The sequence below is a fragment of the Lolium perenne genome, chromosome 7, assembly GCF_019359855.2.
Source record: "Lolium perenne isolate Kyuss_39 chromosome 7, Kyuss_2.0, whole genome shotgun sequence".
Taxonomy (NCBI): Eukaryota; Viridiplantae; Streptophyta; class Magnoliopsida; order Poales; family Poaceae; genus Lolium; species Lolium perenne.
Window position 1 is genome coordinate 34,065,072 of NC_067250.2, and position 72,089 is coordinate 34,137,160.

Genomic DNA, 72,089 nt, shown 5'->3' on the forward strand with positions numbered 1-72,089 from the left:
CGGATTCACTTGGTCGAACTAACTTCTTGAAATACGAATTCAGCCCTTCAGATCTTCCAGTTGTAGATGTAAACAGGAAGAATCTGTGCCTGAAATAGACAGGTGCCCATTTTTTCGACTGTCCCACATGTTCTGTAGGTGTTTGTTTTCAGACATTGAGTGTACTTGCAGCATGTGCTTCCACCAGTATTCAAATTGTTCAGGTGAATCTGTCCCATATATGCAGGAATAGAAAGCATCAGCAAAAGGGTGCCCATCAACTAATTTTGGACCGAGTTTCCTCCTCGCCAAGTTCACCACATGGTAGAAGCAACATCTGTGTATTGAGTGAGGGAAAACTTTGGATATTGCATTACCAATTTGCTGATCTTGATCTGTCATTATATGATCAGGCGCCACTTGATTCATCGCCATCATCCACCTTTCAAAAACCCACTTGAATGTTTCAAATGTTTCATCAGGTAGCAAAGCACAGCCCAACACAATTGTGTGTGTATGGTTATTTATCCCGACTATTGGCGCAAAAGGCATATTGTATCTATTAGTACAGAAGGTAGTGTCAAAAAAGACACAGTCCTTGTACTTTGGATACAACGACCTAGTTCTCCCGTCCACCCAGAACAGAGCCCTTACAGCATTATTCTCATCCAGTTGTGTTGCATAAAAGAAGCTCGGGCTTTCAGCTTTTCTCTTTTCAAAGTACTCAATTGTCAGACTCATGTCTCGCAGCGAGACATCACTACGAAGCATTGTTCTTATGTTCGAAACATCTCTCTTCACATAACCCAATGTCCTCAGGTCACCGCCACGAACATTTCCTAGGCACCTCATAATCTGAGCAGTACTAATGTTCTGATTATGCAAGGTTTGCAGCGACTGAAAGTCCTCTTCTGGCACCTTCCTATGTGAGTGGTAATATCTGCGTCACCCTAGTTGCTTCACCATAGGGTGTGTGTGATCCTCTGTGAAAACTGTCACTGTCCAACGACCGTTTCGCTTGCCAACATGCATATGTGCTTTGCAATCGTAGCGCAACAGTCTGTTTCGTTGCCTTGTATCAGACAGGTCCATCTGCAGCCCTTTATCTTTTGATTGTTTCTCCGCGGTGAAGCTGCTCATGTCAACTGGACTATCCATCATATTTGCAGCATCATCTTTTCTGTTTCGGTTCCCTTGAGCTGCAGCAGAAGTTTTCCCAGTATGGACGCACTCGAACAGCCTGTTCAGTATTGTATCCTTTGGTACATTGCGTGCTGTACTGTATTTTGTGTTTCCTATTCTTATGCCAAACCCTGTTTTGTAGGCATAGTCATTGTAGACTTTATATGCTTCTTCTAGATCATCGAATTCCATGCCAACATAAGGAACAGCTGGCTGCGAAGATATCTCATCAGCTGCTTCTTCAGCAGCATTCCCACTTGCAGCACTTTCTGGCCCCGGAACAAACGCAGCACTTTCTGGCCCCGTCACAAAAGAAGAACTTCCTGGTTCCGGTACAAACTCAGCATTTTTATTCACCGTAGCATCAACACCATAATTATCTTCATACTGCTGGTTGAGATCAAACCCTCCTAGAATGTTGTCAGCAACAAACCTCTGCAAACATTTTTAGTTATGGTTAGTTGATACAATTTTTACTTATGTTGTATGGCAGCACAACATAAATTAGTTGAACATCGTTTGCATTAACTACAGTGCTTCAATGAAACAATGTGAGAAAATAATATGACACCACAGCTAACCTTTTGATCATTGAAACACTATTTTTCTGAATAAATTCACATCTGCTACCTATAAGAAAATGCTACCAAACAGCTACTGTGCAAACAAACATGAAGCAATGTCACATTAGTTGCAATAGTGTACAAAATCATCCACACAAAGCATCTGCTACATTGAAGCACTAGGACAACATGTCAATCATCATGAGGAAAGGAAACCATCCGAAACCCTAGCAGCATTAGCAACAAATTTCATACAGGATCACTCACCGAAGCAGCAGGTTCTTCAATCTCAGGGTCCTGAGTAAAAAATACTTCAGGGTTGTTGTAGCGAGCAGGAAAACCTTGCAGCAAATCACCCTCTCTGGCGCTTGCCTGAGCACCCTCACATCGTCGGGGACGACCATGATTTGAAGCAGAGAAGGATGCCACCTTCGATGGTGGCGTGGCCAGGTGATTTGGATGACCTTCGGAGGGGAAGAGGATTGATCGGAGTAGGTGGGCCATCCTCCCGCCGTCGATTGCTGCAGCGTCCTCCGGCGATTGCTACCTGGCGCGCCGCCGCGCCGCGATCGCCGTCTTCCGCCGAGATCCGTCCAGAGTGGTGAGCTTGCTGCGAGCAAATAGGAAGTTGCTTCAATGAAGCATAAGCGGGAGACGGGGAGAGGGAGCTCCAGATCGGACGGTCCGAATTAGACAAATCGAACGGTTACCGATCCGGAGGCTGGGTGGATCTGTGCCTCCGGAGGATCCTCAGCGCTGTCCATAAAAGAAATCAGTCACGCACCGAAACGGATTAGCCTGACGTAAACATGGGTTGACCCACGATGAACATGCTTCACGCAATCACGCTCTACGTCGTGGCCAATAGGGAAACAGCTGCGCTGTCATCACGTACAACGCCCAGTGACCTGCCATGGCCGTCCTGTACTTGGGCTTCCGTGGCCCCGAACCCACTGTTAGGGTTAAAAATACTTTGTCCAGCTTATTTTATTAATTCAGATTTTTGGTTGAGCTGGGTGGTGCATCATTTCAACAGTTAGGGACTACCTGAAAATCCCGACATCGTCTGCTTCCGCTCGGGAGGATAATTACCTGCTGATCTACAACTACCTCGCCAATGCCTTATATGTCCCCATCCACTCTGCTCTCCATTGTACTTTTAGACATGGAATTCGTTTTGCTAACCGCAACACTGCATTTAAACAAGAGCTTCCTCTCGCAGAGCTTCAGCGCTTCAGCATCTCGAACTGGAAGCACGCTGAAATAGGACTCCAATATTGAGCGAACGTTCTGAGAAGCACATCGAAATAAGCTCATCGCAGTGGGGCCGCGACACAACACGAAAACAATGATAGGACCACTTGCCGGAGAATCGAGACGTCACGACCAATTGGTCTCAGAAGAGGTAAAGGAGGATTAGGTGATCTGGATTTTGTAGAATACCTGCGGTAGCAGCAGTTGATTGCCCTCAAATGTCACTCAACCCTACTGGAAAAAATGTTTATAGCAGTTACGGGATAGGTGACACGCAAACATAAATCCGCCATTGGTATTCTATGCCGATGGTGGCAAAGAAAAATCCATCACCTATAGTTCTCTGGCTGGGCTCCATAGCAAAATTCATCACATCGGTGAACTACTAGATTTCTATTGAGCCATCACAACAGCATTTCAGAGTCTATGTGTTGTTTTCATGCCAATTACACCGTTCAATGTTAAAAAAGCCGACCTTCTCTGGGACCGTTGTGTCCGGCTCTGGGATCGCTAGCGATCACCTCAACAAGTCCATGTTATCATAGATTACTGCATCGAAGCAGTGCATACGAGCTTTCAACCGATGACCTTTTAGTGAAAAATCGTCGAGGCTAGATACTTGACCAAATTGAGCGTGTTGAAAAAATCCAGGAGAAAAACCACAACGTCGCTCTTGTAGTTTTTGACATCGTATCAGTTTAATATCCTTAATCGGAAACATGGGTTTGGGAGGTGTCGGTTGCTCAGTTCAAGTGTCAAGTCTCGTACGAGTGGAGATACATATATCACCGGAGGTCATGTGTTCTGATGTGGTTCCGGTGTCGTCTCGTACTTCTTTCACCTGTGGATCTGCCTATCCACCTATAGCTCCTAGACGAGCAACGTCTTCTCGTGGATCGAGCAGAGGCCAACTTGTGGTACAGCAAGCAGATGGCATAGGAGGCACGGAGAGCCGCACTGCTTCGCCTACTGGGTGATGCCAAGAACTCCACCACTGTACTCCTTCAATCCCCGAAGCATCCTACTCATATGTTGCAACTTCTACTACTGCACTGTGTGCTAGCCATATGCTATTAGCCATCCCAACATTAGCAGAGAAACAGAATATATCGACCTGGGAGAGTCGGGAGTCGGGACGAATGGATAAAGCACCATATCCATATATCTACCTTCACTTCCAACGCACGCACTAGTGAAATTCATCATTTTGCGATAGCTACCTTCTGTCCTCCAAGTTGTAATGAGGGTAACATGGCTTGCTCCGAGAACAAACCTAATTACCCCGACGTCAATGCTGGGCCAGAGTAGCAAGTGAAATAAACCAGCTACTAGCATCCTGGCACACATCGATCTTATTTAGACACTACACGTCCAAACATTAGCTATCTCAACTACTCCATGCCACGACTATCATCAAACGAAGGAGATATGGATGGTCACACGGTTCCGAAAATTCTCAATCAAGATCCTTTGCATGCTTGCATCATCTCATTAGTACTGCCAGCAAATGTAGAGCACAGGTTTAGCTAAACAGCCAGAGGAAGAGCCCTCGGCAATTAACACTTACAGCAAAAACAATTATTTAGATGGATTCCACTAAAACCTAAAAATTCGTAGTCTAATTGATACTAAACATAAGGCTTCAGGCCGGCTTTATAAATAAAGCCCCCACACGGCATCAAGTCACATAGTACGATACAACACCAACACCACACCACACACAGGTCCAAGCCATATAGGCATACATCTCAGGTACAGAGACTAAAACCAACACACATCCACCCTGGACTACATCGGTAACACAGAGGATCAACACAAAGCGCCCCACGGGCGGAAAGCTCAGGCTCTAGTCCTCGCGTGCAGTCTCCTCACCTCCCGCACGGCCTCGTCCAGCAGATCCCTGTCCCTCGGTCTGACCAGAACCCTCCAACACTGCATGTAGATAGACATCCGGTAGAAGATATCAGCAGGGTTTCCGATCAGTTTTCCCTCGATAGTTAGTTTATTGCGTGTGTCCAAAGCGTCCAGCTAAGCGACGCGAAGGTAAACCAAACTATCCTACGGAGGGAGCCCGAAGTATTGTTGGCGAGGGAGATGAAGTCTCCAGCCCCCGCTGGATTCCAGTCGCAATTCAAGGGTTCCCTTACTCCAGCCCAGGCGAACCGCGCCATAGGGCAAGCAAAGAAGATATGGTTGCAGTCTTCATGCTCCCCACAAAGGGTGCAGAAGCCCGTAGCCGGTCCCCTCCGTTTCGCCACCTGCTCTGAGGTGGGGAGCCGGTTCCTGATGAGTTGCCACATGAAGACCTTAATCTTAGGCGGCACCCTTGCACGCCAAACTTCTTTGAAGCGGGTGACTGCCGCGCCCTGCGACAGGCTCCGGTAAACGGATCTAGTGGTAAAACACCCGGATGGTTCGAGCGCCTAAGTCACCTCATCCTCTGAAGGGTCATCCGGAAGAAGGTCGATCTCGCGGCAGAGGTTATCCCATTCAACCGTCTCTACGAGGCCAAACTGTCTTCGGAACCTGATCCTCCATGCCCCTGGAGGGCCCCCGCCCATTCGATTATTGTGGACCGTGATGAAGGGGTCCGCACAACAACTGAAGAGGCGAGGAAATCTGGTACGGATGAGGGCCGAGCCCACCCACCAGCCTAGCGAGAAATAGGTCATTTCCCCTGAGTGAACCAAATGCTTCGCTCCCAGTTTAAAGTACCACTTGATCTTTTGGATGGAGTTCCAAGCGGCCAACCAGGTATTTGGCCCTGATGAGGTCAGCCCACAGCCCTTCTGTGCCCTGGTAGAGTTTCTAGACCCACTTAAGCATCAAAGCGATATTGATGTGTCTGGTATTGAGGACTCCCAGTCCCCCTAACTCCTTAGGTTTGCAGACCGTGGTCCAGTCGACCATGTGATATTTGCGTTTCGGGCCGGTCCCTTCCCAGAGGAACCGAGCCCTAGGAGTATCCATACCCTTATGGGTGGCCTCGTGAAAGAGATATACCCCCATAGCGAACATCGGCAGACTAGAAAGACAAGAATTGGTCAACTCCAGTCTACCTGCCGAGGCCAGTAACATCCCCTGCCAAGGGTCAACCCTATGCCCAATCTTCTGTGGCAGGAATCCCCAATCCGCCACCGAGAGGGCCCTATCGTTAATCGGTAGGCCCAAGTACTTGATTGGGAAGCTGCCCAACTTACAATTGAGTCTGTTCGCAATCCTACGCTTCTCCTCCACCGAGACCCCTATCACAATGGCCTCGCTTTTGTCGAAGTTAATCTTCAAACCCGACATATTTTTGAAGCAGAGGAGAAGGAGTTTTAGGTTGGCCACCCCCAACTCAGATGGCTCAATCAGGATCATCGTGTCATCAGCGTATTGGAGGTGGGTCACTCCCCCTGGAATGAGGTGCGAGACCACTCCCTTAATGTGTCCCGCAGAATTGGCTTTGACCAGCATGGCAGCAAGAGCGTCAACCATGAAGTCAAACAGAATGGGAGATAGCGGATCCCCCTGACGAACCCCTCTCGCATTCCAAAAGAATGGGCCTATCTCGCCATTCACGTTGATGGCCGTCTGGCCACCCATGACCAGTTGCATCAGACGGTGCACCATCAACGCCGAGAATCCCTTTCTCAGCAGGACCTCCCTCAGGAAGTCCCAGTTTACCCTATCGTAGGCCTTCTCAAAGTCCAGCTTCAGGAGCAGGCCCTCCTGCTTCTTGGATCTGAGCTCGTGGGCGATTTCATGGAGAGCGAGCACCCCCTCGTGAAGGCATCGACCTCGGATGAACCCGGCATGGCTACGATCTATTGTCCTATGCGCTAGGGGGGCTAGGCGAATAGTGAAAGCCTTAGCAATGAACTTAAAGACCACGTTGATCAGAGCAATCACTAGTAGGAAAAGCCTCATCAGTGGCGCACAAAAAAATGATTCTGTGGCGCATGGGCGGTGCGCCACAGAAACTTCGCCACAGAAATAAGGTTTCTGTGGCGCACCGGACCATGCGCCACAGAATTAAGGTTTCTGTGGCGCACTGGCAGTGGTGCGCCACAGAAATAAGGTGTTCTGTGGCGCATATGAACCAGCTGCGCCACAGAAATAGGTGCGCCACTGAATTCTATTTTGGTGCGCCACAGAATAATGTACAGGTATACTCGATTTTGTGCTCCCTGGTGTATTATACAAGTTTTATACAGGTTTTGTACACAGTATACATGTATAATATAGATAGATAGACAGATATAATACGAACACATATAACATAGCAACATTATACATCATCATCACAGTACTTAGAGCCCGATCGAGATACATATATAGTGGCAAGTGTCAAATGTTTTGCATACAACTCTTAATTCATACAAATTTCACAATTTCGAGATACAAAGTAGTCTTCATCCGGTTCCTCCTTTGCTCCCTCGTCTGTACCCACCAGGCTCGCTTGCATCGGGGTCTTCATCCGGTTCCTACTATGATTAAAATGGAAGAAAGTGAGACCAACAAGTCCGATGCACAAGACAAAATAGAATAAATGCCTCATACATTGTTGGTCAACACAAATACTATGGTCAGAAACCATAGTTGCAGTATACGCCGCAGTATACTTTGCAGAAGGGCCCCCCTTTCCCCGGCCGCCGTTCCGTGAACGGGTTCTTGACGAGACAACAACGCCGATCTGCCTCTCCGGCGCAGACCCACGGCAGTCCCAGCCGCCTCCCTTGTGGCCGCGTCTCCTGCGCTCTTCTCCATGGCCGGACCACGATTGGACTCACCGGGGGAATAATGATAATCGCCATCACCACTATCGTCAGACTCCACAGGTGCATAGCAGTTTGCAGCAGATGCCACTTTTATTCCCTCGCCGTCCAGTGAACGAGTCCTTGATGCAAAGACCGTGCCGGCCTGCCCAACATTACGCCGGCCCGTGTTGCCGCGCTTCAGGCCGTGTGTCCCGTGCCCTGCACTCTTCCCCTTCTTGCTCGGTGAACCAATAGACTGATCGTTGGAATAAGGAAACCGATGACGGCCGATCGCAATCTAACCGATGACGGCCGGTCGCAAGATTAGATTGCAATCGGCCGTCATTGGTTTCCTTATTCCAACGATCAGTCTATTGGTTCACCAGGCAAGAAGGCGAAGAGTGCAGGGCGCGGGAGACACGGCCTGAAGCGCGGCAACAGGGGTCGGCATGATGCTGGGGAGGCCGGCACGGTCTTTGCATCAAGGACTCGTTCACTGGACGGCGAGAGAAGAAAAGTGGCATCTGCTGCAAAGTACTCTGCACCTGTGGAGTCTGACGATAGTGGTGATGACGATTGTCATTATTCCCTCGGTGTGTCCAATCGTGGTCCGGCCATGGAGAAAAGCGTAGAGCGCAGGAGACGCGGCCACAAGGGAGGCGGCTGGGACTGGCGTGGTTCTGCGCCGGAGAGGCAGGTCGGCGTTGTTGTCTCGTCAAGGACTCGTTCACGGAACGGCGGCCGGGGAAAGGGGGGCCCATCTACAAAGTATATTGCGGCGTATAGGTGACCAAACATTCTAATCATCGGCACTAAAATGGAAGAAAGAGCCAAGTGGTATCACAACTAGATATCATATGCCTCATACTTTGTTGGTCGAAACACATATTAACATTTAGGGATGGGGTCAGCGAGGCCAGGTAGGATGCACAAGAGATTGATATTTGTGCCATCGCACCAGGCTCACTGGCCCCACCCCAGAGTGTACAAGTGACCAAACAATTTAATCATCGGCACTAAAATTGAAGAAAGGCCAATGCAATTAAGAAGTAGCTTGTATGAACTAAATGGAATGCCTCATACTTTATCGGTCAAAACAAATATTAACATTCAGGGATGGAGTAAGCGAGGCCAGGTAGGATGCACAAGAGATTGATATTTGTGCCATCACACCAGGCTCGCTTGCTCCACCCCTGAGTGTACAAGTGACCAAACATTCTAATCATCGGCCAATGCAATTAAGAAGTGCCAACTCAAATAATAGACAACTGAATAGTATGAACTAAATGGAATGCCTCATACTTTGTTGGTCGAAACAAATATTAACATTCAGGGATGGAGTAAGTGAGGCCAGGTAGGATGCACAATATATTGATATTTGTGCCATCACACCAGGCTCACTTGCTCCACCCCCGATTGGACGAGTGATCGACCAACCATCTAATCATCGGCAAGTACAAAAACACCACCAAACCAGCAACCATGGTGACATAAGTCAAGATGCTCAAACACACACAACATGCATGGAGAATATGCTCCAAAGGGATTATGCATGGAGAATATGCTGGCAAAAGAGAGGCCAATCAAGAACCAGTAAATCCAGTAAGTGATAGATATGCCTAAACAAGCAACAACACATAGCATATCCCAACTAACCAGATGAGACAAGTCTTGGTAGCCAACTGAATCACCTAGCACCACCTAGCCTTTTAAAACCATCAGAAACAGTCCATTTTCTTCAAAGGATACCACAGTGGCATTCATTTACATGATCCCCTACCGTGGATATCTCTATTTTCATCAAAGCCAACAAGAAATAGAAATTTATCATTACTCAGTTGAGTTCAAAACAAAGCTGGGTTACCATAAGGGATTACTCATCACTTGGTAGTAACCAAGTGATGCTGGCAAGAGAGAGGCCAAGCCTGAGCTAGTCAATCCAGTGGAGATGGATATGCATAAGTAAGCAAGAACACATAGCCTATCCAAGTTAACCAGATAAAACCAACCTTGACAGCCAACTTAATAACCTAGCATCACCTAGTCTTTTAAACCATCAGAAACTTCCCATTTTCTTCAAAGGATAACACAGTGGCATTCATTTACATGATACCCTACTGTGGATATCTCTATTTTCATCAAAGCAAACAAGAAATAGAATTTTATCATTACTCAGTTGAGTTCAAAACAAAGCTGGGGTACCATAAGGGATTACTCATCACTTGGTAGTGATGCTGGCAAGAGAGAGGCCAAGCCTGAGCTAGTCAATCCAGTAGAGATGGATATGCATAAGTAAGCAAGAACACATAGCCTATCCAAGTTAACCAGATAAAACCAACCTTGACAGCCAACTTAATAACCTAGCATCACCTAGTCTTTTAAACCATCCGAAACTTCCCATTTTCTTCAAAGGATACCACAGTGGCATTCATTTACATGATTCCCTACTGTGAATATCTCTATTTTCACCAAAACGAACCAATTATCCAACTATGAGATGCAACCAGTGGTAGTAGCAAGAGCTAATGAGGTCACAGCACATCATAAGCAATCCACACCAGTAAACAAGTCATCATCACCTTATACAGGTTCAGTCTTTGGATTTGTTTCCAACAATGGTTGGAAAACAAATCAAATCCATTTAGTTTAACTGAATCATCACCAACACATGGTTCATTAATAAGAAGTGACAAGCATAGCACCAATTAATCAAGAAATATAGCAGCATCAGTAACAAGCATAGCACCAATTAATCAAGCAATATAGCAGCATCAGTAACAAGCATAGCACCAATTAATCAACTATAGCTCCATCAGTAACAAGCATAGCACCAATTAATCAAGCAATAGCAGCATGACCTGCACATGACACTTCACTAAAGCCAAAGCTTCAGTAAAGCAATTAATCAAGGCTTTCATGCAGTGCTTGACAGGCAACAACTGCAAGCAATGGGATCATAATTCAATCCCTGTGCACATACCAGATAAATGGCATCAATTAACACCAACCTTCTCCCCCCTCTCTGTAATTAGCCAAGTTATACAGAATAAGAAAAGGGGGACTGGAGCAACAGTCATGGGAGTCCAACAATGTTAGTGCTGGGCATTCTCTAACCAAGGGCACCTCCAACAATGTCAAGCTAAATCGTTCCAACATCGTGCTAGCAACATCACAGCAGCATCAACATCTAGAGCACAACAACAGCACAACAGCAGCACAACAGCACAGCAGCATTTCATCGAGCACTTTGTGCTCGCGCGGGAGAGGAAGAGGGGAGGGGAGGGCAGAGGTGGAGCTCACCGACAATAGGGATGGAGGAGGAGGTTGACGACGACGGCAGGGGTGGAGGAGGAGGAGGACGCGGCGACTCCTCCTCCTTGATGCGGCGCCGGACCCTCCTCCTGCACGCCGCGGCCCCTCCTCCTCCACACCGCAGCGACATGTGGTGCTGGTGGCGGGGACGGGTGGAGCGTGGAGGCATGCGGGCCTCGCAGAGGAAGGCGGCGGCGAGGGTGACGGCGACGGCGGCGCTCACCATGGAAGGCGGCGACGCGCGGTAGGGATCGAGAGGGGAGAGAGGGGGTACGGGCGAGGGAGGGGGTACGACAGTGATATAAGAGGCACTATTTCTGTGGCGCACCAGAACAAGTGCTCCACCGAAATAATTATTTATGTGGCGCACCAGAACAAGTGCGCCACAGAAACACTTATTTCTGTGGCGCACCATGTCCTGTGCGCCACAGAAATAACTACACTAATTATTGGTGGTGGCAGGATGTGGGCCCCACCTCATTTCTGTGGCGCATGGTTTAGTAGTGCGCCATAAAAATAAGCTATTTTTGTGGCGCACCCTGCCTGGTGCGCCACAAAAAAGCTTTCTGTGGCGCATATTTGGCTGGTGCGCCACAAAACTAAGATCTCACCTATAAGGCTTTTCCTACTAGTGAATACGCCGAAACTGTTTGATCGAGTCTGCCCCCTTAAATTTCGGGATGAGGGAAATAATCCCGAAATTAAGACGGGCAATGTCCACCCTCCCTAAGGTGAAGTCATTCAGAAGCTGAAGGATAGGTCCCCTGAGTATCCCCTAGAAATTCTTGAAGAACAAGACTGGCAACCCGTCGGGCCCCGGTGCCGAGTCTGGCCTCATGTTGTGGAGCACCTCATCCAGCTCCCCTGCCGTAAAGGTCAGCTCCAGCTCCCTGTTTTCGTCAACTGACACCTTCCTATCCTCGTCCCAAATGTTATCAGCAAGCGAGAACACCCTGTCCTCCCCAACAGAGCCCATCAGGCCCTGGTAGAACTGGTATATATGCGCGAGCAAATCCCCCTGCTCCTCTATCTCCCCTTGCTTAGTAATGAGTCTGGGGATCAAGCATTTTCGCCTGCGGTCATTCGCAATGGCATGAAAGTAGGCCGTGCAGGAGTCACCCTTCAGTGTCCAGCGCACCCTGCTACGCTGACGCTAGTATTCCTCCTCAGCTTTATCCAGGCTAAGGAGCTGGTCCTCCAGGTGATAGCGCATCGCCCAACCCTCTTCGTCCAAGCCGAGGTCACCAGTTGTCATGTCCAAGGCCTCAATTTGAGCAAGCAAATTGGCCTTGAACTCTCTCTCTTGGCTTTCCCAAGGTTGGCTCCCCAGACTTTTAGGAACTGGCGCGACCCCTAGCCGGTCTAATTGATACTCAAGGTGGTATGATTAGATTTCTACTAGTTGTTGCACATGCCTCAACGACTATCTTGGCTAGTCTCCTTTTCTGTGAACTAGCATGGTGGCCCTCCCATTGCGAATGCATCTTCTTTAATAAATAAAATGTGTTTGAAAATCAAGCCTACGACTACCATCTGATCTTCGAGCCTCGCTTGATGCTTTCATAGCCCACTAGCTCATACCTGCAGCCTAACACCTGGTAAAGTGCAACTTCTTTCTCAATGTGTCGTCCAAACACAAAGTAACATCAGCAGGAGACACCTTACGTAAAATAAGCAGCAGTAGACAATAAGGCATTCCTCCTTTTCATTCTCAGGTCTACTCTTATATTGTGATCCAAATTTATATTAAAGGGAGGCTAACTTCGAGCAGAGCGATGCCCGTCGCCGGGTAGCCCCCACGGTACGGATCAATGCCACCGCCTATATATTTTTTCCCTTCGAAATGGAGATATTCCCCGGCTTCTGCATCATGATGATGCACACGGCCTTTTATTAAAAATTCAAAGTATCATTGTTTACAACTCACGCATCATCGAGGATTGATACAAGAATCAACCATCGAAAGAGTAACATACTATGACTACAAATCAACATAGCCTTCTAGTATGTCGCCAACCAGCCTGGCACAAGATATCCTGAGCGACCAACAGGAGCCGTGTGCATCCAGAAACCATGGCATCCCGCTGTCCCTCCGGAGAAAGCAGGGCCCAAAGCTGGACCCAATGGGAAACCATATGAATAACCTGCAAGAAATGAAAAGAGGGTTTTTTATTAAAAATTATATCATTCCTGCTCCTCCAAATAGCCCAACATAAAGCAGAAACCCCAATTCGGATATACGCTTTAGATTGTCTATCTACTCCATTTAACCAATTACCAAACATATTGGTAATATTGGTGGGAGGTGGAAGATCATAGGTAAAGTTAACTGTACGCCATAAGAGTTTAGCTAAAGGGCATTCAATAAAAAGGTGTTGAATGGTCTCTTGTTCCCCACAGAAAACACATTTTGTACACCCTCTCCAATGACGTTTAGCTAGGTTGTCCTTGGTTAACAACACCTTGTTACTCAAGAACCACATAAAAATCTTAATCTTTAGCGGAATTTTAACCTTCCATAGATATTTTCTCAGAAAGGGGGTATAGTCACACATAAGATCTTCATACATTGACTTTACTGTAAACAAACCATTTGGTGTTAATTCCCATATAAAACGATCTTCCTCTTCATTCAAATGCACTGCCATTAGTTTCCTACATAATTGTAACCACAAATTCCATTTATTACCATTCAAGACTCTTCTAAAAGTAAGATTCAACGGTGACTGACCTAACACCTGTGCAACTGTGACATTCTTATGATGGGCAATATTGTATAGCGACGAGTATTGTTGAGCCAATGAAGTCTTGCCTAACCAGATATCTTCCCAGAAGCGGGTCTGCAAACCATTACCCACTTTGAAAAAACCCCTAGAAAAGAACTCCTGTTTGACCTCCATTAGACCTTTCCAGAATGGAGAGTCAGTCGATTTCTCTTGAACCTCCGATAATGTCTTCTGTCTTAGGTATTTGTTATGTAGCAACTCTTGCCACACCCCATCCTCATTGAGAAGTTTAAAAAGCCATTTACTCAATAAACATCTGTTTTTGGTTTCAAGAACTTCAATACCTAAGCCCCATTGATCCTTCGGTCGACAAACAATGTTCCATTTTGTAAGCCGGTATTTTCTTTTGTTTTCGTTGGACTGCCAAAAGAATCTAGATCTATAGAAGTCCAAATGTTTCCTTACCCCAACAGGTATTTGCAGGAAAGACAAGATAAACATCGGTAAGCTAGTTAATACTGAGTTAATAAGCACTAACCTATCACCATAGGATAGTAACTTCCCTTTCTAGCATCCTAATTTACTCTCAAACCGTGTTTCTACCGGATACCAATCTGCGTTCCTGAGTTTTTTGTAATGGATTGGAATATCTAAGTATCTAAAAGGAAGTTGTCCAGCATCACATCCAAAGATCTGCTTGTACTGGTCTTCCTCCTCTTTGGCCTTTCCAAAACAAAAAATCTCACTTTTATGAAAATTAATCTTGAGTCGAGATAGTTCTTCAAAGAGACACAAGATTAGCTTCATGTTGACAGCTTTGTTGAGGTCATGTTCCAAAAAAAGGATAGTATCATCAGCATCTTGTAGAATAGAGAGACCTCCCTCAACTAAATGAGGAATTAATCCTCCGACTTGACCATCTTCTTTGGCTCGTTCAATTAAGATGGCAAGCATATCCACTACAATATTAAAAAGCATTGGAGACAGAGGATCCCCTTGCCTTAGACCTTTTCTTGTTTGGAAATAATGACCAATGTCATCATTTACCTTCACCCCAACACTACCACCTTGCACAAATTGTTGCACTAATCTACCCCATTCTGGAGCAAAACCTTTCATACTTAATGTTTGCTGTAAAAAAGGCCATTTCACCTTATCGTATGCTTTCTCAAAATCAATCTTAAATAACACTCCGTCCATCTTCTTATTATGTAGCTCATGAATCGTTTCATGAAGTATAACTACCCCTTCCAAAATATTTCTACCAGGCATAAATGCTGATTCAGTTGGCTTAATAACTCTCGGGGCAATCCCCGATATGCGATTAGTACCAACTTTAGTGAATATCTTAAAGCAAACATTAAGTAAACAAATAGGTCTATATTGTTGAATCTGAACCGCATTCTCTTTTTTGGGTAATAATGTGATAACTCCGAAATTCAATTTATAAAGGGGCAAGTCCCCATTAGTAAACTGTACAAACAGAGCCATCAGATCACATTTTATTACTTCCCAGAATTTTTGATAGAATTCAACTGGAAAGCCATCCGGACCAGGAGCTTTATTCAGCTCCATTTGTGAAATAGCTTGAAAAACCTCCTCTTCAGTAAAAGGGGCCGTCAAGATCTCATTTTCAATAGATGAAACTTGCTGTTCAAGTTGGAAGATTTTCTTCTTTCGGTGTTTACCATTTTTTATTAAGTGAAAGTATTTCGTATTATTACCCCCTTCCTGAATATGTTTGACCTTCGGTCTCTGAGCCCATTTCGACTCCTCTTCTCTTCTTAGTTTATTCAGACTATCATTTGCCTTTTTTAATTCTCCCCTTTCATTTGTATTCAAAATGTTTGTTTCCGCTTTCAAATCCAGATGATCAATAATGTTCAATAATCTCTCTTTCTCTTTCTTGTATTTTCCACTCTGATTTTTTGCCCATCCCTTCAGAAATCTCCTTATATGTCTTAGCTTATTCAACCAAACCTCTATCGGACTAGCTCCACCTATAATTGAGTTCCACTCCTTTGCTACCATGTCAAAAAAAACCTCTTGATGCAAGCAATGTAGCTCAAAAGAGAATTTTGCTTGATTACCCAGGTGTGCTTTCACTCCTGAATCAATTAGTATTGGAGTATGATCAGATTCAGCTCTAGTTAAAGCTCTAACAGTCACCAACGGAAATTTTTGTTCCCACGAGATTGATGCTAGAACTCTATCTAGCTTTTCATATGTAGGTACATTTCTCCTACTTGCCCATGTAAGTTGTCTCCCAGTGAGAGCAATTTCACGCAAGTTGAAGTGTTCAATAATTGCATTAAAAACAAAGGACCAACGCGCTTTGAAATTATCATTATTTTTCTCCTTCCTTTTACGAATAATATTGAAATCACCACCTACCAACATAGGTAATGATTCAGATTCACAAGTTCTCACTAATTCAGCCAAAAATTCCGCTTTGTGCTCATCTTGGGCAGCCCCATAGACCGGCACGAGAATCCATTCAAACCCATCTCTCTTACATTTGATATGAAGCTTAACACAAAAATCTCCTGTACTTACTTTTAACACCTGTAGCGTATCGGAGTTTATTCCCACTAGAATGCCTCCTGAGCGACCATGTGGTGGTAAGCAAAACCAAGAGTAATTATAACCTGCTGCTAATTGGTTCAAAAAAGGAATCGAAAAATTAGATCTCCCAGTTTCCAACAAAGCTGTGAAGTCTAATTTATGTTCCCGAATCGCTTCTTTGACAAACAAATGCTTCGCAGTATCCCCAAAACCTCCTGGATTCCAATTAATACCTTTTAGATTCTGCATTATGAAAATTGTTTTTTAATTCTTTTCCTAGTACTCTTACGGATATTGCTAGTATCATAAACTTTCCTTTGTCTAATTTTTTTAACCTTCACCACTAGTTTGAGATGTTCCAGGTGATCATCCAAATCCAGAGGAATATCATCATCATCAATTAAATCCTCACAAAGGGTGGATACTTTTGACAATACAAGAGTCTCCAGCCCATCCTCCATAGTCTCCATTTCATTATTTTTTTCCAAAATTGTTAAAATACGTTCCTCTTCCACCATTTTCAGCCCTGTAACAAATTTACCTATCTCACCAGTTGAATAACCTAAGGATATATCTAAGCGATCCGCTCTCTTAACTATCTCAGAATCCGGAATATTAATAATCGAGTACATAGGAATAGTGAACTGACCTGAAGATAATGACTCATCCCGCAATTGCCCCTTCTTCATCGCCTTTTCCATCTGAGGCATGTCTGCATTAGGCTGGCCACCCAACCGGGTACCTCGACCTCACACCAATAGTGGGCTTCTGAATTCCCCCAAATGCGATTACCTCCTCTATAGAAGGGCAATGAGAAACATAATCATCGTCAACTAAAGATATAGATGTAATGTGTGTATCATTATTAGATGAACTAGATGATGCCCCGCGCGTTGCTGCGGCACATTTGTTCAAATTAGGTGGCATATAGATATAAGCTTACAGCGGGAAATAATAAAAGAAAATGAACAAAACATTAGTGTTCGGTGTATATGTGAGACTATGAAACAAACACTTGCTATAGTCCTCTGGGTAATTATGCACTAATAACCAAAGGATGAGCCATATCATCTAGTTGTTTCACTCAAACATTGAAGTAAAAGATGGTAATTTATAGGTCATAAGCAAACATGGAAGATGACACAATATCGCTTCTAAAATTGGTATTACTATTTTGCCAAGAACATTACGCTAATTATTTCTTGCTTTTTCTAACACAAAGGTCATATATGCAAGCAATCATAATTTACTTGCGGACAGTTCTGCAATAGATTGGACTGTAAAATAGAAGAAACAAACAATTAGTTAATAAATCCATCTGAAAGTAGTTGTGCTATTGTACAAATGATTTATCAAGATGTTTATTACTTTGTATTAAGTATACATGACCACTGTCGTTGTCGACCAACACTGCCCCGTGTCCCCTGAAGTAGGACAGGCTTACAAAAGTAACATTAGAAAAAAAGGAAGGTCCAACAGTAAGCATTTCAGGGGAAAACAAATTGCAAGACAGTAGAGTTATTAGACGCAAAAGGAAAAGGTACAAATCTAAACATAATCAACATGTACTCATATAGCCCTGAAGTACAATTAAAAGAAGCAATTCAGAATAATATCTACACACTAAGGTTAAATCTCATTAGCCTAAAATAGTTGTAAACTGGAAGTTGAGCAAATTATCAGAGAATCGATAGAAACAGTAGTAACGGCACTCACCTGACTATTATACCTTTAGAAATAATCAAAAGTTATAAAAATGTTACCAACTTCAGAACAATAGTCTTTCGGGATCAGTTACCACGAGCATGTTTGAGAGTGCACAAAGTTGGTAGAAGATAAGAACTAAATTCCCGTTGTTGGTCACATATGAAGATAGGTTTTCAACGAACTCCATCAATATAATCTGACGTGAACAAATTTCTATGGCTGAGGCAATGGATTATATTGAGGGCCTTGGCGGACTTCAAGGTTGGACAATATTGAATCCATCTTCGGATGCTCGTGTCGTGGTAGCTAGTGTAGAGATCCCTGCATATTTCTCTAAAATCTGAAAAGTGAAGTAAATAATTGCAGGACGACCACAGTGACATGACGCTAGATTTGATCATGCGAGAGATTAGAAGATAAGGCAGAGGAGCAATACCTTAATTTGTTCTCTGGAATATTTCTCTAGTCACTATAAGAGCTCCATTGGGGAGATTGGAAGATCGGGCAGAGGAGAACGGGGTAGATTTCTCCTTGGTATCATCACCATCTGCCCTATTTACATGGAAGCCAACGCCTCAAGAATCATGATTCAGTTGCGTTGACCCTTTTTCTTATTGCCTTGCAGGCAGTGGCCCTTTGTTTCGTTGCCTTGCAGGCATCAACAATGGAGAGGGATGTTGTGAGGGCTGGAGGCATCAACATGGATTGAAATGATGGAATGAGAAGGATTCAGAAGTGGAAGGTGGACATGGGAGGGGATTATAAAAGATTAAGACTGAAAATTATTGGTGGGAGAGGTGCGGCCATCCTTGATTAGGATGAGAAGGGGAAAAGACATGAGAGCAGTTTCTTTAAATATCTGGTGATTATCATGCAAAAATAAAACAAAAAAGTTAATTATTTGACAAACATGTATCATTAAAATTTCGGACTATGAGAAAACACATCATTGCCCATACCATTGCCATGCACAGATGATCTGCCCAGAACATTCCCCGCTGGCCTCATCATTGGCTCATCAGTTGCCCAATGATTGGCCCGGTCTCCAATTACATCGTCTTTATCCAAGATTGCATTAACTTGGATCTTCTGCGTCAAAACATTCGAAAGCAGCTGCCTGGCGCCTTGGTGTGTGACCGCATCCGATCCCACCCTGTCTGCAGCGCCTCTGCCCCGCCGGTCCCCTGCATGGCCGACCCGCATCTCATTGGCCAGTGGAGGCACAACGGTGCAGCTGTCAGCAGCAATCGGCATCACCCGCTCGATTCCCTGGTCATCATTGGCCAGTAGAGGACACACGTCGGGGCTGACTGCAACACCCTGCAACGCCTGGACAGCTGGCGGCATGGCAGTGGTTGGCACCACACCACGCTGTTGTCCGACGCTGTCGGCAGCAGCTCCGCTACTGTGGTGGATGTGCAGTACCTCTTGTAAGCCGCCGGCTAGGGCTTATCAGATTATAAGATAACCCACGACATTTGTAAACACTTCCGATATAGTAAATTTTTGCTGGCTGGCATCCGTAGTTTTTTCCCCTCTATGTTGAGGGGGTTTTCCATGTTAAAAACTTGTGTCTCCGCTGCGATTTCCTTTTTGTTTTTCGTTATTTGCTTGTCGCATTTATAACATTTACACACGCTAAATTTTTTTTGGTAGACGACCTGAGAGGATTATTCCTATCTCTATAAGCGGTAATCCGTCACACAGTTATTGTTATCTCTATAAACAATAATCTGTCATCATAATTTTATCGTGATGAGCATTAATTTACTGCTTGGAATCAAAGCATAACTTAAAATGTGCATCATGGGATCCACCACCGCATTGCAGCATTTCCTGGTACCCGACAATACTAATTTCGCAGTGTGCATCGTATCAAGTTTGAAAAACATGCCACGGGCTTGTGCTGGACTATATGCCTGGAATTGTGAGCATGTTTCTTTTCTGTTTCACTTATTGGGTAGCGAGTGAGTAGTCCCATCAAATTTAAATTTGGATAGAGGCTGAACTAGTGCTAGGTGCACTGAAGTGTGCATATTGTTTTGTCAATCGCCTAACCTGGCTAGTCGTCCTTTGTTAATGAACTTTTGAGGTATATAAATTTGATCGCCTCACCAAAAGCACTATTATCTAACATGTTAGGAAGCGCATATTGTGGCGCTCCTTCAGTTTAGTAGCTTAATTACATTACCATATTAGTTACAAGCTTAATTACATTACCATATTGAGTTAGGGCATCTCCAGCGGCGCGACGCATTTCGGACGTCCGAAATGTCCGTTTGCGTCGCGCGGCGGACGCTCGACAGACCGTTTTTGTCCGCGCGTCCGTTTGCACCTAGGGGTGGCTCCAGCGGGCCGACGCATTTTCGCGTTTGCATCAATTTATGAAGTTTCCAAACAATAAGGAAATCAACAAAGTCATAGTTATTACATTTAAAAATCGACATGAAAATAAGATAGTATTTCCTAGGCATGATCTTCATGGCCAGCCAATGTCCACTGATGCTCAATCAGATCCGTTTGCAGCTGTTTGGAGACGTTCTCGTCAGTGACTTCTACATTCCTATGTAGATAGTCCTGCTAAGATGAAGCTTCAGGAAGTGACGCAACCAGCTCACCTTGGAAATCCCATTGGTTCTCAGGACGCTCGTTCTCAACGATCATGTTGTGCATGATCACGCAGCATGTCATCACCTAATGCATGGTCTTCAGCGACCATGTTCTTGCCAGGTGACGAACAATTGCCCACCGAGCTTGGAGCACACCAAATCCGCGCTCCACATCTTTCCTGCAAGCCTCTTGCATCTTGGCAAACCTCCTCGTCTTCTCGGAGTTTGGATTACGGACAGCCTTCACCAATGTGGCCCAGTCAGGGTAGATGCCATCAGCAAGATAATATGGCTTGTCATATGCATTTCCATTGATCTCATAGCTCACCCGGGGAGCTTTGTCTTGCATGAGCCGGTTGAAAACCGGTGATCGGTGCAACACATTGATGTCATTGTTGGAAACGGCCATGCCAAAGAATGAATGCCAAATCCATAAATCTTGAGATATGACAGCTTCAAGAATGACAGTTTTTCCCTCCTCATGCCCGTTGTACGCACCCTGCCATCCAAATGGACAGTTTTTCCACTGCTAGTGCATGCAATCTATGCTGCCAATCATTCCTGGGAAGCCTCTAGACTCATTGATAGACAGGAGGCACCTTGTATCCTCAACAGTTGGCTCCCTACAGTAATACTCTCCGAACACGGCAATCACGGCTCGGCAAAACCTGTACATGGCCTCAAGACAGGTGCTCTCACCCATTCGAAGATACTCATCGAATATATCCGCAGCCATTCCATATGAGAGCATGCGAATAGCCGCGGAGCATTTTTGGCAGGAGGTGAAGCCTAACGCACCTGTTGCATCGCGCCTGCATTGGAAGTAGGGGTCATAGTTTCTGACGCCCCGTAGAATGACCAAGAACAGGTCCCTTGACATCCTGTATCGGATCGGTGAGGTGGAAGTAGTCCTTGTGGAGGCGGGCCTGCCCTTCCACTCTGTTGCGTGGCAGGTTTTTGGAGCGGCCCTTCACAGAGCCCTAGTGCTGCGGCCCCGGGTTAGAGGTGAACTCGTGGATCATGGAGGCCGCAGTTGTTGCCAAAGTCTGTGTCGACTGATTGGACTCCTCGTCGGAAGAGGAGTCGACGACCTCCGCGCGGAACTTGTCCAACATCTGCCACATGTCCATCTGCGTGGGTACAAACTGCGGATCAATGGCCGCGCACGATAGCGCCGAAAACACGAGTAAGAAACCTACCGACGCAATTGACCGAACAGGTCGTGGGCGGCGCGGAAAGGCGGCGCAACTGGGAGCGTTTCGGCCCAAAACAGCCGGCAGGTACGCGACGGAGCACGCTCCTGCTCTCCCGCGCGGCAAGAACGGAGCCGACGGCGACTACAGCGGCGCTACGGCCGGACGGCGGCGCTAGGGGTGGGGGTGGTGGCGTCGCACTAGGGCAGGAAAGAAGGGGAACAAGAAGCAAATCGAAGCGGTCGATTTCGCTGTCCCTGACATGCGGGACCGGGTAAGAAATGGAGGACGCTCCAAGCGACCGCCGAGCGTCCGCGGAGACGCAAACCTGGCGCATATTTGGGCCAGGTTTGCGTCTCCGTGGACGGCCCGGTCACTTTGCGTCGCCCCGCTGGAGCAGGCCCCAGACGCATTTCCGATCACGGCGGATAAAAACTGTCGCTCAGCGACCGTTTGGGTCGCGCCGCTGGAGATGCCCTTACAATTACAATGGCGCTGCAGAAGCAAGCCATGAAGCATGATGAATTTCATCCAGAGACAACCCCTATACAGAAGCCAACTGACAACTTTCAGGCACACACATATGGTGGAGACAGAAGCTCTCTCCCACTTCCCCACATACACTGATACACACAAGAGATTCGTCAGTCACCTCACCTGCCACGCGAACCCATCATACATGACACAATGTTCCCCAAATCCGGTGAGATCCAAGTTAGGTTGATTACTCACCACCGTTCAAAAAATCGTCCAATTAGATCCTACACTAAGTTCACAAATCACTTACGACCGTCCCTACTAGATGAACTATGCTGCAAAATCATCTGTGTTGCACCACCGTGTAGACTGTAATCTAAAATGGGGCATGCAATCCTCCACTGTAGGCGGCTACTTTTTTGTCTCTGGATAATTTCCAACAGAAAATGTAATTTTAAGTTTCGTAGAGGACATTTGGCAGAATATCGAGGTTTAGGAATCAAGCATTTCCTGGATAACTAGTCAAAGATCACCTGCAGAATGGCTAGATAATTCGGTAACGCATTCCAAATTCCAAGTCATAGATCTGCGCACAGAGGTCATCGCTTATGTGCTAGCATGACCAGATAGGTTGCCGTTTAAGTTGGCACTAGTACTACAGGTGTCTCTTTTCATCATATACTTACAAATAACACTGAGTTATTTAGTTCCTTGATCAGGTGCTATAATCCTACAAGCAATGCAACCACTTCATTTGCAATAATTTGGTTCAGTGAGCAAAAATCTGCACTAAAGTTCAGATATCCTGTACTCCTGTATTGTGAAAATGAAGCCCAGAACATACAAAGAGGTTAGCACCCACGTACAAGAGCAGACCACACCACGAACATGATCTACTTTGGTGAATATAATGCTTATGGTGATTGTGCAATAGTTTCAATACCACTGATGAAAGTTCCACTTCTATTTGATCCATTTGGTAGTGCTACTGGGCAGTAAAATTATTCAAAGATTCAGATGCACAATCAAAATGCCTTGGCCACTCACTTGCAATCAACAATAAATCATAGAAAAATTCCATAGATAAAAAAGGGTAAAAAATACACCATTCTACAATAAAAAGAGTTGAAACAGGGAAAGAATGCAAGACATGCCAGTTCTACCACATAAAAGCAGTATGTTGGTAAGTACACACATCCATCCAGTGATAGATTAAATGGCACATCAAAAGGGTGAACAGTTAAACAAACGGCAGAAGCTGGAGTAAGCGCTAAGTACACCATAAACATCTCCTGCAAAGTTCTAAAACCAGAATGGCGAAACCTTGAGTAATCCTGCCTCCATGATGTATCCCTGTCCAAGCTGGAAAAGTTTCTGCTCTCTCTTGGGAGGTGGAAATTTTACAAAGAAAATGTTAGAGCAGAAACTGCAAATGCATAGGACAGTCACTCGTCATCTGAGTAGAACATGCTTGGATACACCCAGAGGGCCTGCAGCTGGCGGTACCAGTTCCTTTTGTACAGAAGGTCAGGATCGGTTGATCGATCCCACACCACATCTGCCTGGTCACCAAACCCATGTATGCTCATAGGTTGAGAGTAATGGGCATAGTACAAGCAGTTCCTCTTCCCTCCCCATAGTTCTGGATTCATGCAAGAAAACGGCGTGCTCCTCACATCACCACCAACAAAGAGTGCCCAGTTGTCCAGCTTCTTCACCTCCACCCATTTTGCCAGCTTTGTAGTCATATCGAGGCGGTAGGGTCTATAGGTCACTGGTGCTCCATAGGATAAGTTGATGCAATGATCAACAATTAGAAGCATGTCACCACAGACCACTAGCCATGGTCTTAAATATGGGCATTCAGCCATGCCATCCCACCACTCAGTTTTTATCTCCTGCAAACCAAGCCGGGGAGCCAGCTGCAAAGTGTAGATCCTATAATGATAATCCATCGCAATGAACTTACCATTGAATTCCACAATTTGTTCTATACGTGCATCATCAAGTTGGAGTTCAAACCAAGTGTCACTGCCAACTGGCCAATCAAATAGGGATGTCTGAGAACTGATGAGGAGATGCGATTTAGGTGATGCAAGGGGAGCTGTCAAAGTGCCACTATAGTAGAACTCTTCACAGTCATTGCTGGATGGGAGACGTGGAGGTGAAACCTCTGCACCACTGAACACATCAACAACAACACAATAACGACGCCGGCAACAGATCAGATGACCATAGGAACAGCCAGCAAAATGCATCATCTGCAAAGTTTCTTTAGGAATCTGGCAGCGAAAGGTGGTGTTTTGCTTAGATAGATCTAAGACCTGGCAAATGCGTAGCTTGCGATGACCATTGTTAGAAGGGAGATGAGGAGCTTTGACACGAACATTGGGGCGGATGAGGAGAGGTGGTAACATAGTGCGAATGCTTGATTTGGATGGGTACGATGAGAATGCAACACGCCAAGAGCGGCATGTGCCAGCAAATGCAAGAAGGTCGATGAATGATCCAGACAAAGCAATTATGGACTGAAGCAGGCCATCTGGGAGGTCTGCCCAACCTTGGAGTCCAGACACAGCAACGGATTCACAGACAAGGGTGTCAGGCAGTTTGCTGGGGCTTTGCATGATAGCTAACTCTCTGCAGAACAGAAGAAGATCAAGACAGAAAATTAGAAGAGATCTGAATATTAACATACAAGATAAATTTAGGTGGTATGCCAAAATTACTAACATTAAACTAGAAGAGAGAAACTACGAGTGGAGTTCTAGCGCTAGTGACAGCAATGTGCAATCATATGTGGAACCTGATACATTATACTACTATTTATTTATTTGTTTATGTTGTGATGCCTTTTAATTTCCATTTGTAGATAACTTCACAGGTGTGCATAATCATTTCTGCTTAAAACAGCCACATATAGCATGAAAATCGGATCTTTATCAAGGGCACACGATTCAAGATGCATGTGAACCAGTCGGTCAATATTAATTAATCCAATCTATTCTAAGGTTCTTATTTTCTAATATCATGATTTTCCCTTCTTATTTCTAATTGCAAATAACTTCACGAGTGTGCGTAATAATAGAATTTCTGTTCAAAACGCTACTGACCACATCTAATATGAAAATCTGATCTTTACCCTAGATACGCGATTCAAAATGCATGAGATTGGTTCTTAAACCAGATCGGTCAATATTAATTAAGCCCATCTACTATAGGGTTGTCAATCCTGAAGAAAAATCGATGGAAATTTAGCCAATCAACATAACTCAAAGTACTTGCCCGATTAAGAAACAACTGCGGGGTCCTCGCTTCTCTGTTAGTTTTGTTTGAAAACAAAGTATATTAAACAAAAGACATATGCATAATAGATGACCGAAAGAAAAAGGGAAAATTTACTACAGGACACCGATAAAACAGCCACATATAGCGTAAAAATCGGATCTTTATCAACATATGAGAGAAGAAGTAGGGTTTGTGTAAGATGGAGATGGGGAAAGTGCAGGCCTTGAAGTGGGGGAAGGCGACGACGAGTGGCTACGAAGACAGAATGACCAGATCTGGCGACTTCTCCGGCGATGTCGGCGGGTGGTTCGCTTCGCCTTCTGCTTCCAATTCTGGAACCGCCAGATTGCTGCGCCGCTGCTCTGTTTTCTGGCTGTTGTTTCAGTTCACGCGTCCTGAAGGTTGAGTGTTAGCAGTACCGCTTTGGGCCGGATTGGGTGGAGTGGGACTTGGGCCAATTTATCCGCTTGTAGTCGATCGAGTTCAGCAGTTACACTACCCAATTTTCTCAAAAAAAAAGTTACAATACCCAATTTTCAAAACAAAAAACAAAAATGCAGTTACACTACCGGACTACCCCATTCCATGTGGTTCAACATTTTTGTCTCAAAAAAGTGTGGTTCAACATTTTCTTCATGCTGGGAAAACAAAACTTTGAGGATTTAGCATGCTACTAGGAGTACCATTGTAGCGTCGTGTGGGTGCACAGGCTATCTCGTACAAACCAAATCGTAGGTTTAGCACAAAACTTGGTTCTTGACTTAAGCAATGTGAAAACTTTTCTGGCACAGATACATGTGATGTTTTATGATTTACTTTTTATTCTCATCTTCACTCACACACAGATTTGTTTAGGTAGACGAATGGAGATATTCTCAATTCCTTCTGATCTACTACAAGTGTAGCATTGCATCATACTTTTCTGCCGTGCATGTGAGATGTGACATGTGTATCGCAGTGGGAGCTCTGTCTCCAATCTCAATTGCTATCGGCATCGCAGAATCACGGCAACACCATTTATTAGTTGAGATCAAACTATCAAAGTGACGGTAACGGAAAAGGTGTACCATAAGATTTCATTTGGACGCCAAAGCATTCTCTCCCTAACAATCACCATGAATCAAAGAGCAGGAATTGTCTGTTTGGTAATGCTACATTTCCTGATATCTCACATTCCAAATTATGCACTGTGTACTATACTAGGTTCGGTAACCGGGCAAGTCTTAGACTTGCTTGTGCACTATATGATGGTATGAATGTTCTACATGGCTAAAAATGTGAGCATGTCTCTCTTCTCTCCTACATTTATAAGGCGGCGGAGTGAGTGGCATCATAAAGTACATTTCTGGTATCACACGGTCATGGAGAGACCGTCTCCATATGGTTTTGGTTTGTACTAACATGGCGTTTTATTGAATCCAATATAGATGTACTTTAAACGAAAAGTAGCAGAAACCCAGAGTGAAATGGGGATGGTGTGATTTCACAGGTCTTGTCATGTATTCGGGTGAACTAGTAGGCATAACCATTGGTGGAGCCACACGGCCCACACCAATCTGAGCCTCGGCCCGGGGCATGCAACTAACACTATGGCACTGTAGCAGCACGTTGTACCTACACAGAGTTATGTACCTACGCCGAGTTCGTTTGACCAATGATTGTGCCAATGTAGTATGCACGATCGAAGAGGGGAATGCATGGGACCTTAACGGTCAGATAGTACGGGAAATAAAAAGCATCAAAAGAGATTTCGAAGCTCTTGAGTTGCTGCATGAGAATCATCGTTCCAACGTTGATGCTCACAACCTAGCTAGGCCATCCTTATATGCTAGCTATGTTGGAGGGGGTGTATTGAAAAGGCTATAGCCAGTTTGTAACCGGCTATTTAAAACTTTACCCTTATAGCTAGCGCTCGCCAAGGAAATAGCTGACATATTAAGAACGGCTGGCTTGGCCAGATGGATAAGGACAAGTAGCGAACCAGTCCGAGTTGTATGAACTAAGATTCAAATTCATAGTTCCAATCTCTCCAATCGAACTAGTGCTTACAAGATCACGCGATTCAATTGAGCCAGCATCCTATCATCAAAGTGAACCATGTCCCTTCCATTTCCATCCAAAGGCCGACAATACATCAGTGCAAGTTGAGAGATTTTACTGGATTCCTTCTCCAGTAACGCACTCGGACTCCCTGAATGAGGATATGGATTCTCCCCCGATCTAGAGCCCTCGCCCAAGCCTGTTTTCTTCCAAAGCATATGCTCGATATCGCGGTACTGCTAAAGAATGAGGGGGAGAGACGCCCACAGACATCTCTGAGCATATTTTGATATCTAGCCTAGCTGATATGGAATATCGCCACGGCATTGACTTTCTTCCTGACACCTCTCAATCCCAAACTTAGAACATGCACATGCCGGTGGTTTCCGGTTGCAACAACATCAATACACAACTACTACTTCAGCTAGACATGAGCCGATGGTATTGTTCATTGGTATGATGAACTCTCTTTCTGTTGCTGGTTAACCTCGGGTGAGTAGGTTCCTACGAAACAGAGAAAATGCATCTCTTATATATATGTACGTAGATGGCCACGTACTGCGATGATATGTCTTGACTTTTGAGAATATCCACCAAGCAGCATCCTCATTTAGGTTAGGTGTACCATTTTCACAATAAAGAAAAAAATATATTGAAAAGATACCAATTACATACAGGCTCTACAATAACGTTGTACCCTAACGGTAGTACGTATGCAAGGCTAAAAAAGAAAAAGTTTCGCTATAGTGTTCCAGTCCTTACAACAACAAAACAAACACCACCATGACAATACCTGAAATCCAAGTTGATCTTAGGTTTTCACCGTGGAAAAAGTCTCCGCTCTCACGCCAATGTCTTCAACAATGCCATTGTTAGACACACTAGTTAAAACCAGACCTTAAATTTTCACCTTACAAGGTAGAACATTGAACTTCTCATGTACTGACCCCCCTCCTCCTACTCACATGTTGCTGATATGAATCCCGAAACACCAAGAAAGTAAACCATCAATGCAAAGCCTCGAACCATCAGCACTAGTCCCGATGGAAACAGATAGCAGAGCTTCGCACTGCTTCCTCGTAGAACCAAACGGTCGAAAGAAAACATGGAAATGCACCGCCGAATCACATCCAACAAACTAAGTTGGTAGCTGCAGTATACAATGTAGCACCTTCTCTTTGTAAGAGCCCACATCCTAGTCAGCATTTTAGTTGTAAAAGATTTATCCGCGCATGATTTTTCTCAAAATAAAATTTCCAAGCTTTTTGGTGCTTGTAGCTGACCGAGTTCAGCAGTTATACTACCCAATTCTAAAAAAAAAAGAACGGTTACACTATCGGATTAGATGGAAAAATATCTAGCGACCCCACACTTCAAATGCTACTATAGTACTATTCAAAACTCAAATTTACAAGTATAAAAAATTTCAAAAATATATATGTAAGTACTCGCAATATGTGTGTTTACAATGTCAAAAGATTTCAGAACAAAATTCGAAGTACACTTAGAGAACAAATAATGCATATCTAACATGAATAGATTCAGAAAAATACAAAACTACAAATGACACTATAGATAGGAGTTCGTTTACGTTGATTGGCACGGAACTTGCTTTCATGTGGTTCCGTCTAATCTGATTTTTCATGACCATTGATTAAAATAAATGATAACTTTATCAAACATGTACTATGATTCACAACCACAAGACGTACATTCCAGCGGTCAACCTAGCTTGGCCCCACCAATTGGGATCGAGAAGTATACACATAGACTCATTTTTTTTAAAAAAAAATAGATTGTCGTCCTAGTCGAATGCCGCCGCAACCAAGATCTTCCTCTCCCTTGCCCACCTTGTAATCGGAAAAAAGTCCTTTACAACCCCTCTTGCAACTAAAAGTTCCATTTGCAACCCAACTTATAACTCAAAAAATATCTCAGGTACAATCCAACTTGTAATAACTGAATAAAAACACAGTTGCAACTCGACTTGCAACTAGAGAAAAAATTCGGTTGCAACCTGACTTGCAACTCAAGAAAAATGCTCAGTTGCAACCTAACTTGCAACTCGGGGAAAAATTAGTTGCAACCCGACTTACTACATGAGAAGAAAACTCAGTTGCAACCCAACTTGCAACTCTAGAAAATAAACTCAGTTGCAACCCAACTTGCAACTCGAAAAAAAACTTATTTGCAACTCGAGAAAAAAACTCAGTTGCAACTCGACTTGGAACTGGAGGAAAACTCAGTTGCAACCCGACTTGCAACTCCAGAAAAAAACTCCGTTGCAACCCGACTTGCAACTAGAGAAAAATCTCGTCAACAATCTACTTGCAATCGGAAAAAAAATATGGTTACAATCCCACTTCCAATTGCAAAAATCTCAGCCCTCGGAAAATATTACTTGAATGGGAAAAGCAATAAAAAAAAATTGATTGGTTGCAACCACATTTGCAACTGTAAAATATCTTAGTTACAACAAAAAGCAACTCGGTTGCAATGACACTTGCAACCGTATCTCAGTCACAACCCTATTTGCAAATTACAACTATAATGAATAATGATAAACCTATCATCCTAGTTTTCCGCCCACATCTTATTTTTCTAGGCTGAAACAGAGTTGCTAGCAGTCGGCACGAAACAAAACAAAATCCAAAAAAATCATAGAAATCTAGATGTGGTTTTGAGAACTAGCAAATCTATATTGTTTTACTAGTACATGTTTGCGTTAATTCATCATGGAACATCGAAATCAAAGCAACTCCCACTGCTACGTGTGTATGTACATTACAACACGATCGATGGGTGTGTACATGACTTTGCTACTAGCGATCGAGCGAACTGAGAAAACTCAAAAGGAAAACAAACGCACAAATCTCCGCCTAATACCTAACGGTCATATGGTCTACTAAGCTCTTAACTAAGTCTCAGTTTATTGAGAATTAGCAAAACCGATGTTCAATTGCTTGCTGCTTCAAGATATTTATTGTTTAAGATTTGTGCAGTTTTATCAGACCCTTTGGCCATTCAAAAGGACACTCATCGTTTTGTAATTTTCATAAAATATATTATTGGTGCTGGTCCAACAAATTTTTGCTTCGGTCCCACACTCTTGGTTCCTACAGTTTGGTTCCATTTTTTTACCACCTTAATGGATGAAGCGGTTATTAAAAGAATCAACCACCATAGAATTTATATTTTATCAATATACATAATTAACCTTTACAAAACTTAATTTTTACCAAACTTTATATGCGACATATTTTAGTCATGATGCAGTATATCAGGACTCGGCCGGTCCAGCCCGAGATCCCGACACCCCGGAGATCGACCAGCTCCCCGCCCAATTGACCGCCCAACTTTATATGCGACATATTTTAGTCATGATTGGGAAGGCTCTCGACAAATACTTTTTCTTATCCAGCCCCTACCCAAGAAGACGTGAGTCGCAGCCTCCGCCCTGCCGCTACGCGGGAGCAGCCACCGGGTCTGCCGTCGTCCATCAGGTACTCTACATCTGCCACCAAGTCCCATCCCCGGTTGCCCACCACCGCGCCACAGCGAAGCTCAGGGCATCTCCAACCGAGCGACTCAAACGGATGCGCTGGGCCGTCCGTTTTAGGTCGTTTGGGTGACCGAGCGGACGCCCGGACAGCGCCCCACGTCCGCGTGTCCGTTTGGGTCGCACGCTGCGCCCAAGGCGCGGTCGCAGCGCAAAATCGAAAAAAACTAAAAACTAAATGAAAAACTAGATTTAAACGATATTTGATTAAACATATGCCCTATTTTAGGCAAAATTTGTACATAGCCCTATTTTGGGCAAATAACTAACAAAAGAAGCCCTCTATATGGGCTTTAAATTTAAACTTAAAACCCCTAAGCTAGGGTTTGGTCGCCGCGGTGGCCGCCGGTGCGCCGCCTAGGCCGTGTGGGCGTCGTCGGCGTCGACGACGTCCCCAGGCGGCGAGGCACTGTTGTGGCTCGACCGCGCCGGGGACTCCAGCCACGGAGACCACAGGGCCTCCTCCCAGGGGGAGTGGGGGTCCGGAGCCCGCCGCTGCTCCACCGCAGCAGCACGGAGTTGCGCCTCCCTCTCCTGCCAGGCGGGGCGCCTAGCCCGCTGGAGCCTCCCCTGCTCCACGAGGCGCCTCCTCCTCCTCGCGGCGCTCGGCCTCCTGCCGCTGCTGCTCCTCGCGCCGCCGCTGCGCTTCCACCTCCCGGCGGGCCTGGGCGAAGAGCTCCCAGGCCTCGGCGTCCTCGACCGCCTGCCGGGCCTCCTCCTCCATCGCGGCGGTGCGAATGGCCGCGTGGAGATGCGGCCGGTTCGCTTCCTCCTCCGCCGCCGATTTAAGCAGCGCGGCGGCGAGGTCGGGGTCCTCGGAGGAGGACTCCGGCTTGGGCAGCAGCAGCAGCGGCGCCGGTGGCGGCAATGCCGCGCCTCCGCGGGCGACCTCTCCGATGTGGAGGCCGCCGCGGTTCCCGCCGGCCCGCAGCGCCGGCGGCGGTCGCCGGCTGCTGCTGGCCTCGTCGTCATGGGCTCCAGGAGCGAACCGTCGCTTCGGGGCCATGGCGGCGGTTGCGCCGGGGAGTGGAGTGGAGGGACAGATCCCCTCCAGTCCACATTAAATAGCCTCCCCGGTCACCGACAGGTGGCCCCAAAGGAGACGAGCAGCCAAGCGCCCGGACCCGACCGGACGCCGCGTGCCATCCGCGGTTCACGCAAACCTAGCCCAGATTTGGGTCGGGTTTGCGTCGTTCCGGACGCCGCGGCCATCCGTATTTGCGGTGCGTCGCCGCGTTGGGCCGGGTTTTTGTCCGGCTGGACCAATCCGGACGCGCGGGGCGCGGGATGGGTCGTCGAGTTGGAGATGCCCTCAAGTCGGGGTCGCTGGTGCCCTACTAATTTTTTGCCGGACGCATCCGAAGCCGTCCTCTTGCGACCTTGCTGTGGACTGTACCGGTTACGGGTCTGGTTCGTAGAGGTCGTTGCGAGCTGCTCGCTCTCTCAGGTCAATAGCGTCGAGCGACCGCTGCTCATCCCCAAGGAGAAATTCGAGGACCTAATCTCATGGCCCTGGTTCGCCGCTGTTGCTAATGATGCGAGACTTTGTTGCTCCATAACCACCACCACGGCGCGGCTCTTTGTGTATGACTCTGGATGATTTGGTTAATTTGCGCGGTTGGCATCAGTCCACAGGTTTCCGGCAGTATCTCCCCACGGGATGTTGCTGCCACAAGACTTTTGCTCTTATATTTTTCCTTCATTACATTTGTGTAGATGTGTCTAAGCTACTTGCAAATCGTTATATCGTGAGGATATATGATGTAATAATCATGCAACATAACCCGCCACTTTTAACCTCCCTTGTGGGCTTCTCGTTTGTTGAAAATTGAACCAGGATTTCCATGTGAATTAATTCATTTGTAATCTAACAAGATTTTTCTTCCATGTGATTTAACAAGTGATCCTTTCCATGAAGATTTCGTACTCTTTGATAAATTAGTATTACATTTTTCTTTCCCTTTTGTGAGGATTTTTGTGTAGTGCAAAAAACATACTTCTAAAACAATGATACAACCAAAATCAGGGTACACTTAAAACCTATTCTATACCTAATAATAAAGGAGCTAAGGTTTCTGCCAAAAAGTTTCGTCAACGTTTTTTATTGGACCGTTTTGCCCTCCCACCAAATCGCATAATACTGCAAAATGCCACTATCGGTTCGTTCGTTCTATTTGTCCCTACACTTCACCCCTTCCGTGACTTAGATCGATCGTAATTGTTGGTATCGTATCAGATTCCAACTCCGCTGACACCTCCCCCGTCCAACAGGGACTCCTCCGCCCCGCACGGAAAATAAATACTCTTCATCCTGTTCTGGGGCAGATCGGACCCTTCGGGAGCAAACTCGCCTACGACGAGGCATCTGGATGCTGACCTCCGCGTGGCGCTTCCAGCAGTAACCAGCAGCGCGCCGGCGGCCGGGTACGTTCCTGGATGTGACGAGGTGGCTGTTTGTACGAGGAGGAGTAGGCCTACGAACATGAGGGTTTGCCCGTCCCCAGCGGCGTTCATAGAGGCACATAGCCACGGCGGCGGCCGGATCCCTGAGGTCGAGCTCGCCGGCTCCATACATCAGGCTATGTGCCACGAGATAGCCGAGTTCGGGAGCAAGCGCCACGGCGTCAAACGCCTGATGGGCACCGCCGAGTGCCACGTGACGGAGGCCACGATCTAGGTCATGTGGCTTGAGTGCGTCTCAAAGCTCGAGGTCGCCGCTGCGGGATCCATAGCTAATACTACTAGGCGCGCCTGCATGCCCCGTGCAACCAGTCGGTCGGCCTTACCGACCATGTCCGTGCCTAGAATTTTGCAGCGCCATGTGCGTCCAGAAGAAACCGCGTCTGGCTGCCCTCGCGATGGCCTGGACCTCAAGCTCATATTCCAGGGGCAAAGGCGACATGGACAGATGGTTGAGTAGCCTGAGATGAAGGTGAGCGCTTAGTATCAAAACTTTACAAACAGGAGAATCTCTGCCTTGCCCGTCTTGCTCGTCCGCGCCCGAGACCTTAGCGTCCGCACATGAATCACATGAATCGTATATAAAAGCTCTGACGTGATGCCTATATATATAATCCGGCTAGCTTCTGGGTTTACCTGTACGAATGAAGCACGTAGCGGCGCCGCTCGGCGGATTAATCATATCTAATCTCATCTAGCCAATTCGTCCCTCGATTTGATTCCAACCGAAAATTCTACATCGCGGAGCAGCACCGGGTGGAGAACCTGATCCATCAGGAGATCATCATGGAGGTCTCTCGCAGATGGGTATCTGCATGTGCCCAGGAAGTTGCCGCCGCCGGCAGGTATCACCGGGTACTTGGGAGACAACTAAATCAACACGGACCTGCGCCACGGACGCTGGTGACCACAGCTACGCCACGGACGTGGGCCGCCGGCATGCGGCGACGCTGGAACGATGGATCTGGCCGAGTTTCAAGGTGCCCCGGGCGGTGTCGGAGACGCTCGGTCAGCGGCTTGACTAAGCTAACCCGGTGGGGTGTGTGGATTTCGGCGCGAGAAGCAAGTCAAGAAGCAAATCGATCTCTACCTCAACCTAGCTAGCCAAGCTAACCAATAATGCATCGGTGCATGTTCAGATCGACCACCCTGCAAATTGCTTGGACATACATGGAAATTGCTTCACCTTAATTCATGAAGGTTAATTTAATGTTACTAACTTTTAGCTTAGATGGCTCGATGATCTTGCCTTTTAAAACTGCGTCATCATCAAGTTTGATCTCCGCAGCCGAGATGCGTCAATGCCCGTTATTACTATGAGGTGGAGACCCACAAGGTAGGTAGGCCACAACTGAGGTACGACCATAATGCGCAGAGCGGCCTTCGGCGGGCACTACGAGTCTGCAGTTCCAACAATTATAGTATACTGTATGTTTGTAGAAAAATTTATTTTTAATTATGTGACTGCTAGCTTAATTTGCATGACACCTGTTTTGGAACTATATGCCTCTTTTCTATAACTATTTTTTAATTATGCTTTGTTTCTCCAGAGCAGAATATAGACGAGACCCGATGTAATTGGAGAACCGAGAAATTAGTTTGAATTTTTTTTGTAGGTTGCCGGAGAGCCACCACGAGTTGATAACCATGTCGATTGAAAGGTTATTGGAGAGGCGGTTGCTGGCGGTGCAACGAGTCGCGACTACGAGCTTCTTTTCACGGTGGCGGCTTTGACACACATTAATTGCAGGTCCACGCAATCGGCGATCGTCCGTACTACAGTTGTTCCCAAAATCATATAAGTATATTTTTTCCGTTGCAACGTACGGGCACTTTTGCTAGTCTATACCTATACCTAATAATAAAGGGAGAAGCGTTTCCGTGATTTGATCCGTTAGAGCTAAGGTTTCTGCCAAAAAGTTTCGTCAACGCTTTTTATTGGACCGTTTTGCCCTCCCACCAAATCGCATAACACATGAAATTGCCCCGGTACCGGTTAAGCTCGTTTTATTTCCTCTGGTCTCATCTCCCCGAACCATCCCCTCCTCCACTCGTACACAGGACACGCTAGGAACCCGCCGCCACCCCGCCAATCTGCAGCCACCGGCAACAGCCACCTCTTCCGGCCGGTGGAACGGCACAACAATGGCTAAAAACATCCCCGTCCCTGATATCTAGGCCCTCCCACGCCCAGATCAATCGAGTTTGTAAGATCTAATCCGCCAAGGATCCGATCGAGACAGGAGGCTAATGAGACGACGCCGACCGGAAGTGGCCGAAATTGAGGGCCTCTCGCGGCGATGACCCAGTCACCCAGACCTGGGCAGCGGCGGCAACCAAAATAGAGGGCTTCATGGGACGGCGGAAGCAAACTGGGCGGTCGCGGCAAAGGACGTTCGTGGGGTGCTCCATCCATGAATACAAACATCAGATGCTCTGCGTTGTGGTTGCCAACGGCAGAAAAATTGCGGCGGAGGTAGATGTCCATAGATGCGATCTTGAGAACAACACGGATGCAGAGACCTATATAAAAGAACATCAAGACTAAATTTTGATTTCAGCAAGCTATGAGGAACCAGTCACGCGGATCTGGATGCTGGGCTACTGCCACCGCCGCGAGCTCGAGGTGAAAGAGAAAAGATGGGTGGTGTTGGCGACGCGCGGTGGACTGGGCGCCGGCCGGGAAAAGGGTCTGATGTACTGTCCATTGTCGCTTTCTGCCGACCCCATCAGCTGCGACTCTGATGTACAGGTTCTTGCATATGAGCGAGGTGTTGCATCCTGATCTGAACATTTTTTTGAGAATTCGGCAGGTGAGCTGCTCGATATATTAATAGAAGAAGATTTGGCTCAGTTAATCAGGGAAACCGGGCCCAAAAACCATACATAGTGGCCGAGTTTATGAGGGAAACCGGCCGAAAAAACCGCACAATAGTCGGAGCCTCAACGCCCACACGAAACGAGACCACCGACGACCAAACAAACATCACCAAACCCGGAGCCGCTGCTCCGACGTCCCCTGCTCGAAGGCGAGCCGCAACGCCGCACGGCGTGGACGACCTGTAGCCCAAGCTACCAAGGCGACCACCCGCAGACCACGAACGCCACGCCAAAAGATCCGGGGCCGCCGCCCCGACTTGCCAGCCACACCGACCACCCCGTCGCGTAGGCCGGGCCGACGAGCTCGCTACCCACGCAGCACGAACACGCCACCCATGCCTTGCAAGACCATGACCACACCCCATGGAGTCATCGCTGCAAGACCACCCGAGGCCGCCGCCTCGGCGCACGTCAACCGTCCGGGGCCGCCGCCCCGGCATCCACCATCCTCGACGACAAGGCAACCAAGCATAACTACCACCCATCTACCACATCACGAGGACTACGGACTCCAAAAGCGGCGCCTTCAAGAAGGTAACGGCACAGTGTGTCGCCACCGCCCGCTCCAAGGAGCAGAGGTTTTCACCCGGAGAACGCAAGAACTCGCGACAGCAGGAGACCAAGCTCCCCGATGAAGCCCTCAACAGGGAAAACGGTACCCAAGGGCACCGCCAACATCGGCACCAAAGGTGCGAGGCTTTCGCCTGGAGTGTCAACGCTGTCGTCTGTCGTCAGGCCCACCGTAGGCCCTGGTAGAAGAGGTGCCCCGCCGAGCAGGGTGCCTTGATGCCGTCCGCCAAACAGAAAACGGAGCTGGGAAGCGCCCATCGGGGCCCGCAGGGGCCCATCTGAGCCCGCAGGAGCCCATCTGAGCCCGCAGGAGCCCGCCCAACAGAGCCGCGCGCGCGAGCGCCGGCGGCGCCCAAGGCAGCGCCGTGCCAGGCGAACACCGCGGCCACCCCAAGCTGCAGGGGCCGCGCCGTGGCCGGACGGCGAGCCGCCGAGCGGCGAAGGCCGAAGCCGGCCAGGATCCCGCCGCCAGGGCCGGCGCGCAGAGACGGCACGGCGTGGACGACGTGCACGCGACGAGGGGACGGCGGCGAGCAGGGCGGCGGCGGGCCACGCGCGGAGCCAGCGCGGACGACGGCGACCTCCGGGACCGGCATGGTGGATTCCCTCCGAGGCGGCCATGCGGGGGCCCGAGAGGCATAGATCCTCGCCGCCCCCGTCCTTGGCGGCGCACGGCTTAGCCGGCGGCGGCCTCGGGAGGCGACGAGGGGGCGGGCAGAGGAGGTGGGGAGGTGGCGGCGGGAGGCTAGGGTTTCGCTCCCCCCGTCGCCTGGAGGGGGCGACGGGAGAGCGATGCGTTTTGAACTCTATTACTCTGTGTCCCGGCTTCCTGTGTCCCGCATCCATTATTTTTCTGGCTTCCTGTGTCCCGCATCCATTATTTTTCCTCAATTCGCTGCTGCCTTGGGAGGTGCAAGCGGCTGCTGATGATGCACATGTGTGGAATTTTAATACTCTTGGCAGCTGAGCGGTTCTGGCAAATTTCTATTGATCAAACTTCAGCGATTGCCTACACAACTGAAGGAGAGCTTTGTGCAATTCGGAAGCCAGGTCAGTAAGATTGTCTGGCTAATGTGATCACACACAGCAATTAACAATTAAATATTTGCCGCATCACCTTTCAGTCTATTGAGCAGCAATTAACAATTACTTTAATGTGTTCAAAAAAGTACACCTTTAAGTCCATTGTTCAGAATCTTCCTACATTAATTTTTTTGAGTGTGTTTCTGATATTGCACATTATGATGATTATACAACACCATGCTCACGCTTAATTTGCAGCCATTCATACAAAATCATAGCCAATTACACTAGATGGGATATTTACTTCAAGCAAATATCTAATTTCTGGAATATAGTTGGAGGCACATCATATTATAGTCATGTTATCAAAAGTATGATCTTATAGTAAGCTCCCTGAAGATCTAATTATTACATAATTATTTGGATCATATGGAGAGTTTCTGTGAATTTGGCCCGACGCCAACCACAACCAGCACACATGCACGTTCATAGGCAGCGGGAGGTTGCCACCAGAAAACGAACATAACCCACATGTGTAGGGCTCAAGCAGAGTCTCAACGCCCGACTGGCGGCACAATCTCACCGCCAACACCGCATTATAGCTGAACGGCACCATCTCGTAGCTAACAGGCAGCGGGAGGTTGCCACCGGAAAACAAACATAACCCACCCGTGTAGGGCCTCGAGCAGAGTCTCAACGCCCGCCTGGCGGCACCATCTCACCGCTAACACCAGAGTATAGATGAACGGCACCATCTTGTATCTAACAACGGATTACAACCCTGTGGCGCGGGAAGAGTCGCCGCATTCGATGACCATGTCTGCAGGGTCGGACTTCAATAGCGGACTGGCCATGTTGCCATACCCGATGACTGCATAAGCGCGTACATAGAGTAGCCTTCTGTCGGTGACCTCCAGGAGATGCTATATTCCAATATACCACAAGCCAATTTTTACGTTGACTTACAAATTTGCTTACCATATAGCAAGTGTTTTATGGTGCTTATGCTTCCTTGTGCAACATCAAGCCTAAAAATCTGAATGTTCAATATATTTTTGATTCTGGCGGTCATTATTTCAACATAGGATATCATGATCAAACTACTAGCACATTTTGATGTTGAAACCAGTGCTAGCGATGATACGATCAGCCGAAGGCATCGTTGACCGCGTGTTCTTCATCAGCAACAGTGGAGTTGGAGGTCGTCTGGGCACCAGAAGGTCGTTAATGCCTCACCTGAATAGTTGTTATCACCAGAATTTAACCGAGTCAGAGGTGGGCCGCGATCAAGATGGGCTTGAAGAATATACATGGAAGAATTTACGTGAATCGGCCTTATACGCAAAGTTTGGGCTAGTTTGCCCGTGTATCTGTAACATAGTAGGATACGTGTCGGTTAGTTAGAGTTTGTCTCGTGCACGGTGGGGATTATTCCCACGTTAGAGAGTCTACGGACTATAAATATGTATCTAGGGTTTATGAAATAAACAACAATCACGTTCACCACAAATCAATCTAGGCGCATCGCCAACTCCCTTGTCTCGAGGGTTTCTTCCGGGTAAGCATCATGCTCTTGCGATCTAGGCAGTACAAGTTTATTCGTCGTTCATGCGTTGCTCGTACTGAAGCCTTTTTGATGGCGAGCAACGTAGTTATCTTAGATGTGTTAGGGTTAGCATTGTTCTTCATATCATATGCTATCGTAGTGCAACCCTTAGACATCTAGCCGCCCTTACGCCTATCTTATGCGTAGGGGCGGCACCCCGCTTGATCATTATTTAGTAGATCCGATCCGTTATGATTGCTCCTTGTTCTTCAAGGATTAGTTTAATATCTGCATAGTTAGGCCTTACAAAGGGTTGGAGGATCCAGCGACGTGTAGGGTGTAGTTTGCTAGCCCTAGACAGGATGTTCCGAGGATCAACCTCGTGTTGGTTTTTAGGCCTTGTCTAGGATCGGCTTACGATCACCGTGCGCGGCCGCGAGGACCAATCACGAGTAGGACGTTCCGATTATGCGGTGAAAACCCTAAATCGTCGTAGATCGTTTTAGCTTTATCTTGATCAAGCAGGACCACCATATATTCGTGCACCTCGTACGAATCATGGGTGGATCGGCTCCTTGAGCCGATTCACAGGACAACCTGAGAGCCGATCGAGGCTCGTATTTAATGTTTACGTGTATGCCATGCAGGAAACTAAGCGAGGCATCTCCATCACCTTCCTGACCAGGTATAGGTCAGGTGGCACGCCCTTGCACCAGCATCGGACGTGTGTGCCGGAGTCTTTGCGGGCCGTCGCTCGGAGGGACCAGGGCCAGCCGCAGCCCTAAGTTGCTCCCGGCTCTCCTGTGTTGCCCGTCGCTGCTCGCCGGTGGGTTTCTGACCGCAACACATTCTGGCACGCTCGGTGGGACAAGCTTCGACATCAACCACATCGCCATCTACATCCGAGATGGCGGACGGCACCCCAGTCACGTACGAGGATCTGACCGAGGAGCTCAAGAAGAAGTATGACGAGGTCAAAGCGATCCTCGAAGCCGACCTCATCGGCTCTTTTCACAGAACCCGTTCACATGGCATCAGGTGGAAAGGTTTCTCGCCTGAAGGTGCGCTCGATGGAATAGACCTGTCCGCCCCGTCAGAAGAACGCACCAGGTCCCTGCGTCAGGAGATCAACTACATGGTGGCTCACTCGTTGCACCGCCACTCTGAGAACCTGGTGAACACTTTGGAGCGTGTCGCTCTTCGGGTGATCCAGGAGATCATGAGGCACCAGTACTCTCCGTCAGGACCAGCTCTCGGGACACACCAAGGAGAGATGCCACTCCAGTCCCGTCCACCGCTGCCATTCGCGTTGGCAGCACCAGAAGTGCCGAATTCACCGGCGTTCGTCGTCTACAAGATCGGTGGTGACCCTAGTGACTGCCGGTTCTTGCATGAGGCGCCTAAGGAGATCCCTCACGGGTACATGTGCACATACGTGCGATCATGCAATCGGCGCTCACAAACCAGGCCGCAACAGCAGGGACTTCTGGAACAACAGGAGGAACTTCGGGAACAGATCTTGAGAAGCAGACGTGGCTAGCTAAGTATGCCACTCCGACAAACCTCCAGAGCTCAGCTCCTGCAGTTGGCTCAGAGTTGGAAAAACAAGCATGGCTGGCTAAGTATGCCACTCCGGCGAATCTTCAGAGTTCGACTCCTGCAGCCAGCACCGCGGATCAAATCAGTACGATCCTGAGAGACCAGTTCGGCATGGTGCCGAAAAGGAGGACAATCGACTATTCCAAGCCGTACCCCAACGAGTACGAGTTGGTCCCGCTACCGCCCAAATATCGGCTCCCTGATTTCTCCAAATTCAATGGATCAGATGGTTCCAGCTCCATCGAGCATGTGAGCCGATATTTGGCGCAGCTAGGAACGGCCTCAGCATCGGATCCACTACGCGTGAGGTTCTTCGCACAGTCCCTCACGGGATTGGCTTTCGGGTGGTACACTTCGTTGCCACCGGACTCGATCCGGACTTGGAAGCAGTTGGAAGAACAGTTCCACATGCAGTATCACTCAGAGGCTTCCGAGTCTGGCCTTGCCGATCTGGCACAAATACGTCAGAAGCGTGGAGAAACCGTGGCAGAGTACGTCCAGCGCTTCAGAAATCTAAGGAACCGATGTTATTCGGCTCGTGTGACTGAAAAGGAAGCAGTCGAGTTGGCAGTGGTGGGCCTTGCGTCACCAATCAAGGACATGGCCTCCCAAGCAGACTACCCTTCACTGGCGCACATGGTTCAGAAACTGTTGGCATATGAACAGCGCCACCCGGACTTGTACCAGGACAAATTCAAGCGTGCGGTAGTCCTGGTTGAGGCAGATGAAGACGAAGGTTCTGCGGGAGATCAAGAGGTAGCAGTGGCTGAATGGACTCGGGGGGCAACCCCCGTGTCCTGCAAATGGGTGAAGCCACCAGGTCCGCCCAGAGGGTTCGATTTTGACGTGACTAAAACCGAGCAAATCTTCAACCTCCTACTTAAGGAGAAGCAGTTGAAGTTACCCGAAGGCCTCAAAATCCCCACGGTACAGGAGCTGAACGGAAAGCCATACTGCAAATGGCATAACTCGTTCTCCCATGCCACCAACGACTGCAGGGTGTGGCGTCAGTAGATCCAAATGGCGATAGAACAAGGACGTCTGATTTTTAACCAGTACGCCATGAAGGTCGACACCCACCCCTTCCCCGCCGTTAACATGGTGGAGTGCACTTACCCTGAAGGTTGCCAGCCAGGATTCTCGTTCAACATCAACATCGTAGGACCTGGACACCACTCTGGCAAGGATGGAGATGAGGGCAGCTGCTCTCGTAGCAAGGACACAGAGGAGGCCGCTCCACGCGATCGGCTCCGTCACGATGGCAAGCGCTACATCACAGAGGGAGAAGTGAGGAATGTAAGATACCAGCGACCTCTCTCCGATCACCTCCTCAACAAGTACGTGAGTCAATATAGCCAACGCCGACGATCCAGCGACGATGATGATAGAGACCGTCTGGCTAGGGACGTGATACGTCTCCAACGTATCTATAATTTCTGATGTTCCATGCTTGTTTTATGACAATACCAATATGTTTTGTTCACACTTTATATCATTTTTATGCGTTTTCCGGAACTAACCTATTGACGAGATGCCGAAAGGCCAGTTGCTGTTTTCTGCTGTTTTTGGTTTCAGAAATCCTAGTAAGGAAATATTTTCGGAATCGGACGAAATCAACACCGAAAGTCTTAAAATTCCCGGAAGCTTCCGGAACACCAAAGGAGAGTCGGAGGCGGGCAGCAGGGGGCCCACACCATAAGGCGGCGCGGGTGGCCCCCTGGGCGCGCCAGCCTATGGTGTGGGGGCCCCAGCCGCCTCCTTGCGCCGCCTCTCCGCCTATATAATCGTCCCTGACCTAAAAACCTCGACAAGTTCGACGGAAACAGAGAAAACCATCCAGAGCCGCCGCCATCGCGAAAGTCTAATTCGGGGGACAGAAGTCGCTGTTCCGGCACCCTGCCGGGACGGGGAATTGCCCCCGGAGCCATCTCCAACGCCGTCTTCACCGCCATCTTCACCGCCATCGCTACCTCCATGATGAGGAGGGAGTAATCCACCCCCGAGGCTGAGGGCTCCGCTGTAGCTATGTGGTTCATCTCTCTCCCATGTACCTCAATACAATAATCTCATGAGCTGCTTTACATGATTGAGATTCATATGAGTTTTGTATCACTATTTATCTATGTGCTACTCTAGTGATGTTATTAAAGTAGTCTATTCCTCCTACACGGTGTAATGGTGATGGTGTGTGCATCCGTGTTAGTACTTGGCGTATGCTATGATTATGATCTCTTGTAGATTATGAAGTTAACTATTGCTATGATGGTATTGATGTGATCTATTCCTCCTACATAGTGTGAAGGTGATAGTGTGCTTGCTATGTTAGTACTTGGTTTAGTCGTATTGATCTATCTTACACTCTAAGGTTATTTAAATATGAACATTGAATTGTGGAGCTTGTTAACTCCGGCATTGAGGGTTCGTGTAATCCTACGCAATATGTTCATCATCCAACAAGAGTGTAGAGTATGCATTTATCTATTCTGTTATGTGATCAATGTTGAGAGTGTCCACTAGTGAAAGTGTAATCCCTAGGCCTTGTTCCTAAATACTGCTATCGCTGCTTGTTTACTATTTTACTGTGTTACTACTGCTGCGTTACTACTGCTTGTTTACTGTCCTGGGCAAAGCACTTTTCTGGTGCCGTTGCCATTGCTCATATATATTCATACCACTTGTATTTCACTATCTCTTCGCCGAACTAGTGCACCTATTAGGTGTGTTGGGGACACAAGAGACTTCTTGCTTTGTGGTTGCAGGGTTGCATGAGAGGAATATCTTTGACCTCTTCCTCCCTGAGATCGATAAACCTTGGGTGATCCACTTAAGGGAAAACTTGCTGCTGTTCTACAAACCTCTGCTCTTGGAGGCCCAACACTGTCTACAGGAAAAGGAGGGGGCGTAGACATCAAGCTATTTTCTGGCGCCGTTGCCGGGGAGGAAAGGTAAAAGGTACTCACACTCCGGATCCCGGCTACTAATCTATTTTCCGGCGCCGTTGTAAGTACTCGAAGCTATTTCCTTTAGATCCTGCAATTGCAACTTTTTGTTTCTTGTTTACACTAGTTAGGCATAATGGAAAACAACAAAAAAATTGGTGAGCTTTTTAGTCTTTTTCCTGATTTAGAATTGTTTGATGCAAAAATTAAAAAACCTATGGAACCTTATTTGCATGCTAGTAGCGATGTTATTAGTATGAATGCAATTACTGCTAATGCTATGGAGAAGTCTAAGCTTGGGGAAGCTAGTTTTTGTGATCTTTTTAGCTTCCCATCTTTAGGGGAGAAAATTTGCTCTGATAATACTTTATCTCCCATATGCGATAACTCTAATGATGCTTTTGATATTTTAAATCCACCTGCTGAAAGTATTCCGTATAAAATACCTATGAAAATTATTGAACGTGTTATGGACAACCACTATAAAGGGGATGGAACTGTCCATCCTAGAGATCATTTACTGTTTTTGCATGAATTATGCGGGTTATTCAAGTGTGCAGGTATCTCTATGGATGAAGTGAGGAAGAAGCTATTCTCTGTTTCGCTATCGGGTAAAGCGGCGCATTGGTATAAATTGTTGGAGAATAGACATTCTCTTGGTTGGGAGGAAATTGCATCTCTCTTTTATTCTAAATTTTATCCTCCCCTTGAAGTGCATATTGATAGGAATTATATTTATAACTTTTATCCTCGTGATGGGGAGAGTATTTCTCAAGCGTGGGGGAGACTGAAGTCACTAATGCTCAAATGTCCCATTCATGAGCTCCCCCGTAATGTTATTGTTAACAATTTTTATGCGAGGCTTTCAGGACAACACAAGGACTATCTGGGAGCGTGTTCGGAGGGATCTTTCACAAGCAAGGAGGTTGAAGCTAGGTGGGATCTTCTTGATCGGATTGAGGACAACGCTGAAGGATGGGAGAACGACAAAGGTAAAGAGTCAGGTATAAATTATGATTATGAATGCATTGAAGCTTTTATGGATACCGATAAATTTCGAGATATGAGTGCTACTTATGGTCTTGACGCTCAAATTGCTGCAAATCTTTATAAAGCCTTTGCTTCTCATTTTGAATTTCCTAAAAAGAATTTTGATAAGTATCATGAACCTTTTAAAGAGGCTCGCATGAAGAATGAAATTGTTGTTAATTATTGCAATAAGCATGCTCAAACTCCTAAGAATGCTATTTCCTATAAGCATGTTAATTTTTGTGGAATGCATAGGCCTTGTGGAATTAATCAAGTCAAAGATGAATATTGCATCCATCATATTAATGAAAAAACTAGAAAGTGGTCTAGGGCTCTAGATGATATTGGTAAAAAAGTTTGTGCCCTCTATCCTTTTATTTGTGAAGTTTGCCATGAAGTGGGTTATTTTAATTTTCAATGCTCCTCCAATGATAATTTGAACCCAATGAGTGCTGCAAATTTGTATTGTGATGATGAAATTACTCCTAATCAGCATGATGAACTTACTTTATTTTTGGGGTGTGAAGAACTATCGAGAAAAATCTCTTTGTTACATATGAGTGATCTTGATATTGATGATGTCCTGCATGGGTGTTTTTCTTATTGCATTGATAATAGCCATACAAATACTTACATACAAAATATTTTAGAAGACCACACCTTACCAAAATATGATAGGACCGCCATGTGTTTTCAACTAATTAATGAAAAGGAGGGATCCTCCCAAGTTTCTTCTATTGTTTCTGAAAGTAAATCAGGTTATGCGGACAAGCCACCCTTCAAGCCTCTTCCTCCTAAAGAAGGAAATGAGGAGAAGGAAGAGAAGAAGAAGAAGAAGAAGGGAACGAAGAAGAAGAAGAGGAAGAAGAAGGAGAATAAAAAGAAAGAGGTAACGGCGTATCCCCGCGTGAATGAGATAACGCTAAGTAACCGTAAGTATGTTGCTCCTAATGATTATTGTGATAATGAATCTAAATATGATGATCTTCCTATGCCCTTTACATACATTAGAGATCATGATTTGAATGAGCACACTACTTTTGATATTGCAAATCTCTGGGAAACTAATTCTGAAAATGATGATGATAATAATTACCATAGTGTCAGTGCTATCCATGCTTCCTCCCATAATGATATAGAAAGCTCTAAGCTTGGGGAAGAGGTGTTTGAAAATCCTTTTGCTACTGATCATTATGTGTTTGATACATCTCCTTCTAATAACAACGATGGTATGCTCATAGATAAACCGACTGTGAAAGATAACTATTCTATTTCTTATGATGACACTGTGCCTCCGATCTTTGATGATTATTATAAAGAATGCTATGATATAGGTTATAACTACCCTTATGAAACTTGTCATAGTCATGATTGGGTTACCAAAAACGATTCCCTTAATATGCAACTTGTTTACCATGTTCAAATTCTTGATAATAATCCTGCTCCAATTACTATTAATGAGAAGAACTCTTCTTATGCCAAAATTAATGATACTTCTATGCATATGAACCATGATAAGAATGTTTTAAGTGATGGGTATATTGTGGATTTCATCAATGATGCTACTGAAAGTTATTATGAGAGAGGGAAATATGGTTGTATGCATCTTAATAATATTAAGTTTTCCCTCTTTATGTTGAGAATCTTGAAGTTACTCGTGTTTTATCCTCTTATGCTTGTCACTTTGTTCTTCATGAATTCATTTGTGTACAAGATTCCTCTGCATAGGAAGCATGTTAGGCTTAAATGTGTTTTGAATTTGCCTCTTGAAGCTCTCTTTTGCTTCAAATACTATTTCTTGCGGGTACATCACCAAAACTGCTGAGCCCATCTTAATGGCTATAAAGAAAGAACTTCTTGGGAGATACCCCATGTATTATTTTGCTACAGTACTTTGTTTTATATTTGTGTCTTGGAAGTTGTTTACTACTGTAGCAACCTCTCCTTATCTTAGTTTTGTGTTTTGTTGTGCCAAGTGAAGCCTCTAATCGAAGGTTGATACTAGATTTGGATTTCTGCGCAGAAACAGATTTATATCTGTCACGAATCTGGGCTGTTTTCTCTGTAGAAAATGAGAAAAATATGCCAATTTACGTGCGTGTTCCTCAGATATGTCCACAACTTTCATTAGTTTTGAGTTTTCTGATCTGAGCAACGGAAGTATTTATTAAAAATCCGTCTTTACGGACTGTTCTGTTTTGACAGATTCTGCCTTTTATTTCGCATTGCTTCTTTCGCTGTGTTGGGTGGATTTCTTTGTTCCATTACCTTCCAGTAGCTTTGAGCAATGTCCAGAAGTGTTAAGAATGATTGTGTCACCTCTGAACATGTGAGTTTTTGATTATATACTAACCCCTCTAATGAAGTTTATGAGAAGTTTGATGTGAAGGAAGTTTTCAAGGGTCAAGAGAGGAGGATGATATACTATGATCAAGAAGAGTGAAAGCTCTAAGCTTGGGGATGCCCCGGTGGTTCACCCCTGCATATATCAAGAAGACTCAAGCGTCTAAGCTTGGGGATGCCCAAGGCATCCCCTTCTTCGTCGACAAATTATCAGGTTCCTTCTCTTGAAACTATATTTTTATTCGGTCACATCTTATGTACTTTACTTGGAGCGTCTGTATGTTTCTTGTTTTTGTTCTTGTTTGAATAAATGCTTGTGTGGGAGAGAGACACGCTCCGCTGGTTCGTATGAACACATGTGTTCTTAGCTTTTAATTTTCATGGCGAAGGTTGAAACTGCTTCGTTAATTATTATATGGTTGGAATTTGAAAATGCTACATGTAGTAATTGGTATGATGTCTTGAATGACTTGATACTTGGCAATTGTTGTGCTCTTGTTTAAGCTCTTGCATCATATACTTTGCACCTATTAGTGAAGAAATACATAGAGCTTGTTAAAATTTGGTTTGCATGAGTGGTTTCTCTAGAGTCTAGATATTTTCTAGTGAGGTGTTTGAACAATAAGGAAGACGATGTATAGTCTTATAATGCTTGTAATATGTCTTTTATGTAAGTTTTGATGTACTAGTTTATGCTTGTGTTTGCTTCAAACAACCTTGCTAGCCTAAGCCTTGTATCGAGAAGGATTACTTCTCATGCATCCGAAACCCTTGAGCCAACCACTATGCCATTCGAGTCCACCATACCTACCTACTACATGGTATTTCTCCGCCATTCCAAAGTAAATTGCTTGAAGTGCTACCTTTAAATTTCTATCCTCTACCTTTGCAATATATAGCTCATGGGACAAATAGCTTAAAAACTATTGTGGTATTGAATATGTACTTATGCATTTTATTTCTTATAAGTTGCTTGTTGTGCGATAACCATGTTCCTGGGGACGCCATCAACTACCCTTTGTTGAATATCATGTGAGTTGCTATGCATGTTCGTCTTGTCTGAAGTAAGGGAGATCTACCACCTTATGGTTAAGCATGCATATTGTTAGAGAAGAACATTGGGCCACTAACTAAACCCATGATCCATGGTGGAAGTTTCAGTTTTGGACATATATCCTCAATATCATATGAGAAAATTATTAATTGTTGTTACATGCTTATGCATAAAAGAGGAGTCCATTATCTGTTGTCTATGTTGTCCCGGTATGGATGTCTAAGTTGAGAATAATCAATAGCGAGAAATCCAATGCGAGCTTTCTCCTTAGACCTTTGTACAGGCGGCATAGAGGTACCCCTTTGTGACACTTGGTTAAAACATGTGCATTGTGATGATCCGGTAGTCCAAGCTAATTAGGACAAGGTGCGGGCACTATTAGTGTACTATGCATGAGGCTTGCAACTTGTAAGATATAATTTACATGATACATATGCTTTATTACTACCGTTGACAAAATTGTTTCATGTTTTCAAAATCAAAGCTCTAGCACAAATATAGCAATCGATGCTTTCCTCTATGGAGGACCATTCTTTTACTTTTAAATGTTGAGTCAGTTCACCTATTTCTCTCCACCTCAAGAAGCAAACACTTGTGTGAACTGTGCATTGATTCCTACATATTTGCATATTGCACTTATTATATTACTCTATGTTGACAATATCCATGAGATATACATGTTACAAGTTGAAAGCAACCGCTGAAACTTAATCTTCCATTGTGTTGCTTCAATATCTTTACTAAGAATTTATTGCTTTATGAGTAACTCTTATGCAAGACTCATTGATGCTTGTCTTGAAAGTACTATTCATGAAAAGTCTTTGCTGTATGATTCACTTGTTTACTCATTGCATTTACATTGTTTCGAATCGCTGCATTCATCTCATAAGCTTTACAATGGTATGATTAAGATTATGTTGGTAGCATGTCACCTCAGAAATTATCATTTATCGTTTACCTACTCGAGGACGAGTAGGAACTAAGCTTGGGGATGCTGATACGTCTCCAACGTATCTATAATTTCTGATGTTCCATGCTTGTTTTATGACAATACCAATATGTTTTGTTCACACTTTATATCATTTTTATGCGTTTTCCGGAACTAACCTATTGACGAGATACCGAAAGGCCAGTTGCTGTTTTCTGCTGTTTTTGGTTTCAGAAATCCTAGTAAGGAAATATTTTCGGAATCGGACGAAATCAACACCGAAAGTCTTAAAATTCCCGGAAGCTTCCGGAACACCAAAGGAGAGTCGGAGGCGGGCAGCAGGGGGCCCACACCATAAGGCGGCGCGGGTGGCCCCCTGGGCGCGCCAGCCTATGGTGTGGGGGCCCCAGCCGCCTCCTTGCGCCGCCTCTCCGCCTATATAATCGTCCCTGACCTAAAAACCTCGACAAGTTCGACGGAAACAGAGAAAACCATCCAGAGCCGCCGCCATCGCGAAAGTCTAATTCGGGGGACAGAAGTCGCTGTTCCGGCACCCTGCCGGGACGGGGAATTGCCCCCGGAGCCATCTCCAACGCCGTCTTCACCGCCATCTTCACCGCCATCGCTACCTCCATGATGAGGAGGGAGTAATCCACCCCCGAGGCTGAGGGCTCCGCTGTAGCTATGTGGTTCATCTCTCTCCCATGTACCTCAATACAATAATCTCATGAGCTGCTTTACATGATTGAGATTCATATGAGTTTTGTATCACTATTTATCTATGTGCTACTCTAGTGATGTTATTAAAGTAGTCTATTCCTCCTACACGGTGTAATGGTGATGGTGTGTGCATCCGTGTTAGTACTTGGCGTATGCTATGATTATGATCTCTTGTAGATTATGAAGTTAACTATTGCTATGATGGTATTGATGTGATCTATTCCTCCTACATAGTGTGAAGGTGATAGTGTGCTTGCTATGTTAGTACTTGGTTTAGTCATATTGATCTATCTTACACTCTAAGGTTATTTAAATATGAACATTGAATTGTGGAGCTTGTTAACTCCGGCATTGAGGGTTCGTGTAATCCTACGCAATATGTTCATCATCCAACAAGAGTGTAGAGTATGCATTTATCTATTCTGTTATGTGATCAATGTTGAGAGTGTCCACTAGTGAAAGTGTAATCCCTAGGCCTTGTTCCTAAATACTGCTATCGCTGCTTGTTTACTATTTTACTGTGTTACTACTGCTGCGTTACTACTGCTTGTTTACTGTCCTGGGCAAAGCACTTTTCTGGTGCCGTTGCCATTGCTCATATATATTCATACCACTTGTATTTCACTATCTCTTCGCCGAACTAGTGCACCTATTAGGTGTGTTGGGGACACAAGAGACTTCTTGCTTTGTGGTTGCAGGGTTGCATGAGAGGGATATCTTTGACCTCTTCCTCCCTGAGATCGATAAACCTTGGGTGATCCACTTAAGGGAAAACTTGCTGCTGTTCTACAAACCTCTGCTCTTGGAGACCCAACACTGTCTACAGGAAAAGGAGAGGGCGTAGACATCAGGACGCCAGGAGACATCGTCGGCATGATCGCGATGAGGAGGAGTACGAGCGCCGTGCCAAGGAAGAATTGAGGAAGCAAGACTACGAGGATAGGCACTGGGACTGCCCCTTCTTCAGACACTGCTGGGATTCAGGAATGAGCCGATTGCCTACAATCGGCAACTGCCCAGAATGTAGACAGAAGAGGAAGGATGCAGCTAACGTGTCCGTGTTCAAACGTCTAGGGCCTCTCCCACCTCGAAGCAAACACGCTGAGTCCCCTCGGGTGGAAGATCTCGAGGATTTGGAAGACGAAGAAGAAGAAGAAGAAGAAGAAGAAGAAGACAGGTACCACCGGCCAAGGTGGTGCCCTGATGGACTCAGCCGTTCCCAAAAGCGTAGGGTTCAGCGGCTGCGCGGCTTGGAAGAAGCCGAAAGGTTATATCTGCACACGCTAAGGAAGGCGCGGCCTGATCTGGCCGCGAAAATTCAGCGAACCCTGGATGAAGAGGGTCGACCACGAAAAATGGAGTGGCGCCCCAAGCAAAGGAAAGCCGATGATGAAACATCGGCTGGCACAAACATGGTGTTCATCCTTCCTACGGAGTTCAGTGCTCCAGGATTAGACGAGGCACCTGGGGCACAATGATACGTCCAATTTGCATCACTATTTTATATCATAATTTGCTGTTATTCATTGATATATTTCATATTGGGACACAATACTTATGTTATTTCATCTATTTTGCATGTTTCATCATTGTTGGAGGATCAAGCACCGGAGCCAGGATTCTGCTGGAAAAAGCACCGTCAGAACGCAATATTTCGGAAGATCAACTGTGGAAGGAAATTATACCAAAAATCCTATTTTTCAAGATGACGAAGGAAGCCAGAAGGAGGAGCCAGCTGGACCCAGGGTGGGCCCACACCATAGGGCGGCGCGGCCCATGGCCTGGCCGCGCCACCATGTGGTGTGGGGGGCCCACAACCCCTTTCGCCTCCTTTTCTTCGCGAAATCCTTCGTCCCGAAAACCTAAGCCACAGAGGGTACCTCGCGAAGAGTTACAGCCGCCTCTGCGGGGCGGAGAACACCAGAGAGAAAAGAGCTCTCCGGCGGGCAGGAATCCGCCGGGGAAATTCCCTCCGGGAGGGGGAAATCGACGCCATCGTCACCGTCATCGAGCTGGACATCATCTCCATCACCATCATCATCATCTCCACCATCATCACCGCCGTCTCCACCGCTGGACACCGTCACCGCCGTAGCAATTTGGGTTTGATCTTGATTGTTTGATAGGGGAAACTCTCCCGGTATCGATCTCTACTTGTTGTTGATGCTATTGAGTGAAACCATTGAACCAAGTTTATGTTCAGATTGTTATTCATCATCATATCACCTCTGATCATGTTCCATATGATGTCTCGTGAGTAGTTCGTTTAGTTCTTGAGGACATGGGTGAAGTCTAAATGTTAGTAGTGAACTATGGTTGAGTAATATTCAATGCTATGATATTTAAGTTGTGGTGTTATTCTTCTAGTGGTGTCATGTGAACGTCGACTACATGACACTTCACCATTTATGGGCCTAGGGGAATGCATCTTGTATTCGTTTGCCAATTGCGGGGTTGCCGGAGTGACAGAAACCTAAACCCCCGTTGGTATATCGATGCGGAGGGATAGCGAGGATCTCGTAGTTTAAGGCTGTGGTTAGATTTATTCTTAATTACTTTCTTGTAGTTGCGGATGCTTGCAAGGGGTATAATCACAAGTATGTATTAGTCCTAGGAAGGGCGGTACATTAGCATAGGTTCACCCACACAACACTTATCATAACAATGAAGATTATTTAGCCGTATGTAGCGAAAGCACTAGACTAAAATCCCGTGTGTCCTCGAGAACGTTTGGTCATTATAAGTAAACAAACCGGCTTGTCCTTTGTGCTAAAAAGGATTGGGCCACTCGCTGCAATTGTTACTCTCGCACTTTACTTACTCGTACTTTATTCAACTGTTACATCAAAACCCCACGAATACTTGTCTCGTGAGCATTTACAGTGAATCCTTCATCGAAACTGCTTGTCAACACCTTCTGCTCCTCGTTGGGATCGACATTCTTACTTATCGAAAATACTACGATACACCCCTATACTTGTGGGTCATCAAGACTATTTTCTCTCGGCACCGTTGCCGGGGGAGTGAAACGCTATTGGTAAGTGGAATTGGTAAGGAAAACCTTTATCTTGTTTGTGCTGATTTTATTTCTCGCACTGCTTGCTATAAGTCATTATGGAGAGATCTTCTCTTCAATTTTTATTTGGGAAATCTACTACTACTGCAACGGTAGTGGATGAGGCGCCAGGTGAGGAAGTGATACCATATAAAATACCTATGAAAATTATTGAACGTGTTATGGATAACCGCTATGAAGGGGATGGAACTGTCCATCCTGGTGATCATTTACTGTTTTTGCATGAATTATGCGGGTTATTCAAATGTGCAGGTATTGCTATGGATGAAGTGAGGAAGAAACTATTCTCTTTATCGCTGTCTGGTAAGGCGGCGCCTTGGTATAAATTCTTGGATAATGGGGATTCTCTTGAATGGAATGATATTGTGCCCGGTTTTATTCTAAGTTCTATCCTCCAAGTGAAATTCACAAGGATCGGAATCGCATATATAATTTTTGGCCTCATGATGGAGAGAGTATTGCCCAAGCTTGGGGGAGATTGAAGTCTTTAATGCTCAAATGCCCCATTCATGAGCTTCCTGGTAATGTTATTATTGATAATTTCTATGCAAGACTTTCTTTTCAAGACAAGACCTTGCTGGATACTTCTTGTTCTGGATCATTTACACGCAACAAAGAAGAGTTTAAAAGGGACCTTCTTGATCGGATCCAAGAAAATACTGAAGGTTGGGAGAACGACAAGGATAGAGAATCAGGTATAATTTATGATTATAAATGCATTGAAGCTTTTATGGATACTGATAAATTTCGTAATATGAGTGCTACATATGGTCTTGATTCTCAAGTTGCTGCAAATCTTTATAAAGCTTTTGCCTCTCATTATGAATTGCCAAAGAAGAATTTTGATAAGTATCATGAACCGTATAAAGATAAAATTGATTCATCTATTAATAAATGCGTTGTAGTTGAAACCGCTGATCATGTTATTCCTGAAGCTTATATTGAAAAAACTCCTTTTCCTGCTAAAATGAAGGAGTACTCTGTTATAAATAGTGCGGTTCATAAAAGTGAAAAGAAACCTGTAGAACCTAAAGAACAAATAAAAGTTGAACCTCTGTTGCAATAGTTAAAGATCTTGTGACTGAAAATGTGGAGGATGGTCATATTATTTTCTGTGAAGATGCTTCTAATATTGTTTCACATCCTAATAAACCCAAACAAGCTAGTGTTCCTATGCTATCTGTTAGAATTGGTGATCATTGTTATTATGGATTATGTGATATTGGTGCAAGCGTTAGTGCTATTCCTTATGAGCTTTACACGGAGATTATGCATGAAATTGATTCTTGTGAACTTGAAGATATTGATGTGGTTATTCAGCTGGCTAATAGAGAAACTATTTCTCCAATTGGTATTGTTCGAGATGTGGAAGTTTTATGCGGTAAGATTAAATATCCTGCTGACTTTTTGTGTACTTGGTTCTGCTGCTAGTGATTATTGTCCTATTATTTTCGGTAGACCTTTTCTAAATACTTGTGGAGCTATTATAGATTGCAAGAAAGAGAAAATTTTGACTAAATTTGCTGGTGAATCTTATGAGTTTAACTTCTCTAAATTTACCAAAACTCCTTATAAAGCTGATTTGCCTAGTGATGATTTTAAAATGGAACAGTGTGCATCTATTGTTCTTGTTCCTAATAATCCTTTGCAGCAACATTTGGAGGATAGCGAGAGTGAAGTTTTTAGGAAAGAAAGAGATGAGCTTGAGGAAATTTTTCTCCGCCAACCTATTCTCAAGCACGATTTACCGGTGGAAGATTTGGGTACAACACCGCCACCAAAGGAAGATCCTGTTTTTGAATTAAAGCCTTTGCCTGATAATCTTAAATATGCTCATATTGATGATAAGAAAATATATCCTGCTATTATTAGTTCTAAGCTTTCAGAGATTGAGGAAGAAAGGTTATTGGAAATATTGAAGAAACACCGAGGCGCTATTGGCTACACTCTTGATGATTTGAAAGGGATTTCTCCTTCTATTTGCCAACATGCTATTAATATGGAAGATGATGCAAAGCCTGTTGTTGAACATCAGCGTCGTCTAATTCCGAAGATGAAGGAAGTGGTAAGGAATGAGGTATTAAGACTTCTTGAAGCTGGTATTATATATCCTATTGCTGATAGTAGATGGGTTAGTCCTGTGCATTGCGTTCCCAAGAAAGGAGGAATGACTGTTGTGCCTAATGATAATGATGAGCTCATTCCTCAAAGAGTAGTTGTAGGGTACAGAATGTGCATTGATTTTCGAAAAGTTAATAAAGTTACTAAGAAAGATCATTACCCTTTACCATTTATTGATCAAATGCTAGAAAGATTGTCTAAAAATACTCATTTTTGTTTTCTTGATGGTTATTCTGGGTTTTCACAAATTGCTGTTAAAGCTAAAGATCAAGAGAAAACCACTTTCACTTGTCCCTATGGAACTTATGCTTATAGACGTATGCCTTTTGGTTTATGTAATGCTCCTGCTACTTTTCAAAGATGCATGTCTGCTATTTTTCATGGTTTTTGTGAGAGTATTGTAGAGGTATTCATGGATGATTTTTCCGTCTATGGGAATTCTTTTGATAGTTGCTTGCGAAACCTTGATAAAGTTTTGCAGAGATGTGAAGAAACTAACCTTGTTCTTAATTGGGAGAAATGCCACTTTATGGTTAATGAAGGAATTGTATTGGGACATAAAATTTCTGAGAGAGGTATTGAAGTTGATAGAGCTAAAGTTGAAGCAATTGAGAAGATGCCCTATAGGAGGGATGTTAAAGGTATTCATAGTGTTCTTGGTCATGCTGGGTTTTATAGGAGATTTATTAAAGATTTCTCCAAGATTTCAAAGCCTCTTACTAATCTTCTTCAAAAAGATGTACCTTTTGTTTTTGATGATGATTGTAAGGAAGCTTTTGAAACTCTTAAGAAAGCCTTAACAACTGCTCCTATAGTTGAACCTCCTGATTGGAACTTACCCTTTGAGATTATGTGTGATGCTAGTGATTTTGCTGTAGGCGCTGTTCTTGGACAGCGAGTAGATAAAAAACTGAATGTTATTCATTATGCTAGTAAAACTCTTGATGCTGCTCAAAGAAATTATGCTACAACTGAAAAAGAATTATTAGCTGTAGTCTTTGCTTGCGATAAATTTAGATCTTATATTGTTGATTCAAAAGTTACTATTCATACTGATCATGCTGCAATTAGACACCTTATGACAAAGAAAGATGCTAAGCCGAGGCTTATTAGATGGGTACTTCTTTTGCAAGAATTTGATTTACATATTGTAGATAGGAAAGGTGCTGATAATCCTGTTGCTGATAATTTGTCTAGATTGGAAAATATTGCTTATGATCCTGTTCCTGTTAATGATAGTTTTCCAAATGAACAATTGGCTGTAATAAAGGTGAGCTCGCGAGACAGTCCTTGGTATGCTGATTACGCTAACTTTATTGTTTCCAAGTACTTGCCTCCAACCTTTTCAGCTCAGCAAAGGAGGAAATTCTTTTATGATTTGAGGCATTATTTCTGGGATGACCCACATTTATATAAAGAAGGAGTGGATGGTATTATGCGAAGATGTGTTCCCGAATATGAACAACAAGAGATATTGAGTAAATGTCATGGTAGTGCTTATGGAGGACATCGCGCCGGAGAAAGAACTGCGCAAAAGGTTCTACAATCAGGTTTTTATTGGCCAACTCTCTTCAAAGATGCGAGAAAGTTTATTTTATCTTGTGATGAATGCCAAAGGGTTGGTAATATCTCCAGACGTAATGAAATGCCTATGAATTATACTCTTGTTATTGAACCGTTTGATTGTTGGGGATTTGACTTCATGGGACCTTTTCCGTCTTCAGAAGGTAACACTCACATACTTGTTGCTGTAGATTATGTTACTAAATGGGTGGAAGCTATACCTACAAAAAGTGCTAATGGTGAGACCTCTTTAAGAATGCTTTTAGACATTATTTTTCCTAGATTTGGAGTGCCTAGATATATTATGACTGATGGAGGTTCTCATTTTATTCATGGAGGTTTTAGAAAAACTCTTGCTAAGTATGGTATTAATCATAGAATTGCTTCCGCTTATCATCCTCAAACTAGTGGGCAAGTAGAATTATCAAATAGAGAAATTAAATCTATTTTGGGAAAGACTGTTAATAAAACTAGAAAGAATTGGGCTAGTAAATTGAAGGATGCACTATGGGCTTATAGAACTGCTTATAAAAATCCCATGGGAATGTCACCTTATAAAATGGTTTATGGGAAAGCTTGTCATTTACCTTTAGAACTAGAGCACAAAGCTTATTGGGCTGTTAGAGAATTAAATAAAGATCCTAAACTTGCCGGTGATAAGAGGTTGTTGCAATTGAGTTCTCTAGATGAATGGAGAAGTGAGGCTTATGAAAATGCTAAACTCTTTAAAGAGAAAGTTAAAAAATGGCATGATAGAAGGATTATCAAAAGAGAATTTAATATTGGGGATAAAGTCCTATTGTATCGGTCTCGTCTCAGATTCTTTGCAGGGAAATTACTCTCGAAATGGGAAGGACCATATGTTGTCGAGGAGGTGTATCGTTCAGAAGCAATTAAAATTAGCTCTCTCCAAGGCAATGCCACGCAAGTGGTGAATGGACAAAGACTCAAGCATTATATCTCAGGTGATTCTTATAATGTTGATGTTGATATTATTCAAGTGGAAACACCGGTGGCTTTCATCAAAGGGAAAATTGACAGTCCGCCAGAACTCGACTTTGAATAGGTAACAGTACTGGTAATGAAAAGTACGCAATTTACTTTCTGAACAATATTTTTGCTGTTTTTGGAAAATATGAAAAATTACGAGTTCGAAACGGAGTGGAAAGGACGCACGAGGGGGCGCCACCGTAGGGCGGCGCGGCCTGACCTGGGCCCGCGCCGACCTATGGTTTGGCCGCCTCGTCGCCCCTTTCCGACTCTGGTTCGATCTGGTACTTTCCGTTTGTCGTGAAAATTTTTGCTATATAATCCCCCGGACCCCTGGAGGTCCGTATATAGTTTTCTCGACGTGTTTTGTTTTGAGCTGTTTCTGCCAGGATCTGTTTTCAGTTTAGAAGCACCATGGTCTCCAAGAACAAGGGCAAGGAGTTTCCGGATGAAGATGATCGAGATCTTGGGTGGAAAGAGGAAGACAAGGACATCAAGGAAGAGGATGAAGAAGAGGTGGAGGAAGATTCGCGCGCACACCCGCGTGCTACCATCGCAAGCATCAAGGTGGTGGACAACCCTTTTAGTGCAAACAAGAGCGCAAGAATTCGCACTGGAGGAGCGGTTCCACGTCATTACCTAGCTCCGAAAACATCTCTATCAGGCATTCACCATCCCTTCCACAATCTAATTTTCAATAATCAAATTGAAGGGACTCCAAAGGTAGCATTGCCTAGCCAGTGGGATATAGATCGTTCTAACACTGCAGGAGGGAAGGAGCCTGAGGCTGAAGAGTGGGGAAATAACTCCAAGAGCTGGGACTCGCCGTCGGACAGACTCCTTAACCGCGTCGAGCACAATTCAGAGATGATTCGCAATCTCACATACAGGATTGATGAGCTTCAGGAGCTTATTGAGAAGTTTGTCAGGAATTCATCACCACCATCGCCAAAGGAGTAATTCATCATCGGTATTGGCATCCCCTTGGTTTGTTCCAAGCTTGGGGGAGTGCCGCGGTATCACATCATCACTACCTTTTACTTTTATTGTCAAGTAGTGTCATATCATGAGTAGGGAAGTTATCATATAAGATGGGTTGCAGTTTGGAAGTATTTCTCCTTTAGTTGGTTATCTTTGTATCCCTTGGTGTGAGTTATCGTTATGGAATATTAATGAGAAGTCTTATCATTTACATATTGCACATCTTATTTTAGTTTCCAATCTCTATTATATGATTTATCTTGTCATTAGTATTGGTATCACTTTGGGAGCATTGAATAAATCTATTTGGTTTTGGCAAACTTAGCATTGGTCAATAGCAACAACATTTTGAGGTTTAAGTAGAAAAGAGAAATACATGTAGATGTTTCATTGTCTTTCTTTCTTGTTAGCTCATAGCTTATTATTCTGAAGTTAAGATTGTTTGTGCTTACAAGGAAGATGCATGATTGTTTCTATCATATGTATATTTGTTTGTTTCCCTCGACTCTTATGCTTGCTAATTAACCTTGCTAGCCAAAGACCTGTACTGAGAGGGATTACTTCTCGTGCATCCAAACCTTAACCCAAACCTATGCCATTTGTGTCCACCATACCTACCTACTATATGGTATTTTCTGCCATTCCAAGTAAATACTTCATGTGCTACCTTTAAACAATTCAAAACTTAGTATCTCTTATTTGTGTCAATGTTTTATAGCTCATGGGGAAGTATGCGGTGTTTTATCTTTCAATCTTGTTGGGCAACTTTCACCAATGGACTAGTGGCTTCATCCGCTTATCCAATAATTTTGCAAAAAGAGCTGGCAATGGGATTCCCAGTCCCAAATTAATTAAGCTAAATAGACACTCCTCCATGGTATGTGATTGATGGACGGCACCCGAAGGATTTGGTTAGCCATGGCTTGTGTAAGCAAAGGTTGGGGGGAGTGTCATAATCATAATAAAACTAAAATAAAAAGGCACTCCTTCATGGTATGAGATTGTTGGCAGGCACCCGAGGATTCGGTTAGCCATGGTTTGTGAAAGAAAGGTTGGAAGGAGTGCCACGTAAAATGAAAATAATATGGGAGCCGCTCTTTGAAGGTTGTTTGGCAAGGGGGTTAGAGTACCCGCTACCAGTCGTTGACAACAACAGACACCTCTCAAAATATTACTTTTATTATCTCTATACGATTTCAAAACTGAAAAAGCTCTAGCACATGATTTAATCCCTGCTTCCCTTTGCGAAGGGCCTGTCTTTTACTTTATGTTGAGTCAGTAAACCTATTTCCCTCCATCTCAAGCAAGCATTTGAGTAGTTGTGATCAAACCATTATATTGTGATTTGCTTCATCATATCTTTTATTCTTCCTTGTTTAGTACAAGTTTTATCTGAATGAATATAGCTTTGCAAGTTATCAATGATCATGAAGAGACCATTATGATTGAGTATGCAAGTTGTGCCTTATAAATTTTAACATGAGAGCGCTGCTCAATGAGATAAGTATAATCTGTTAATTGTTCTCTGACCAAGAACGAAGTTTTCCATCACCAATTATGATTTCTTATGCACCTTTATTTGTGATTACCTTACACTTGTTTCAAGTTGAGTTATATGAGGAAGTTGTTTACTATAATGTCGTGTGTGAATGAATATGATGCTTCTTGCCCGTATTTTATTTATCGACTCTTCACTCTATAAACATGTGGTCCTGTTTACCGAGCTCAGTTTCGCTTGGGGACAAGCGAAGTCTAAGCTTGGGGGGAGTTGATACGTCCAATTTGCATCACTATTTTATATCATAATTTGCTGTTATTCATTGATATATTTCATATTGGGACACAATACTTATGTTATTTCATCTATTTTGCATGTTTCATCATTGTTGGAGGATCAAGCACCGGAGCTAGGATTCTGCTGGAAAAAGCACCGTCAGAACGCAATATTTCGGAAGATCAACTGTGGAAGGAAATTATACCAAAAATCCTATTTTTCAAGATGACGAAGGAAGCCAGAAGGAGGAGCCAGCTAGACCCAGGGTGGGCCCACACCATAGGGCGGCGCGGCCCATGGCCTGGCCGCGCCACCATGTGGTGTGGGGGGCCCACAGCCCCTTTCGCCTCCTTTTCTTCGCGAAATCCTTCGTCCCGAAAACCTAAGCCACAGAGGGTACCTCGCGAAGAGTTACAGCCGCCTCTGCGGGGCGGAGAACACCAGAGAGAAAAGAGCTCTCCGGCGGGCAGGAATCCGCCGGGGAAATTCCCTCCGGGAGGGGGAAATCGACGCCATCGTCACCGTCATCGAGCTGGACATCATCTCCATCACCATCATCATCATCTCCACCATCATCACCGCCGTCTCCACCGCTGGACACCGTCACCGCCGTAGCAATTTGGGTTTGATCTTGATTGTTTGATAGGGGAAACTCTCCCGGTATCGATCTCTACTTGTTGTTGATGCTATTGAGTGAAACCATTGAACCAAGTTTATGTTCAGATTGTTATTCATCATCATATCACCTCTGATCATGTTCCATATGATGTCTCGTGAGTAGTTCGTTTAGTTCTTGAGGACATGGGTGAAGTCTAAATGTTAGTAGTGAACTATGGTTGAGTAATATTCAATGCTATGATATTTAAGTTGTGGTGTTATTCTTCTAGTGGTGTCATGTGAACGTCGACTACATGACACTTCACCATTTATGGGCCTAGGGGAATGCATCTTGTATTCGTTTGCCAATTGCGGGGTTGCCGGAGTGACAGAAACCTAAACCCCCGTTGGTATATCGATGCAAGAGGGATAGCAGGATCTCAGAGTTTAAGGCTGTGGTTAGATTTATTCTTAATTACTTTCTTGTAGTTGCGGATGCTTGCAAGGGGTATAATCACAAGTATGTATTAGTCCTAGGAAGGGCGGTACATTAGCATAGGTTCACCCACACAACACTTATCATAACAATGAAGATTATTTAGCCGTATGTAGCGAAAGCACTAGACTAAAATCCCGTGTGTCCTCGAGAACGTTTGGTCATTATAAGTAAACAAACCGGCTTGTCCTTTGTGCTAAAAAGGATTGGGCCACTCGTTGCAATTGTTACTCTCGCACTTTACTTACTCGTACTTTATTCAACTGTTACATCAAAACCCCCTGAATACTTGTCTGTGAGCATTTACAGTGAATCCTTCATCGAAACTGCTTGTCAACACCTTCTGCTCCTCGTTGGGATCGACATTCTTACTTATCGAAAATACTACGATACACCCCCTATACTTGTGGGTCATCACGCAACTTGACTGCGGCCCACGGCCGGTTATCTTTGAGAAGCCACGAGAAAGAAGCTACAGACATCTGAAGGCCCTGTACTTGCAAGGTTATATCGATGGGAGGCCTGTCAACAAGATGCTGGTAGACACCGGAGCGGCAGTCAACATTATGCCATATTCTATGCTACGTCGGTTGGGACGCTCTAGCTCGGATCTGATCAAGACCAACGTGACATTGAGCGATTTCAACGGCCAAGCGTCTGACGCACAAGGTGTTCTGAACGTGGATCTGACCGTAGGAAGGAAAACTATCCCTACAACATTCTTCATCGTCGATAGCAAGAGCACCTATGCTGTTCTGCTAGGGAGAGATTGGATCCACGCCAACTGTTGCATTCCTTCCACGATGCACCAATGCGTAATACAGTGGGATGGAGATGAGGTAGAGGTCGTCCAGGCCGATGACTCAGTCGAGATTTCAATGGCTGGCATGAACGCTTGGGAAACAGCAGGCCAAGAGCCACTCTCAGGTATTAATTTGGACGACTGCGAGCGCATCGACGTGACGAAGGACAGGGTTAGGCTGGTCTTATCCACCGGCCTGACCGTGTAGCAAGAAAAAACCGATGAGCAAACGTGGCGAGGCCGATCCTTGGGATCGGCCCCAGAGATATATGGAGGGACATTGCAGAACCTTCATTAAGCGCTTCGATCAGTATGGAGGCCGATTCCAGCAATCGGCCAAAATTTATCCTCACCACATGTTCTGCTTGTGTTCAACATCGATTTACTGGGCAGCGGTTTTACGTCGGCTGATGAGTTAGGAAAAATCAACATTGGTCCTACCGGAGCCGACGTGCAAATACATGTGCCTTGGTTAAACTACAGAGCTGATATCTGCAGTTCCCTGACAGATTCGGCTCGGGGGGCACCTAATCAGATGAACATGTGCAGATGAACATGTGTGCAGTGAAATATTGGGGGCCGATAGGAAAAATCGGCTAGTAAAAAAAAAGTTCATGATATACAGCCGATGCAAGGACATCGACTTTAGAACTAAGAAACGAAGCCGATGCACAGCCATCGACTCTAGTACAATTACACAGGATCTACCTGCTGCGTGTTCAAGACGCGGAACTTCACCAAGTCCAGTTCATCTGTGAGGCCCTCTACTTCCTCGAGGGGGCAAACAGTGAGAGCTTCCTCAGCTGCAATGAGCCGATTGCGCAGGGGTATCGAAGTCAGTTTGGCGTACAAGGCGGCCTTTTGCTCGTTAAGCCGTTGGTGTTTCGTCTGCAATATCGGCTTTCAACGGAGGAAGAGGCAATCGATGGGGTCAAGAGCGGCTGAATCGGCAGGGTGGCTGTCTCAGAATTACCTGAGTTCCAAGCCATTTGTCTGATCTGTGCAGCCTCACCAGTATTCTCGCCTTGGCTGAGGCTCGGGGGGCAGCTGGCCCGGTAGATGCTCTGTTTTAGAAGCCGATTGAGGCGTCATCGGCTGATCCTTCATTGCAACCTTGTTCAAAAATGGTGAGTTCTTGCAGAAGAAGATCATTGGGCCTGGTGGGAAGAATTTAAAGGCTCTCTTGAAGACTCCACATTATCCACCAGATCTCAAGGTCATCAGTTGAAGAATTGAAGGATGGATTGTAAAGGACCGATGCGTTGCTATCGGCTCATTAAGCATTGGCTAAGTGGACAAATCGGCAAAATCAGGGGAAATCGGCTAAATTGGCTCAAGGGAAATCGGCAAAATCAAATTGGGGAAATTCTTCATTGATAAGCAAGATTTCTTACATAAAGAGCTGATTGCTCCCAAAAGGAAGTACTAGGGGATACATTGCCCCGTCTACTACTACTGATCCTATGCTAATGGTCCTATCTATGGGCCGTCGCTGCCCTCGTCGTCGCCGTCGTCGCCGCTGTCGACGCTACTCCCGGCGGGCTCGTCGTCGCTGCTCCAGCGGCCGCCGGCCGGGCCCTCATTATCCTCATCCTCCGCGTCAGCGTCGTCGTCGTCGCTGTCGAAGTCGCTGAGGTTCCCCGGCCAGGGGCAGAACCGTTTGGCCGGCGGCTCGTCGGAGGAGGTGTCGTCCTCCTCCTCTTCCTCCTCCTTCTCCTCCTCCTCCTCCTCCTCGGGAGAGGTGAAGTCGTCGCAGGAGAAGCGATCGTCATCGCTCTCCTCCTCCGTTTCCCCGTCTGCGAGGAAGCGGAGGTCACTTTCCCCGTCAGTCAAGGACTTGTCGTCCTCTGACCAGACGAAGAAATCATGGTTGGATTCCTCCCCGGCCTCGATGGCACGGCGGGTGTTGGCCGCATGGACCTCCGCCGGGTTCTGCTCCGGCGTCGGCTCGCGGGAAGAGGAGGACTGGGTGGAAAGATCCGATGAAGCAGAGGAGGAAGAAGACATGGTGGCGCAGGAGGGTTTTTGGAGTGCTAATGCGAAGGGGATGCGGAAGCAAACTGTTTGGAGCGGTTAAATAAAAGGGGATATAGTGGAAATTTAATGCCACAGCAGTTTCCGAGGAAGTGGTGCCTAAAAAAAAACTGCCAGGTCACGCGGAGAAGTTGAGAAGGCAAGGCATCATGATGAAGGATACTGCGACGGTTCTACCACGACATGACCCGACGAAGAAAAAGCAGAGTGATTTTGGAATTATCAATTCCAAAATCAGGGGGCATGTGTTATCACCAGAATTTAACCGAGTCAGAGGTGGGCCGCGATCAAGATGGGCTTGAAGAATATACATGGAAGAATTTACGTGAATCGGCCTTATACGCAAAGTTTGGGCTAGTTTGCCCGTGTATCTGTAACATAGTAGGATACGTGTCGGTTAGTTAGAGTTTGTCTCGTGCACGGTGGGGATTATTCCCATGTTAGAGAGTCTACGGACTATAAATATGTATCTAGGGTTTATGAAATAAACAACAATCACGTTCACCACAAATCAATCTAGGCGCATCGCCAACTCCCTTGTCTCGAGGGTTTCTTCCGGGTAAGCATCATGCTGCCTAGATCGCATCTTGCGATCTAGGCAGTACAAGTTTATTCGTCGTTCATGCGTTGCTCGTACTGAAGCCTTTTTTATGGCGAGCAACGTAGTTATCTTAGATGTGTTAGGGTTAGCATTGTTCTTCATATCATATGCTATCGTAGTGCAACCCTTAGACATCTAGCCGCCCTTACGCCTATCTTAGGCGTAGGGGCGGCACCCCGCTTGATCATTATTTAGTAGATCCGATCCGTTATGATTGCTCCTTGTTCTTCAAGGATTAGTTTAATATCTGCATAGTTAGGCCTTACAAAGGGTTGGAGGATCCAGCGACGTGTAGGGTGTAGTTTGCTAGCCCTAGACAGGATGTTCCGAGGATCAACATCGTGTTGGTTTTTAGGCCTTGTCTAGGATCGGCTTACGATCACCGTGCGCGGCCGCGAGGCCCAATCACGAGTAGGACGTTCCGATTATGCGGTGAAAACCCTAAATCGTCGTAGATCGTTTTAACTTTATCTTGATCAAGCAGGACCACCATATATTCGTGCACCTCGTACGAATCATGGGTGGATCGGCTCCTTGAGCCGATTCACAGGACAACCTGAGAGCCGATCGAGGCTCGTATTTAATGTTTACGTGTATGCCATGCAGGAAACTAAGCGAGGCATCTCCATCACCTTCCTGACCAGGTATAGGTCAGGTGGCACGCCCTTGCACCAGCATCGGACGTGCGTGCCGGAGTCTTTGCGGGCCGTCGCTCGGAGGGACCAAGGCCAGCCGCAGCCCTAAGTTGCTCCCGGCTCTCCTGTGTTGCCCGTCGCTGCTCGCCGGTGGGTTTCTGACCGCAACAATAGCAGAAGTGCGACACCAAAGCAACACTAGGCAACGACGAAGTTGCAGCAGCGAGACACCAGGAGGTATGCCGTAGCAACGCACGGGCTTTTTTCCTAGTTTTAGATAAAGGAGCAATAGCCCCAGCCTCTGCATCAATTGATGCACACGGTCCTTTATTATAGATCAAAAAATATCAAGTATCAAGTATGAGTAACATAGGTAAATAAAGTACAATCATGGATCCGACATGGTTGCCACATAAATCAACCAGTGGAACAAAAAACACCTAAATAGGCTAGCCATACTCTATCCTATTATTGTGTCGCCACCCAGTAGCCCGGTAGTAGAAATCCTGAGTAACCACCAGCAGTTTATTGCAGCCAGTATCCATATCCTTGCGCTGATATATCCTCCGGTAGCAGGAAAACCCATAGCTGTATTCAATGCACAGCTTGATGAATAAGCTGCAAAAAGTTAGTACCCTTCTGATTATTAAAAATCATATCATTTCTAGTGTTCCATATTGTCCAGCATATAGCAGATATACCAATTCTAAGTACACTTAAAACCTATGATGCTTGACTTATTTTACGGAGTATAACCGTTGCAACCCACGGATCCTTTTGCTAGCATTAATGTATAACCAAAGTGGACCGCTGCACAGATATGGCAGGTCGAGTACAGAACACTAGAGCAACAGCAGGACGAGGAGCTAGCCAACGGTCAGGGCATGGTGGCCAAGTAGCAGCCACGACTACCACGGCATTATTCCTGTCTCAATCGGTAGTTGTTGATGAATCTGAGTTGGCCATCAGCAATGTGGCTATATGCATGCTTAATTTGCATTTTTAGCACTGGTAGGCTGTGGCCCATTGCAAAACGCTGTGCCTGAAGAAATTGTTTTGAGGATATGCTTCGACTAGGGCAGAAAAAAAGCGATAAAAGAATGAGATCATGAACACTTGACCCCTCAAACACTACCGTTGTCCTCCCCAACGCCTCCCATTCCTAGGTAGCTAGCCCTCATTGTGCACTAGGAGGATATATTGTACAACGATGGTCCAGTTCTAGCATTGGAGAAGAAACTGTTGAATGACTTACACGAGTGTTGTGGCACCAGTATGTGACATATATATATATATATCGATAGCTAGTATCTCCCTTCACCAACCCTCCTCCAAGAGAGTAATGTTCCTGTTAATTCATTTGATTTCATCGGTTTCTCCAACCGTAAAAATGCTAGCTTCATACAGCCAACGATGTTGTTGGGGTGCACACCGAATTTCCTAAGACTGCGAATGGTTTTGGTTCCTCGTAGAAACGGAGCTCCCTTGTAGGCAATGATGTCAGCTGACATCAGTGGATATTAGCAAAGCCTTCACTAATTAGTGTTAAATACTATCAACTTATAGAGAGTGACATCAATGGAAAAGAGAGGAATTAGAGATGACCCCAGTGCCAAAAATTCCTAGCTTCCTCCCTGGTTGCTCGGAGCAATTTTGGGCTTCTAAGTATCATTGTTCCGACGAAGCTGTACCCGCGCATGCAACATTTGGGTCATGTTTTGCCGCTACTTTGGTTGCCCATAGTAATTTTTCTGCATCATAGCAAAAGGCGGACCGCAGTGTTTGGTTGCCCGTAATTTGCACTTTTGGTTAAATGCTTGTCATTTAGTTATGTGAAGTTTTCCTGATATCGTTACCTTGAGGGATAAGTGGTGAGCTTACCTAGCCCTAAAACAAAACATAGAATGTTAGCGTAACAAAGTTCTGCTATTCACGATATGACTAAAATAGTACTAGAAACGTAATCTTAAGCGAGAATCTTACTGTAAGCGTGTAATAGAGTTTTGTAATTCAGATGTTAGTGCCGCACCATGAGTTCACCAACAACTACTCATAATGCAACACAAGCTTATCAACCACAGGCTTAGTATACCACCTTGTAAAATATATTGACCTAGCACTAGTTTTCTATCAAGACATTGCTATTCCAAATATAAAACAGATTTCAATCTGCGTGATCATAATTGTTTTCCTGTACTCTCTAGAGGCTTCCATGCATATCTAGCCATAAAATTTATGCCAAAGGACTATTTGATAAACTTGGCGACGTTATGCGGGAATGACTCTGTGCGGTCGAAATGGGGCGTGAGTGAAATCTAAACCATTGCATGTCATTGGGATGCTCATCAGTGGGGACCGCGCATGTGATCACTCATACCAGGAGATTCCCTTCTCCAAATACACTACAAATTGTAAAACGAGCACAACTTTCACGGAACAAATGTAAATGAGATTTTGTTTGCATATTTGACTTCCTCGCGACGAGCGCGTCAAAATGAGTCTAATATTTAATATTTTAAATTTTATTTTGTGACTTATACCTATAGAATTCTCTATTATTTGGGCATGAACTCCCTATGACATGTCTATGTAGTCCTGCGATATGGCGTGCTAAATTTATAGCGTCCTTCCAAATTTAGAAGTACTGTTGGTTTTACACATATGACAGCTGTAGATTCCCTTTTCATGTGGGGTCGTGCCAGACCGAATCTCAAGAAACATGGGTAACATGAACGGTTGTGATATCACCTTCGCCTCATTTTGCATGCACAAACTGCGGGTTGTTATGTTTGATATGTCAGGAGAAACACAAATAAATGGAATTTGATGCCAGTGTATACAGTGGCTCCGTGCGTGGTATATTCTTAGGCAACACAAACACCTGCGAGTTGTTTACGATGGTTTGTACGCAGTGGAAGATGGTGGCCAAAAATATCTTTACACAACACGGATGACGGTGTATTCTTCGATAGAATATGCACTCCAGCCCCTTAGTGGCTTAGTTGTGCATGACTATGCTTTTGACATTTTTTCTTTTTTATTAATCCTGTGTGGCTATGTGAGCACCCTATATTGCAAAAAACTATATCTGAAGAAGCAGTTAAATGAATTTCTTAGATGCTATTGTAGTTTAGCTATCTCCCTTCGTTAATACTCCAAAAGATATTATAGTTGGTATATTCATTTATCGGTTGCCATCCTCACCAGGTATCATACATATATATTGCAGACACTGAAATCATCTGTGTATAAGTTCTTTATTTTTAATCATTGAGAGTTTTTACGGTGCTCCCTCAGAGTTGTAGTACCAATTAAATCCGACCGCTTGTTTTAGGCGGTGACAAGGCGCTATAGATTTTTCGTACAGTTTAATGGGTGACATTTTTAACCTAAGGGCTAGAGAAATTAAGAAGTTGTGCAAGCCGCCGCTGCTAGAAATGATTTGGCTGTAGTTCAAGCGCGGAGGTCGGCGTCTACGCCTCAATCATGCGGCTCCTAAGTCCTAACACCATGTTGTCGACTACAATTGCCTGCAAGCAGTCGCGGTTCATGTTCGACGTGTGGAGCTGTCATCTTCGAACCTTCGATTTAGTTATCCAGATTAGGATTTACCCTTACTATCTAGGTACTCCAAGACTTGTGGTGGCGGTACTCCTGGATAATTAAGTTTGGGTACCTAGAAACAATAAGATCGAGAAATTCAATTCGGCACATGGGAGCATATGCTCCTGCCACCGAAGAAAACATTTTAAAATGTAAAAAAAATTGAATTTTGTTTTTTTCACTTACGTATCGGCATTGTACGTGCGTACATCAAGTTTTGCGAAAAACCGACATTTTTTGTGACTTGTGCGAAAAAAGACAGAAAATCGTCACATACACAACCTTTTTTTACTCCAAAATTTATCTTTTTTACACATGACACTAAAAATATTGGTTTTCCGTGGAACCACTTCGTGAACGTGTAGAATTTCAAGACGTATCCGTTAAATTTTGTGTCCAATTTTTTTTTAACATTTTGAAAGTGTATATAAAATGGAATTTAAAAAGCGGAAGCATATGCTCCTGGGTGCCAAAACACCACCCCCAGCTCTCTTCTCCATATATTGGCATAAGTGGATGGCTCGTATTCTTTCAGGGGTTCTATAAAAGTTCTGATGTAAGTATAAGTTACACACTACACCCATGTAACAATAAGATCACTCTCTTTAAGTCTATTAAAATCTTACGAACTATCTGATACTAGAGAAAGACTCTTTCTCTCTTCTCCATACATCTAAATTCCTGCGTGTCATCTCATATAGACAACTTATGTCATGTTATTATACATGCTCTCAGGATGACCACAAAGGATACTACTAGCTCTCTACTACTAATTAATCTAGAACCAAAGCACGTTATGTACACATGATAAAATCCGCATCGAGAATGCAGCGGATGTTTAAGCTGCAGAGGCGAGCGATGCAGGTGAGCAACTGGAGATGGATGTTTCAGGTGAAATACAACTCAATCTGCCTCGTCCAGCGATCAACAATGTACTGGTACAGCCTGATCGACTGCAATACGTTGTGCCTGAAGAAAATGTTTGGAGAATATGTGCCAAACAGTGCAGCAGAAAATCTAAACAAGAATGCGATCATGGACACTTGACACCTCCTGCACTAACGTTGTGTTCCCCAACGCCTCCCATTACTAGTAGCTAGCCTCCCATCATGCACACTTGACACATCTTGCAATGTGTACACATGATAAAATCGGCATGTCAAAAATGCAGGAGTCGTTTAAACTGCGGCAGAGGCGAGCGATACAGCTGAACAACCGGGGATTGGTGCTTTAAGTGAAACGGTTTTGGTACTGTGGAGCCGAAATCAAGACCTGTTGATTCGCACCACGTAGGCACAACCATCGACAGTTCTGCACGATGTATGATACACTACTAAAAACTTATATAGTTTTCTACAATTATTTTGTTTCTATTTGTACAAATAGTAAATTGGACAACATTTGTTCTTATAGTGTTTTCTTATGCCTTCTTCTTTATCATTATTTATATTATTTGTACATTTTTTATTTGATGTTCATCAATTAAGTGCAACCATGCTTTATATGTATTACATTCTATTATTTATAATGGTTGTATTTATCTACTTTTTCATTTATATATATTGCACTTTTCTCCAAAGTTGCACTTTTTGTTGACAAAAGTAGAAACAGTATTTTTATAATTTTTTATTGTTATCTTATGGGTCGCACTTTTATTTTCCCAAGAACATTTATTAAAAATCGGTTTTCCAATAGAGAAGTAATGTGCAACTAGTAAAAGAAAATAGATAAAAGTTGGACTTTTTCTCAAGAAATAAGCAACTCAACCTATATTCTATGTGAGTTGCACTTTTAAAAAGAAAGACCCAACTCCATCGGGTTTTCAATATGAGTTACACTTTCTCTGAAGAAATGTGCAACTACCAAAGTTTTCCATACTAATTTCAAATTTCTTTATGACATGTGCAACTAGAAGGTCCTTTTAGACGAGTTGTAGTTTTTTCAAAAATAAATAAATATGAGTTGTACTTTTCTCCACCAATTTGTCATATAAGTTGCATTTTTTTTCTCAAGAAAAGTGCAACTGGCAACCTATATTCAGTTTGAGTTGCACTTTTTGAAAAAATATGCAACTTCATCTGTTTTTAATATGAGTTGCATTTTTTGAAGAAATGTGCAACTAGAAATTGGTTATTGATATCAGTTACACATTTTCTAAAAAAAATTCAACTAGAATCTATTTTTGAACGAGTTGCACTTTTCTCAAGGAAATGTGCAACTGGCAACCTATATTCAATGCTAGTTGCACTCTTCGAAGAAATGTGTAACTTCATCTGGTTTTAATATGAGTTGCATCTTTTTCAAGAAATATGCAACTAGCAACCGGTTATTAATACGAGGTACACTTTTCTACTAAAAATACACAACTAGAAGGTGTTTTGGATGAGTTGCAATTTTCTCAAAAAAAAAAAAATGCAACTAGCAACCGATTTTTAAATGAGTTGCACGTTTTCTCAAGAAATATGCAACTAGCAACCAATTAATAATATGAGTTACATTTTCTAGAGATTTGTGCAACTAGAAGCTCCT

At 44.9% G+C, this 72,089-nt stretch overlaps 1 protein-coding gene across 1 annotated transcript; it reads right to left on the reverse strand.

Moving 5' to 3' along the window:
- Positions 1 to 23,362: 23,362 nt before the first annotated feature.
- LOC127317862 (uncharacterized) lies at positions 23,363 to 26,017 on the reverse strand. Its single transcript, XM_051348461.1, has 2 exons — positions 25,820 to 26,017; positions 23,363 to 24,949 (listed from the first exon to the last, which is right to left on the reverse strand). Exon 2 carries the CDS (start codon positions 24,934 to 24,936, stop codon positions 23,755 to 23,757), a length of 1,182 nt encoding a protein of 393 aa, XP_051204421.1. The 5' UTR covers positions 24,937 to 24,949; positions 25,820 to 26,017; the 3' UTR covers positions 23,363 to 23,754.
- Between the last annotated feature and the right edge of the window lie 46,072 nt (positions 26,018 to 72,089).

Excerpts from the sequence above, each read along its gene's own strand:
- LOC127317862 (XM_051348461.1), bottom strand. The coding sequence starts at position 24,936 with ATGCAAAGCCCCAGCAAACTGCCTGACACCCTTGTCTGTGAATCCGTT.